Raw genomic sequence first — 69,073 nt, forward strand, 5'->3', positions numbered from 1 at the left:
CTGTTCATGTAATAATAGCTGAAGTAGAACTAGCTTCAATAACTTGGCAGCACAACACAACGAGGTAACATGAGAGAGATTACCTTTATACTGCTGGTATTAATGTCCATTTGAAAAAGGCAATCTGCCCCTTTAACTCCCATGTACGTGGCCAATGGCGCTCGTCTGTTTATGACATCACCACAAATCTGCTATGTAAACATGTAACCACACTTCAGTTAGCCCGGGTTCAATACACAGCAACAACAACCGTATAAAAACAAGAGAAGCGGCTTGTGGTTGGAAGGTCGCCGGTTCGATTCCCCCACCGGACTGGCAGAAAATTTGGGTGTGGTGGCCAGAGACCTGGCCTTTTCTACAGCCTCAGTGAAGTGAAAAGGAAAATGTCACCTGAATGCAACACTTTGGCTCTTTCTTGTGTCTTGAAGAGTTTTTATTGAGACTCCGTAGAACATAACAGAAGAGATAAAAACACTCCAACCCTGTCTCAGGTGAAGACTTTACGAAGAAGAACCAGAGTTGGACAAAAGTGTCGACAGAAGTTAAACTCGTTTCACATTGGCAGAGACTGAAGGATGCAGCCACAAGGCGAACGATGCATTTAAGGGTCGTTAACAAAAATCTTCTGTTCAAAATAATGTAAAATTAACTAAAATGTCCGAAGTGATCAAAGCTGAATCTGAAAGTCCAGCACTGCCTCCTACTGGCTGCACGTCACATCGCGTTAAAACACTGATCATATTCAAATAAAAACCAGGAGGGGTGAACAACAAAGACCCTCTCCCCCCTGACCCAGTGGAAGACTGTATTTGTTCTGGGAAGATCCAACTTTGATCACATGGAAACAGATTTGAGTGCAGTGATGAAAGTTTAAAAAAGGAAAAAAGAGTTGAAAACCTTTAAAAAACAAGTGAAGCCTCTGCTTCTCTTAACTGTAAGAGTAAATAATTAGAGTTCGTGCCTTTCTATAATCTGACTGTACGACAGGAAACAATAATTAATAATCCATCTGTTCTCCTGGTTCACCGTCAGAGGCCGTTCAAACAGTCTGCAGCTGCTCTGGAGGCGAGTCCGCCGGGCGACCGTCACCGACCGCCGCCGCCGTCCCCGAGCTGTCCGTTTCCTGTTCGCTTCTTTCTCCCCTCTTCCTCTGTGGTGCCGTTCACCTTCCCCTCCCTCTTCCTCTTGCAGACCAGGCCGGAGTCTTCCTCTCCGATACGACCCTCCGGTATTCCCAGAACTCGCAGACAGACGATAGCGGCCGCCTGTTCGGCAAATTTCTTCGACTTTTCCCTGAAAACCACGAAATAATTTAACACAAGAGTCCTCAGGAGGTGTGCTGGTTCAGAGTGTGTGTGTGTGTGTGTGTGTACTAACCACAGTGAAGATCTGTATTTCTTCTCTGCTACAGTCACGATGGACTGAAAGGCTCGGTCCTGAGAGCGCTGCACCTGAACACACACACACACGCACGCACGCACGCACGCACGCACGCACGCACGCACGCACGCACACACACGTTCAGTCATCAATCCTGACTGTTTTCTCGCTTTTTGGTCTTTCTCTGCTCACTCTAACAGGTTTTCAGTTAATTCTGTGGAGTAATTTGTGAAGAAATTCATTCCTGCTCAGCCAAAGTTCTTCCCATTGATCAGTGCAGTGATGGATCGAGGGTAGACGTCAGTGGAGGTAAACTCTGCGGACTGGAGACGACCCAGGAGGAGCTGCAGAGGATCAGGTGTTGGTAACTCTGGACTCTTACCGTCTCGTACAGCGGCTGCTCCACTTTCTGCTGGCGGCTCCACTCCAGCAGGAACATCTTCGGGGTGATCTGAGGAGGATACTCCCTCCTAAAACCACAAGTACAGGTTGAGCTCATCAAACCTCTGCCCTGGTTAGTCCTATTAGCATCAGTTTCAGATGAATGCTAACCTCCACGAGGCTGTGACATACACGGAGCAGATGCTTCCCCTGCTTCCTCCCTGCTTTGCTTACATTCTTTTGCTGATATCCTTGTTTTTAGAAAGTGGATCCTGGCTGCATGACAGACTTAAACTAATGACAGAAATCGAAGGCTGCCACCATATTTTTTATCACTTTTGTTATTTGTCGGTACTGTGCGACCTCCAAACAGCTCAAGCCTTTTTGCTGTGTCTGAGCCTGGACCAATCAGGACAGAGCTGCACAGACTGTGATCGACTGAGTGGACTGATGGAGAGCATTGCACAGCGCGAAGAGAGGACTGAAACGCTGCATGGAACAGCAGCCTTGATGCATCATGGACGGACTTCTGTACACAGATTACTTCAGCTGTGGAGCATCCAGGCTCAAACTTGGCTGACAAGCTGTCCTGGATGTGTCCTAACGCCACTGGGTCAGCTGTTGAGGTTCCCAAACCAGCCCTCACTAATGACGCTTCTTACTGGCACAGACAGAGAGCATCCACTACAGCCAGGACTTGGTCTGACGTTGTCCACCGTCCATAAGTCTTTTACTCAGCGGTCTGCTGGGGCTGTGGAAGCTCTGAGAGGGACAGAAAGAGACTGAACAGACTGGTCAGGAGAGCTGGTTCTGTCCTGGACTGTCCTCTGGACACCACTGAGGATGTAGGTGAGAGGAGGATGTTAGCCAAGCTGCCCTCAGCAGCTCCTTCAGTAACAGTGTCAGACTGTGTTGATGCTGTTTGACAAATTACCCTCATATCCATACTGAGCTGTAATCAGCTCATCACATTGTTTCAACCAACATGATGTTCATCTGTGTTAATGCAGGAAGTCTCAGAGCTGATCACACTTAGTATACCTACATATGACAGATTCATGGTGATGGAATATTCAAATCAATAAAAAGAGTGAGTCCAAAGCTGTGGATCTGATGAATCTACTGGACAGCTCTGAACTCACACAAATTTCCTCATACGTGCTGTAAATTTAAAAGGTTGGACCAACCGCTCAAACTTGACAGCCATGATGGTGACATCTCCGTCCATTACGGGTCGGTCCGGCTGGCTGCCGCTCTGCAGGGCCTCCCTCCTGGCCTGCAGCCGTTCCTGGGTCTGCCGGTAGAACTGCTGCAGCCCATAGGCGTCGCTGCAACGCAACACCACACTGTGATACCTGATCACCGACACCTGCCACCAAACACCTGCAGATGTCACCTCTGCTCAATCAAAGGCCGGGAGTCCTGTACCTGATGTCAGCGTTGGTCTGAGCCGCCTGCACCTGTTTCCCCAGAGGAGACTCCACCTTGTCTCTCAGCATCTGACACAGACAGTACTTTGTGTTGAAGGCGTGGTTGTCGTACCGGATGGCCTGTGAAAAACGAGGCAGCCGGAGACGCTTCAGTCGGTTTGTAGATAAGAAGGTTCACCTGGAGCTTCAGTGTTTTTACTGATACTGAAGCATGTTGAAAACAGGACTCTGACAGCATGCAGTAACTCACATATTTGAGGTAATCCTCCATGACCCTCTCCACAGGAAGCGGCCCCTGCCGGCTGAACACCGACGCATTCCACATGGCGGCGCGGGCCAACATGACGGATGAGGCGCCCGTCGCCTTCCTGAACCCCTCAATGTCTGCATTAGTCTTCACTAGATCCAGAGAACCTCCGCTGCAAGAGACAATGACTAATTAACTAATTACTAATTAACTAATGACTAATTAACAAACAAGTTCTTTGATTGATTGATTGATTGATTCTGTTCCGTTTCAGTGGGCTGAGAGCTGCTTTAGTTAAGTCACCTAATGTTTAGGGACAGTATCTCTGACTCGTTTCTCTTTGAAAACATTCATTTCTTTTAGTCCAGTCAACTCAGTTTGATCAATAAAACCAGAAACCGTGAATTTCCCGTCAGTCCATTGATCCTCGGCGTGGATGAGAAAAGAAGATGATAGAGTCTATTTCATAGAAACGCCAGCGTGCGGCTTCGCTTCAGGTCTCTGCTGAATAAACCACGACTGTTTCTGAAAGTTTAGCTTCACTGTGACGGATCACCTGCCACAAACATCCTCACCTGTTGTTTCTACAGAGAGAGGTGGGGGCATGGGGGCTTACTTGGCAATGACGGGGATGGAAACAGCCTGAGCGACGGCCTGAATGTAGTCGCAGTGGACGGGATGCCTGGGCCGCTCCTCCTTCAACCTGAAACACATCGCACAGCTTGGCTGAAGCAGGCAGCCCTCGGCCAATCAGGAACCAGAAGCACCTGCGCCTCGACAAGCTGACCGAACCAAAACTCAAAGACCAAACACCGCCACAGTTTAATACAGACATTTACACGACAGTATTTCACTTCGTCTGTGCTGCTGGTGTTGAGAGTAAACGTGGCGACAGAAGCGTTTTACCTGCCGTGAACAGCGACAGCGGCCACGCCGGTCCTCTCGATCCTCCGGACCAGACCGACCGTCTCCTGCAACTGAAAGCAGATCCAGAACATGTTACTGGGGACACTGTGTGACTGGAGGACGGGCAACAGGAAGACAATACGAATTTCACCTTCTGTCCTCATTACGCACATTTTGGTGAAAGGGTGTGCATTTTTTGCTTAATTTTACAATTTCACCCTCCTAAAATAAATATATAATACACCGTATAAACAAAACAGAGTAACGCTCAGCACATCCAAGACAAAAGTGCCCCATTAAAACACTGCTGTTATTTCATGGATTAGTTTTTAATGGGACACAATTCTGGAAATGAATATTTAGTAGTTATGATCAGGACTGACGCTGGTTAATGTATTTAACTCAGTGAAAGTGGAAAATAATATTAATATTTAGCATTTTAAAACAGTTTTAGGACTCAGAGGGGTTTTTTAAATCTGACAATAATGCATAAAAGTCAGTGTTGTTGCTAATCATTGACATATCACAGGCTGTAATAATCAAAGTGAAACCCCTCTAACATTAAGTATATGGAAAATAATGGTCTTTGGTTTTTTGTTGTATTACAAAAAGTTTCAGGGTTAAAATTGTGAAAATGAATTAATACTATGATCAGGACTCTTTTTGGTTCCAATATTTACCTCAGTGAACTAATATTTTAATATATTAGTAAAGTATATATATACATTAATATAATATATAATTCTGCAATTTCCCAGCTTGGGATAAATAAAGTGTTTCTATCTATAATATAAAACAGTTTTATGGCAGTTTTGACACAAACAGTAAAAACATCTCGAAATATGACGATAAAAGAAATCAAAAGAATCGTGAATGAAATGAGAGAAATGAAAGAATCTGATCAGTGATCAGTGATGAAGTGATAACGGCGAAGGCTGCACATCTTACCGAAGGCAGGATTCGGATTTTACACGTGACGGGAACAGAAACTCCTGAGACCAGCGTCTTGAGGATCTACAGACAAAAGTTCATTTTAAAGTTTCCTTCACAGAATGCTGATGATGAATCTGATCTGAGAACAGTCAGCTGGTTATTCTCTTCAGACAAACACCAACGATCGTAACGTCAATACCTACGGCTCATCTGACTGATGCACTCACCGCCTCGATCTTGTCGGGATCTGAAAGGAGAGCTGCTCCCATCCCGCCCTGTAACAAGCCAGAGGTCAGCCAGAGGTCAGCCAGAGGTCAAAGGTCAAAGCAGCAGGTTGCTCACTGACAGGAAACTCACCTTAGTGGAGTATTCTTTCGGACAGCCCATATTCACGTCGATAGCGGCCACATCCTTCTCCCTGTGTGACAGACAAGTCGACTGGTCTTTAACCGGCCACGTCCAACAATGCATCATGGGATACAAAGTGGCCCACTGACAGCTTCCCCTTATTCAATGCATTTCAAACATATTTCTGTCTTCCCCTCTTCAGGTCTACTGTACTCCATTCTGCAAACATGTTGTATTTTCATGCTTTCCTCAGCACTCATTTTCAATCACAGTCAAATGTTAACGCAACAAAAAGGTTCAGTCTAAAACTGAAAGTGAACACAAGCTGTCCTGCTGCAGACTCCGGCTGTGAATACAGGAACTATGTTCGGGGGTGTTTTCAGGGGGGTGGATTAAGCACAGCGGTCAGAGATGGAGCTGTGGACTCACACGAGCTGGGCCACCGTCAGCGCTCTGTCGGGGTCAGCGGTCCCCTAAAAAAGAAACAGCTCTGAGTGTCAACGTCCAACAAACTGACAGTAAATAGTGTTGTCTGGTCCAGACTTTTCCTGTCTCACCATCTGGAAGACGACTCTGTCCTTCTCCCTCTCGCAGGTCCTGAACATCACTCGATCATCTGGAGCGACAAAATCCACCGTCTCCAGCACCTCTGACGAGCACACACAGTAAAAAACCCAGGATGTCAAACTATGTCTGTCTGTGTCCATGTGTCTGGATCTGGATCTGGATCTGGATCGTGAGCCTGCAGCCAGTTACGAAGGGGATTCTTACCATTCTCCACCCTGTGACACTGGGCCATCTTGATGTCGATCAACTCCTGAAACAGACAGAAGAGTCAACGAGTGATACAAACACCGACTTCGGGTTGATAGACTCGATCCTCACCTCACAGTAAACGACATCAGCTCCGTAGTCCAGAGCCAGAAGCCTCATGGGAAGAGTTCCCACCCGCACCATCGGAGCCAGGGCAGTGATGTTACTGAAGCTCAGCCTGCGTGCTGCCATGGTGGCTCGTCCTGCTGGGACACAGCCAGACAACAGTCAGTCCAACAACACGTACCTGTGAGACAGCAGTCTGTCCAACAACACGTACCTGTGAGACAACAGTCCCTTCAACAACACGTACCTGTGAGACAACAGTCCCTTCAACAACACGTACCTGTGAGACAACAGTCCCTTCAACACGTACCTGTGGACAACAGTCCCTTCAAAAACACGTACCTGTGAGACAGCAGTCTGTCCAACAACACGTACCTGTGAGACAGCAGTCTGTCCAACAACACGTACCTGTGGACAACAGTCCCTTCAACAACACGTACCTGTGAGACAGCAGTCTGTCCAACAACACGTACCTGTGAGACAACAGTCAGTCCAACAACACGTACCTGTGAGACAACAGTCCCTTCAACAACACGTACCTGTGAGACAACAGTCAGTCCAACAACACGTACCTGTGAGACAACAGTCCCTTCAACAACACGTACCTGTGAGACAACAGTCAGTCCAACAACACGTACCTGTGAGACAAGTCCCTTCAACAACACGTACCTGTGAGACAACAGTCAGTCCAACAACACGTACCTGTGAGACAACAGTCCCTTCAACAACACGTACCTGTGAGACAACAGTCAGTCCAACAACACGTACCTGTGAGACAACAGTCCCTTCAACAACACGTACCTGTGAGACAACAGTCAGTCCAACAACACGTACCTGTGAGACAACAGTCAGTCCAACAACATGTACCTGTGAGACAACAGTCCCTTCAACAACACGTACCTGTGGGACAACAGTCAGTCCAACAACACGTACCTGTGAGACAACAGTCCCTTCAACAACACGTACCTGTGAGACAACAGTCCCTTCAACACGTACCTGTGAGACAACAGTCAGTCCAACAACACGTACCTGTGAGACAACAGTCAGTCCAACAACACGTACCTGTGAGACAACAGTCAGTCCAACAACATGTACCTGTGAGACAACAGTCCCTTCAACAACACGTACCTGTGGGACAACAGTCAGTCCAACAACACGTACCTGTGAGACAACAGTCAGTCCAACAACACGTACCTGTGAGACAACAGTCCCTTCAACAACACGTACCTGTGAGACAACAGTCCCTTCAACACGTACCTGTGAGACAACAGTCAGTCCAACAACACGTACCTGTGAGACAACAGTCCCTCCAACAACACGTACCTGTGAGACAACAGTCCCTTCAACAACACGTACCTGTTTTTAAATATCAGCTGTTTCTGGTTCGGTTCGCCGCGATGAGCGGATTTCCAGTCAAAAATAGCTCATTTAATGCGGGTTCTGGTCCTGCTTTAGCGCTAGTAACTACAGCTTGTAGGTTAATTTATTATTCGTCCCGGCGATGTCAACACTCCCACACGCCCCATATGTGACAAAGAAAATTAACTTCCACATCCAGCTAACGTTATTCCACAGGTCTGCAAGTTGATCTGAGAAGCGGTAAGGGACCAAAATAAAGACTTTATTCAAATTCAATCGACAATTACAGATTAGAAGTATGCCGAGATATCAACAGAGTGATAAACATTTGTTAAAAGATTAAAGTATTGCTCTGTCCGGTCTGTCCGCTAACCGACAAGCAAACACTTTTTAAAATGCGACTTTTCTGAGCGCAGTTTGGCAGAACACATCGATCAGAGATGCTATGCTAACATTTTAGCTGCTCATGTTCTAACATACCGTTAGCTAAAGCAGGCAGTGCCGCGGGGGCGACGCTTGTGTTCATACAGATGACTGTCTGAATGCTGGATAACTTTGACGTGAATAAACTCACCGGCATTTAAGTTGTAAGTCCAGTATTGACGACAGCAGCTGTGGTCATGTGGGGACAAAATAAAACGTGCTGCTTCACTTCCTGTTTAGACCCCTACGTCATCATGACGTTTTCGAACGCGAATATGTAGATCAGTACGACAGAGAATTAAGATTTCTAGAGTAACAGAAAAGCCGTCGTCCTTCAGTCCATCAGCATAACTCAGACACATAAACGATGTCACTCATGTTCCAGTTCATTCTGGATTTATTGTGCTGCTACAGTTATTTACTCTTTTTACAAAAAGTGTTCTAAAGTACATCCAAGTTAAGACTGCATGTAATGACCCCACTGTAAACACTGGATGCTTCACAAATAATGTACAGTGTCAAAGTGTGTGTGTCAAGACAACAGGAGACAGATGAAGACACCAGACCCTGTGATGAGGTTTTCCTGATCTCATGGATTTCAGCTTTTTTTGCAGTTACCAACAGAATAAATCCCCCTCCAGTCTACGAAGACAGAAATACTGATGTGTCTACATGAGGCAACAAAAATACACAAGAAATATTTTCATTTGCTCTCTGAATCAAAAGCAGGGTAAACAAAAAAGAAGAATGTAATACACAAGCAATTGTAATAGAAATGAAGCTGTGACCCGATTCCACACTGCGTATGAATTCAAAGCACAGTTTGAGCAACTCAAAGAAGTCAGAATGCACAAGAAAAGATGGATTTTTCAGTGCTGCTGAGGCACATTACCGTCTCACAAACCAGTGCACACAGGAAAATTGAGGCACGACTTCCGACTGCAAAAAATATAAATTAATTGCATATAGTGTTGAAGATGTTTAAAAAGAAATAACAAAAAATACAGAATCTTTAAAAAGATATTTTCTGTCTCTCTGTGAAGCTAGTTTGGGATTTCCGTCATTATTTGAAGGATGTCTCATGGGGCATTTGTACAATTTCCTGTAAGTATAAACAGTACATTAATTTCTTGTATATTATCTGTATAACAGCAAACTATTGTACATACTTTACACACTTAGTATAGGTTTTGGCATTGGGACACAATTTGAGGATGCACAGTTAGCCTGTTAGCATTCAAAACCATTAGCAACAACTGCTTTAGTCATACACCTGTGATCTGAACTACTGAATTGAAACCAGAGATAGAGATTGTTGTAATAAATTAACTAACTAACAGTAGCATTAGTGCAACTCTGCTCTGCTTTTGATTAGCATTATTTTTCCTTATGGGATAACACAAATACATGTACTCCGTCATGGACACATCTTCATGTTTTTATGTGTCAAACGACTGCACAGGTATGAAAATGCCAGGAGGGGTGAGTCATTCTGGAGACACATATGTTTATGTCCTCTCGGTCCACTGGCCGTCCATTCTGTGTGTGTGCTGCAAAGACATACAAACGAGAAAATGTGAAAAGAATTGTAAAACAAACAAAGTGGCTCCAGCCATGCCGCACAGCACTTCTCCAGCCAATCAGCAGCAGGGAGCGAGGAAGGCGTTTACGTGTAATGTACGTGAAGAAGAAGAGACAGCCATCGTTCTGCAGAATGACTCAACCCACCTTTATCTTACATACCTATCACAAAGAACTGCATGGACAACATGTTGGACCAATTTTGTCCCAGTCTCACATTTCATTAGCATATAGCACATAGCATAATATCTGTAAGAAAAGCTGCCACAACAGCAGAATTATTTCTACATGTGAGTACAATCACAGTGTGAGTCAGAGAGTCAGTCGAACAAACCAGAGTGATGGGGACTGACGTGAGAGCAGCTGCAGGTACAATGAACAAAACTACTTTGTTAACAGTAGATAAATAGGTGGAGCTTGGCCTTGGTCTCAGGGATCTGAAGGTGCTGTGTGCAAAACGAGTCCAGCGCCATCTGCTTTCATAAATGAGAGCAAAAGAGTTCATACAGAACAGATGACCAAAGTGCTTTATGTGTAGGTGAAGGCGCATGCAAAATATATGAAAATCTAATATACTGAATCAGCTGATAAACAACATTTGAATATGCATTTTCTCCAGTCAAGGCCTTTTCACACCAAGTCTCACACTTCCACGAAAACACCTCATTTTTAGAAAATGAACACATTCATGTTGTTGATGTGATGCTGCATTTTCATTCAGATCCATTTATAATCTGTTCACATGTGTTTAAAGGGCAGGCGACAAAAATCTGATCAGCTGATAGTCTCACCAGGAGCCGTTTGACAAACAGGACGTGTTCCAAGAAGCAGGTCTACACCTGTTTTTATATCAGCCCATGTTCCAGACCTGAAAGCAAACCTGCTTTTTGGAGGAGACTGGAAGAAAATGACCACCAGCAGCCGAAGTCTTGATGTAACATCCAGCCTAAACGCTGCTCCACGACCTTCTGGACTCAATGCAATCTCTCATTGAGAGTAACTTCTACTGGTGTTTCTGAAAAAGTGAAACATGTTCTGTTTGCTGTTCATATGCTGAGACTGCAGCACTTACTAGAATTCAAACCCAGAGTTAGCAACAATGCATTTGTTAGCAGCAAACAAAAAGCCCCAGCTCCTAGAAACCATTGTTACAGCTGACCTTTAACCCCCGAGGATCTAGGTTTGTGGGAAACGATGTTCGATAAAGGGTGCTAAGACAGAAATATGAAATACACACTTTAAGAGCATGCAGCCATGCATGCTAACATGCTAACATTTGCTGACTTGAGCTAAAGTCCAGCTGAGGCTGCTGGGAAAGTCATCAGTTCTACAGGTATAAAGAGAAACTTTAACCTGATGGTGGCGCTAAATGGAAAGCCAGATCACCAAAGTTATTACAATTCATCCTGAACCAGATCACAGATCAATCCTTCCAACAGCTGTTGAGACACTTTTCTCCAAACCATAAATGTGAACCTCACAGTAGCACTAGGAGAAAGGTCAAAGATCAGCAAAGTCAAGTAGGGACCGACAACATCTGTAAAACTTGATTAGCAAACCGTCCCATAGCTGTTCAGATAATTCAAGCTGCTGATTACGTTTTTATTCAAGGCTGGAGTTTTTACAGCTGCCAATGAGATTTTAAATGACGTTATCTTACTTCAACAGCTCTCTGTAAGACGGTGGGTGAACGTCATCAGTCTCCACTGCACACACTTCTAAAAGGCTTTTTCCAGCAGAACAGGACACAGGATTGGAGAAAAGGGTAAAGTGACACTGACAGCAGTCTGACAGCAGGAAACAAGAAGAAAACCTGTGGAGTCGGTGGCTGCATGAAAACTGCAGATGTTCTGAACTAATGTGCGCCTGTTTTTCTCTTTCAGTTTCTTTCTGTTCTCAGAATACCTGCGATAGATCTGTTTGGAACGAGGTGTGAAAAGGCCTGAAGGCACGATAAACACCAGCAGTATTCAGAAGAAATAACCGTCAGTCGGTCAGAGTTCTGTCATATTTCAGAAAAAGGGACAAAGGGGTCCAAAATGTGAATTAAGTCCTTTTCACAGTGTGACTGCTCACATTAGGTTGTTGTACTAGAAGACTTAGTAGAAAAGAGAACAAAATAAAAAATGCAAGCAGTCCACGCAGAACAACAGATGTTTCCACTCGAGTACAGGGAAACCAGACTTTCGCAGGGTCAAAGGTCAGACAGCAGGCTCCCATACCAAGAAAAGTGTCTGGATTTACACAGTGACAGAGTAAAAACAAAGATCTGCATACATTCAGAAAAAAGTTTTTAGGAATTGGCAGACAAGCTGCTCCTGCCTGAAGATCGGTCAGTCCATTCTGACGGACTGGCAATCTCGATGGGGTCGAACTGAGGAAAGACCACAAAACACAACCTCTGGCCCACGAACGTCGCCCTCTCTGCAGGAAAACACAAGCCGTGAGTTAAACATGAGCTGCGACGGACCGAGTGCCACCTTTAATCAGACCTCCTTTTAAAAACTCACCAATGAAGTTGTAGATACACTTTGGTTTCTCTTTCCAATGGACACCCAGGAAGTAGACAGGTACGCCGGTAAGCATGATGACTAAACCAACGCCACAAACCACCGGCTCTGAGTAAAGACTGAAACCCAGCAGCAGCGCCCAGAACATCAGGTAGCACACAGGAACCAGCAGGTTCACCTGAAGACAGCAGGTGGTTCAAGGTTTGTAACAAACCAACATTTTGCTGCTAATGAGCTGAATATGGTGACAATGAAAACTGGCTCGTGATGGAGGAGATATTCAGATCCTTTACTTAAGAAAAGGTACTAATACCACACTGTACAAATACTGTATTACAAGTAAAACTCCTGCATTTAATCTTTTTTTACTATTTTGTGTTTTCATTCATCTGAAGAATGAGATGACTGGTCAAATGTTTTTGCATGAAAAATGACTTCATGGTGTAGCTGCAGATGTTTTCTGGTTGACTGTTTTAGCTGCACTTGCAGAAGATGTTGGGTAGTTTCATTCAAAACAAAATATCATATTTTATGATTAACTACTTCAGTAGAAAGTAGAAGAAAGTGGGATGCAAAGAAAAGACTCAAAGTACCTCAAATGAGTACTCAGGTGCATAGCTTGAGTAAATGTACTGAGTTACTTTCACCACAGGTAGAAGATGTGTTGGTACCTGGATGGGTCGGTACAGGTTGGGTTTCTTCCAGCGGTAGTACAGCAGACCTGCGATCGTCACGCCGTATGACAGGTAGTTGATGAAGGAGACGTAGTTGATCAGGTTGTGTGTTTCTCCGATGCAGAGTATAACAATGGTGGCAGCGCACTGAAAAACACAGCCAGGCAAGACAACGTGATGAATATTCAGGGGGGGTTCGCTGGGTTGTGGGGTCTGTGGGCTCATCGAGGTAGTCAAGATGTCCCTCTGTCCAGCAATGTTTCCAGGTCCTCCAGGGAAACCAGCTGAGAGATACACTGCCACCACCAAATACAAAGGTCATACACTCTAATGTTTCGTTGGACCGCCTTCAGCTTTGATCACGCCTTCGCTGTGGCATCGTTTCGATAAGCTTCTGCAATGTCACAAGATTTGTTTCCATCCAGTGTTGCATTAATTTTTCACCAAGATCTTTCATTGATGATGGTCGAGTCAAAGCCTTCTCCAGCACACCCCAAAGATTCTCAGTGGGGTTCAGGTCTGGACTCCCTGAGTTTAACCCCTCAAGCATGTTCTGGGTTCACTATGTGGTCTCCTACCAGTCGGACATACCCAGAAAACCTCAACAGTAATCACTGAAGTGCTTCAGGACACGATAAGAAGGCCTTCAGTGACCCCGCTGGTGGAAATCATGTGATCACAGCTTCACAGAAAACACTGAGTGATGTGACACGTTAAACACTAAAGTGTATTAGGTGATAAAAACATACAGATAACAACGTTTATGAAATACATTTTAACTAAAATGAGTTTTGTGATCATGCAAACGATACTTTCAAATTCTGACTTGAGTCTCATTAGAACTAACGAGACCTTCATTTAAGTCAGTTCTTCTACCGTCAGCAAATCTGTCCTTACCTGATCAGTTTGTGGAAAAGCTGCTGACGGTCAAACAGGCCAACAAGACACACGATGAAGAGCAAAGGGAGGATCTACAGTATGAAGGCAAGTTTACAAATGCTGCTTAAAGACAGAAGCACATGAACAGATGAGTGGTACGTACGCAGACCAGCAGGGCGGGGATGGGCGTGCAGTTCTTATAATGGATCATGGCGAGTAGGCTGGGCAGGTGACCCTCTCTGGCTCCAGAGAAACACAACCTGCAGGCAGAAACATCCAACAGTCCGTCAGCAGCCACACCAACGCAGCGCCGCAGCACGAGGGGGCGGACGGAGCCCTGAGACTCACCTGGAGGACGTGAACAGGTAGCCGTTGATGCCTCCGAAGGTGGACAGAGCCACGGAGATCGGCATGATGACGGAGAACATACCCAGCAACTTCTCTCCGAATGTCTGAACAACAGAACAGCAGACAGACTCAGTGACGAGTAGAGCGCTGACGAACACGACGACACCAAATGTTTCTGCCCCCCAGTCATTCCCCTCAGACACCAGGTTATCAGTTTGAGCTAGTTTTAAAGCCACGCTGGTGGTGAGGGACGTGATGTCAGCCTCTCGGTGGGTCACTCTTCATCTGGTGGAACATGTTCTAGAGTTTCATTCTATGCTTTGAATGTGACCACAAACAACTGTAGTGGAGTAAAAAGTATAAAATTTCCTCTGAATTAAAGTCAAACAGGCATAAAGTAGAGTAAAATACAAGTACCTGAAAGAGCAATACTTCCCAACATGTACTTACCAGGCAGGAGGCAGACTGTTATTTATGTCTGAATCAAAAATGTACCCCAGGAAACGTAAAATATGAACTTAAAGTCTGATAATTCTGCTTTCCATCTGGACAAAGTCTGAAGCTCTTTATGCTCCTTTGAAGCAAAGCTTGTTGTGGTCTCTGGTTCCTGTAGCTGCTCACTTTTCATCACTGGGGGCTCACTGAAGGGAAGATGGTGTCCTCATGTTGAACTGCATGCAGTCACTGAATAAGTCACCTCTGACCTTTGACCTGCTGCTTGCTTATCATACTCCTGATTTGGAAACTGACCTCAGTGCCTAAAAGATAAAGCAGCGACTGTTCGCCATCATCATGTAACCATGTTACTCACTACGGCCACGGCATTGGACGACAGCAGCTCCTCGGGCGACATGGAGGAGAAGTAGGCGATGTTGGTGAGCGTGTACACAAAGGTCACCAGTGGAATGGAGATGTAGATGGCACGAGGTAGATTCCTGACACCATGCACAGACGATACAGTCAAAACCAAAAATCACTCAAACATGCATGAAAGCTGATCAAAGGCACGAGAAATTAAAAAGTCAAACCAAAACGACGATTGAATGCCCTGAAGCTTACAATGACCTGGATGAATGAGAATATTCACAGCCAAAACGACCGTCACGTGAAGCTCATGGTTCTTCGCTGCTAAACGATTTTACCCCTCCAACAATGCACTTTTTACAACGACAAGCTTATTCCAGATGGACTGTCGCCCAATGACCACAAGAAGACACGAACATGGTTCACATTAAAAACTCTGGTTACAGGATGCAAAGAGTAAACTGGGGAGGAAATGCAACTGATTCACTGATTCTGCACCAGAATGCCTCTAAACCGGCACCGCCACAGTGTTAGCGCTGCATCTGGTACCTTTAGTCTGATTTTTTACCGTAAAGTAATTTTTTAAAATCTGGTAATGGCAACCATTCAAAGAAATTGAAGAGAAAAGTGTGGCTGTACAGACAGTATCCGTAAAGAAAGACATCGAAGGAATAGTTGGACATTGTCTCACTCGTTTAATCCACACAACAAAACATAGAGTAAAAATGTTTTAGGGGGGCTACTTTAAGAAATCTCCTGGTGGGACAACAAGTTGTTGTTTTACGCCTCTGTTTCTGTACAGATCAAACAACCAAAATATAACCTCGTAGTTGGGGGGCCTGAGGCGTGCTGGATAGACCCAGGATAGCTGTTTCCCCCTTTTCCCAGTCTTTATGCTAAGCTAAGCTAACCAGCATCATATTTCACAAACATATGAGGGAGGGGTATCGATGTTCTCGGTGCTCCACCAGAAAATAAATAAACAAATTTGATTTGAAGATTTGATTTAGACAAAAACTGCCACCAACAATCAAAGAAACGAGCTGAGGCGGAAGCCGAACATTTGCAACTGGACGGCGTTGAGAAGGTGACGAAGTAAAAACACTCACCGTCTGGGTTCGACCACTTCCTCTGTGACGTAGTTGAGGAAGTTCCAGCCGCTGAAGGCGAAGGAGGCCTGAAGGAAGGCCAGAGCGATCTGACCGACCGACGGCGTCCGGTCCAGGGAAAAGGCCACCTGAGGGGTCAGCGCCTCATAGTTACCTGGAGGATAAATCACACGTCGGTTTGTTCGTCTTCTCCTCGGGGTGCGGGAAAGCTTTAGACCGCAGACTAAGAACGTTACCGTTGCAGATCTGGACCAGGCCGACCACGATGATGAGGCCCAGGGCCATCAGCTTCCCCACCGTGAAGACGTCCTGGATCCTGGTGGCCATACGAACACTGGAGCAGTTCACCCAGGTCAGCAGCACTGGGCACAAAACACAGTCTGTCAGGTTCACAGACCAGTTCAGTATGAACTGATCAGTCAATAAGTATGGATAAGGTAGTGAAGGTTTATTTTATGTAATAAAATAAGGAAATGTTCTGCACAGCGAACAAACGCAGCAGCGACTGAGAGAGAAGAGAAGCCCGCCTCTCTAACACTGATGACACGTTTTCACCAGACGCTCGCACTATTTGAAGTTAAGGGATCACCAAAGTAAATCAAACTTCATGCCAATCGATCCAACAGTTGAGACTTTCAGTCTAGACTAAAACAGCCGTGGACTAACAAAGCTATTCACTCTGACGTTTTGTTTTTGTCCTCATCAACTTACAATTTGACATTTTTTTATTGTCACAGGCCAAAGTTCACAGTGAGATGTCCCAAGAGAGTCAAAGCTAAATAACCTGGGCTTCAGTGTTTGTACTGAACACCTGTCACACACTCAGCACCGACAGTTTATTTCTACATGTTCTGACACTGTAAGTTTAATTCAAAGAACATTGAATATTTGACTCTCACTGATTAGCAGCTTTAATTCAAAGGTTTAATTTCAAGCGACAGATTTGAATGAAGAATGTGAGAAGAAGCTGAGATAAACTGACTAAAGGAGACAGTTTAGTCCGTCAGAACTGCCTTCAGAGAGTCTGACATCTTCACAAACCACAGTGTGCTGATAAAATAAACGCTTCTGCCCTCTAATGTGGTCAGACAAAGCAGAAAAACACTGGATCCTACATTTCCCATGATGCAACTCGGTAGCAAGTTCTCGTTACAACCTCCCTGCCTGCTAAAGGCCAACATCTTCCAAACACCACATCTCCAATTTGTAACACAAACTTTCTGTGATAACTTTGTAGTCTCCAAACCCGAGCTGATTGCCCTGATGACATCACTAAAGTATGACATCATCAGTGCGGCCCGGTATCACTAACCACGACAAGAAAGCTTCTTTAAACACGTCAGTACAGTTCCATCCAGTTGCATCCCTTCACCGGGGAACCGGTGCTGGTGTTCTTGCCGGTGGTGGGCGGCAGCAGCCGGTTGCCATGGGAGGCTGGAATGTGGGAAACGGGCGAGTGAGGGGGGGCACGATTGTCTCACCTCGTCCATCACTGTCACCGGCTTTGCCCCACGCTCTCATGGTGGCCTCATTCGCCGACACAAAGACGAGCTGTCGGCCCCACAAAACAAACCACTTCCGTTGCAAAGAGCAAACAAAACATGGTGGCGAGAACCCCCCCCCCCAGCTCTGAGGAGGGTGAGTAGAGCTCATGTTTCAGCATCCAGCTCCAAAAACAAGTGTGAACGATGCCGTAGAAGGCAGGAATCACACGGTGACGTCCCGTCGTTTCAGACACGATGCAGCCGTCCATGTGTAGATTAACGCTCGTCAGGGCAGCTGCAGCCTGACGATGTAATGTCAGCTCAGGCTGCCACGTCTGGTGCTGACAGTCCTCATGCAGCATAAATACCATCAATGTTTGATACGGACCTTTGAATCTTTGAGGAGTGAACATCCCCAAACCCTGCAGGATGCCTCCTAATATCTCCACATGCTTCAGGTTTTGCTGAGGTTAATGCCATCGTCTCGTTTTTCTTGCTTCTATTAACACCTTCCACTAAATATTAATGTGCAGAGTGCAGTTGGACACGTGCGAGACCTTTCATAGCTGTTCATCCTTTGCACGTTTTGTTAAACCCCAAATTTCAACCCTCAAACAGTCTGTCCAATCATACAGTAGCTCAGCAGCTCTAACTGGACACAGCAGGTTAGTCTCTGGATTTATCTACATGCTAAAGTGGGGTGCATGGTGTTTGGAGGGGGGTCTTCCTTCAGCCTCCCCAAAACCAAAACACAGCGCAAAGTGCAAGGATTTGATTACAGTGTGTTTATCTGCTCTAACATGAGCTGCAAACATCAGCGCCCCCACCAGGCCCACTTCACAGAGTCAGTACCCCAATGCAACACCATGAACGTTGACAGGAGACTATGGAGCTCATTCATCTCTATGACGGCTGCCTTTTCTCCCCCTCTTCTTGGATCAGGTAGAAACACTTTGGACGTGTTCGGACTAAACTCCGAAACAAGAAGCATCCTTTTCTTCCTGCCTTCTCAAGTTCAGCCATATATATTCTAAACTGGTACATCCATACCCACAATAAAACGCTGGACAGACTGTAAATCAGTGTGTACATTCCCACCAGTATCACCATTAAATTACAGTCATACTACACCCACAAAAAACCTGGTCTCAATACCTCAAGTGTGTATTCCTTATAAGTATTACTTCATTTATTTTGAGTTTTTAAAGTTCTGTTTCTGATTTAGTTGCAGTCGTTAATTGCATCTTTTATTTTGCTCCGTGGTTTAAGTTTCAGGAGTTTTATTTTCTTATAGCTCAGGTGTTCCTGTATGATATTCATCACCAGACATTCTCTCTCATCTTCTGGCCTGTTCTCCTCCCTCCTAAAGGGATGCTGTGCATTATTTACCACCATAAAAAAGGTTTTAAAAAGCCTTCAGCCAGACGTTACATAAGAGAGGAAGAAGATGAAGATCCAGCAGCAGCAGAGCACCACAAGACATCACGTCATGCTTCATGAATGATGCAAGAGTTCTGTGAGCCATTCAGCAGCCAGATACAGTATCCTGCACGCCGTCCACGCCGGACTGCAAAGTTAGAGTCATGGTGCGGCTGTCAGGTCCTTTCAACATCAAAGTTTTTCCCCTGAACGGCATCTGGCGACCCTCACATGTAAACATCAAAGACTGTAGATGGCGAAGCCACTTACGGAGACAGGTGGCGGACAGCATGCGTGTCGCCATGTATGGAGGAACGCAGTTTGGGAAGACCGGCTGCAGGACGTAGCTGGAGAAAGTGAGGGCGATGACAGCCAGCGTGGTCGGGTACATGATGAGGACGGCGCTCCACAGCAAGAGAAACCTGAATTTCAGAAAGCCGTTCAATACCATGAGACACATTCAATCACTGCTGTGTCGAAACAAACGCCGGCTCCATAACTCAGAATCATTCTTAAACATTTAGATCAGATTTCAAACATGAATACACGTTACGTATAATATAATATAGTATAATATATGTATCCCGTCTCTTGGTAGATAACATGGTCCAGAGCCGGCTGCATTTGTTCCACTATACTGTAACTCATAATGAGCAATGGACCAGAAGCATATCGCTAACAAGCTAACACTTTCGTTTTGACATGTAAAGTTGCATGCTAACATTTCGCATTGCATATGACGGAAAACATGTGGATTCACATTTACATGTTTGTTACATGGTAAGATCAATCAATAAGTTCAATAAAAGCTAAAAAAGGATGTTAGCGTTCTATCTGTACACAGCTAATGTTAGCATGCTAACAACAAGAGCGGCAGGATACATTGTGATATATTGTGATATATTGTGATTCTTATTCTTATTCAGTATGAGCGTGAGGTAAGTCTGGCGGCCATGTGTTTTTATATTTAGGCCACGTTGAGACGATGTTGGATTCACAACCAGCCTTCAAGTTAAAGGTCAAGTGAACGTTTCCAACGTGAGAAAGGTGTTAGCAAATAGCTGCTAGTTTCCAGTCATAGAGCAACATTATCATTCATTTGGAGTCGTGTTTGTGTCGCCTGATCGATGTAAGTCCTCTCTTTGAGCTCTGTTGTTGGTCTCCACCAGCTCCTGACTGTGTAGCTGCTAAATGTTTCGCTATAAAACATTAAACGAGTTCTGCTGAATGACCTGAACAGGTACAGACATTTGACACACTGCCGTCCTCTACATAGAGGTCCATACCGTGGACTCGCCTCATAAACACAACCCCACGAACGGTACGCTGGAGTACACTCACCCCATCAGACCACCGAATATCTCTGTGACGTACGAGTAGTCTCCTCCGGATTTCGGGATGGTGACGCCCAGTTCGGCGTAGCAGAGGGAGCCCAATGCGGCGATGCAGCCTCCCAGTAACCAAACCACCAACGCCAAACCCACTGAACCCGAGTGCTCCAGGACCCCCTTCGGAGAGATGAAGATCCCAGAGCCGATGATGTTCCCTGAAGGGGGGGAAGAAGCGGGTGTGAGATATTGAAAATGTGGAGATACAGATCACACATTAGTTCTAATGAGAACCAAGAGAAGTGAGAACATCACTCCTGTTCTCATATTTTTACACTTGTTCCTGGTGAAAGAAAAGATTTTAAAGGCCTTCTGTTGTTCATAAATCCCTCAGTGATCTCAGGTTCTGCTGAAGAACAGAAACCCAGCTGGAACCTCAGACCTTGAAGTCCACTGGTAGAACCTCGAGTCAGAACCAAGCAGGGTGCTGCACAGATTGACTGGTTTCTAAAGTATAACTGCGTCCATTGTTGCCACATTTAATGTTTTCTCTTTATTTCATGTGTTTGAACACTTTAAACACGTTGATTTGCCTGCGCTGTTGAAACGTGATGTATAACTGAAGCTGCTTTGCCTTTTTATCCACAGCAAAGAGGAATCCATGTTGTCGAGCTACATTTGTGAAATAAACTTCTGGACTCGAGTCGAATAACAAATTCAAGTCACAAAATCAAAAAATCAACAAAGATTTTAAAGACCGGTGACACGTGACTCGCTCTGAGCCTTCTGATGAGGGACTCCTCAATGTCCCCCTCCCCAGTTTAAAGTGCTCATTGAGAAGGTAAACGGCCCCTGCTGATGACGAGGTGATGTGGTCTGAAGCTCCAGAACAGCTACTAAATAAAACCTGAGGTCAGATTGTTGTTGAAATTTAAAAATGTATGGATCAAGTCGAGCCGTGTCGCAGCCATGTTAGCCTACGACTCTGCTTTCCTACTGCGGCGACGTGCTACAACAAAGACGCCTGCACGTCTTTCCATTTCAATTTCCAAAATGAATAAAAGAGAAGCCCAAACACGCTCGCACATGTTTCCACATGTTTCCACATGTTGACACATGTTGACACATGTGCACACTGCACACGTGCTTCTCACATGTGACTTGTTTGGAAGGGTTTTCACACGGTTCACATCATTAACATCGACATGCAGCTCCAAAACAAAAGTGACCCATTGAGACTCTCAACCAAAGTCACACAATCCAAACCGTTCCCCCCGAGTTTATACCGAGGGCATGAAAACACAAAGAGCTCCATGACAGAGTGAGTCAGAGAAGGAGGTAAAGGCCATCACTCAGGCCGGGACAAACCCTCCTGCCCAGAGCCTCAGTATGCAGTGTAGAGTACCAGCAGATCCGACACATTCAGACTACAACGCTACCAGTAGCACGGCAGAAGGCAGCCAAGTGGCACAGACAGCCGTTACATAACCAGACATAAATTATCCACTGCGAGCTGCAGAGGTGGGAAGTGACCGACTCACCTCCTGCATCCGTTTATTCCTGCAGCTTCTAAAAGAGACACGCGGGACGAAACGAGCAGTCTGCGGAGAGAAAGGTCCACAACAAGCTCGGTTCAGTTAAATCTCGTGGCACATGACTCTCTGCTGAGCCTGGTCCAGGGTGCAGAGCGGCCAGCTCGTTCTGTCTCTGAATGGAAAGGTGCTTCAGCATTCTGCACACAGGACCTTTCTCTTGTTCTGGAGAAGGATTTTTACAAAAACGTGCGGCTTTGCCGAAAAGGAAGAGGTGGCCCAGTTAGCCCACACCTGCACCAAACACCAAGGGGGCTGCAGGTCAGCGTCTCACCCGAGGTGACAGGAGGAGCCGGGGGTCGCTCCACTGAACGTACGTTTAGCGGTTAACACGCTTGACCTCCTGAGCCCCCGCTGTACCCAGAGTCACACCAGCTGCACTGTCTGACTCACAGCTCATCACACAGGAAACCAACACCACCACGTCGCTGCTGAAATAAAATGGTTTATTTCTGCATTACTGCAGCGGCGTGTGACGCACACTGACCCAGAAACACCTTCGTAACAAAAGGAACGATCGAACAGGTTTGATCCGTTCGTTCAATAAGATCCAGAAAGGTTAGAAGAGCGGGATCATTAAAATATGTGATATTATTTGATAGAGCCAACAGGTTCAGTGAGAGGAAGACTCTAACGTGCATTGTCTCAACCGCCTCAGCTGGACTTCCTGCTGCGCCTCATACAGCAACAAATGTGTATTAGTCCACCACGGAAAATAGTCCCAAACAAACAAACGTTCCTCCTGTTTGAGTAAATACTGCGGCGCTACTGATTCAGGAAGCTACGAAACCTTTTTTAAAAAGGAAACTGTACATTTGAGCGGTCAAAGCACAGCTGAGATGGACAAAGATTCATTGGTTTGGAAGCGTCTTAACGAACTGACGTGTCGGAAGGTTTTCCTCCTACTAAGAGTAAAGTACTGCTACTTCAGCCGTGGTTTTCTACAGACTATCCACAAATACATGCATCAGATTTAGTTTGTCCGCCCATCCAACGATTTCAGAACCAAATGATTCCACTGGCGGTCCAATAAGCAGAACAGCACTCTGTCTGATAACAGCTGTCTGATAAATAGTCTGTTTGATACTGTGGAACAATCGGCATGAAAACCCTAACCCAAACCGGAAGAGGTGTTGAGGTGAATATTTACTGTTGGAATATCATGACAACCTGTTTGTAGAACGTGAGGGGTTGTCAGGGCAGAGCTGCAGGGGGGTCAGGGTACAATAACATAGAATAACATGATGAGACATTTTCATACACTGAACAACACTACGACAAAAAATGATCTCATGTACGGCAACAAAAAGGGGACTGGAGCTTCAGCAGATCCCCACAGACCACCTGCCCAGGTGACACCATCGGCCTTTGATTAGGCCCAAAACTGAAAAAAGTCACATCATAAGGTCCATTTTCTGGGGCTTTTGAACATATCCCATGATCTTCAGCAGCAGCAGAGTCCTTTTTTCTTAGCACTGAATGTGAGTTTTAAAGTGTATTTGTGACTTTTGAAACAGCGACCAAGCAAACTCCATCTGTTGATGAAGAGCATGTGACACGATCAAAAGCTTCAGAACAGCTATGTTATGTTAGCCTTTGGGCCCCCTGAGGCTCTGGGTTCAGGTTGGTAATCCAGTTTCAGACAGGTGAGCACTTGGTTGTGGGATTATCCACAGAGAACAAAAACCTCACTTTAAAGGTTCCTGGCAGTTTGAATTCACGGTTCTCCTGTTTTCTGCGCTATTTATAAGAACACTGTGGAATAAAGTGACTTTATGGGCTGAAGTCGGGGGAACCAGAGAGCTCAAACATGCATCCTGTCCCTCACCTCCTGCTCTGCACACTGCTAACACTAGGACCAGCATGGCCCTCTGCAGCCCCCCTCCATCCGGCCTGGATGATGCTCATATTGACGGTGCTGAGGTGCGTTTCAAGGTCCCTGCTGTGCGTTCTGCTCCAGCAGACAATGTTCTTCTGCGTGACCACCAGCCTGATTCTGGACTTCATATATTTCAGCCACGTAAGCACTTCAGCTCAGTTTGATGTGAACCCCCATCAAACAAACACGGAGAATATTTTCTGCCACCAAACTCTGATGTCCCTGATCAGTCAGGCGCTAACTTTTATTTAAACCGTCGATTTTCTACAAAGACAAACTTTGTGAAAGTTGTGAAAGCAGAGCTGCTGTTGTTTTCCTGCCTCACCTATGATGATGGTGCAGGCGCTCAACAGCCCGATCTCCTTCTTCAGAGTCACTCTGTCCGGGATTTTCTTCTTCTTCCTGCCGTCCGTCGCGCTGCCGTGCGGCCGAGAGCGGATGCTGCTGCTGCCGTTCTGTCCATCCATGTCCGCCTGCCCGGGTCCGGTCCGGTCCGTCCAGTCCACTGTGTCCTCCCAGTCCCAGTCCTCCCAGTGCTCCTGTCCTCTCCTCACTCCGTATTCATGCAGACTGAATGGGCTGCGCTTGCGCAACAACCTGCCGCTGTCCAGGGCAGAATGTTAAATACCCAGGACTCAGCATGGTGCGTTCAGGGACACCGGGACGAAGCTCCCAGCTTCCACAACCTGACACCTGTTCCATTACTACATGTCACATCCAGGTAGACTCTGATCGACAGTACTGGAAAGTAAACGAGTACATTTACTCGAGTACTGTACATAAGTTCAAATCTGAGGTACTTGTACTTGAATATTTCCATCTAATGCTACTTTAAAGTTCTACTTCGATTCATATTGAAATACTGCACCTTTTTTTTTTTTTACTGCATTACGTTTATTTTATAACTTCACTTACTTTACAGATTCAGATAATTGTTACAAAACATAAATCATCATCATTCACGTTTCCACAGAAAGACTCACTGATATTTGATGTGATCAGTGTATATTAATCTGTGATGATTGATGTAAACTTTCTCTCTTCAGATTCTGATCAATGTGTTTTTCTTTGAGGTGTCACATTGCTGCAGTTTTACCACACTGATATCATCTAGTGTAGTTTCATGTATTCTCATAAATGAGTCACCTGCCTTCAACACTGTTCAATCATTAGAAACCGATGTCACAGGAAGAGGAAGAATTAATATGTTCCTCTTGGAGGCCAAGTTCCAAACATTTTATTGTCTGATCACTGTTTATGTAAGATGTGTTGCACACTAGCACAAATGATATATAAATCTTTAGAAACAGAATCAAAACAGAGTCTTTTTTTAATTACTGTGATTGATATGAAAGCTGATGTTTCTAATAATGACCAATCACCTGATTAAAACACCATCAGCTGCTCTCTGTGCTGGATTTAAGGTTTGAGTTGTGTTTGAGGCTGATGTGAGACACACCAGAGCTTCTAGTTAGAACTTGTGACCTCTAGTGGAGGTTCTGCAAACTGCAGCCTGTGGCCACAGCAGGGAATAACTATCCCGAAGACACCATCCAACAACTCTGAGCAACACTGATCTTCTCAAATCAGAAAGTCACAGAAGACTTCCAGAGTATTTTACTGACTGAATCTGACTGGAGAGTTGTCGATTGAAGAGGAAATACTGTCAGCTGCGGATGGGCTGGATTTGGTGCCCACAAGGAGGACATGTTGTTGTACTTATCTTGACCCGGGACGTGAGAAGAACAGTCGCAGATACGTGAAAGCATTCAGAGAGTAAATATGAGAGGAGACACTTGGAAGAAGCCGTTTAAAGACACATTATTCCCACGCTGCATTTATGCCCCGCCCAAATTAATTCATTAAATAGTTCATTAAACCTGTATGAAACCTGTATAAAACTAGTGACAGGCATTACTAATGTTTCATTTTACTCCGTCTTTATTGAAGTACAAATATACAACTGATGCTACAAATGACTGACATCTCTTCATTGTAGAGACAACCCCCCCCCCCCCCCCCCCCCCCCCCCCCCCCAAAAAAAAAAAAAAAAAAACCAGAGGAAGTTACACAGGAAAGTGAATCAAACAAATCGCAGCCGGTCTGTCGGGTCTCCACCACACTGAGGCGTCTCGTACGCTCGTAGAACCTCTGCGAAGCCAGACTGTGCAGCGCTGCAAGCTTTCCAATGAAAAGTTGTGTCCAAGTGGGCCAAGTGTGAAATAACTCAGTCCAAATCCTGCTGCTTAAATCCAGACCCAGAGCTGAGCCTTCAGGATCCAGCAGCGGTGGGTCTGTAGAAGAACTTATGGATTTGCTGAGCTGCAGCTTGACCCACGATGGGCTCCAGCTCGGCGGGGGCGGCGTTGCAGAGCTGCCGGATGTTGGAAAAGTGCTGCAGCAGAGTTAGAGCTTTGACCCTGCCAACCCCGGGGACCTGCTGGACCAGAGCCAGGACCAGCGGGTCCAACAACTGGGACGAAGTTCTCCTCCTGAAGGGGTTGTCCCTGCCCTCCCCCTGAACCTGGAGTCAGTTAGAGCAGAATGGAAAATCAGCATCAGACAACAAAGTGAACCACTACGAGCTGTTTGGGATTTGGGTCACATGACTGGGTTATCATCGTGAACTCCACACCTGCAGACCGTGACCCCTGATTGCCTCCCATTGGCCGGTCTGTCTGTATATTCACTGGACCAGGTTCTTAGTGTTCACACCTGACTGAGTGAGTGTGTTCAGACTGAAAGAAGCTCTGCATTAAACAAACAGGCCAGTCTGAGTAACAGATGCAGTTTGAAGGCTTCTAATATATCAATAATAATCAATAACATCATATTTTAGAACACTATGAGGCAGGACTTTAACCTCTGGAAACATGAGGACACGGTTCGTGTCCCTTGTTGGATGAAATCACATTAAACAGTAGATGGACTGTAGGACGCCAACGAGCCTGCAGCCATTCACACATGGCAGCTAGAACACCGACACCCAAGGATGCTTCAACACCTCCTGAGCCACATTAGCCCTGCCGTGCTAACACAGAGGTCTTGTTGTTGTTGTTGGCTGGGGGGCAGAGGGGGTCTGAACACCTGATCACAGCACAGCTCGGACCTTTGGCGTCTCGCTGTGAGACTTGACACACGATGAAACGGACAGATGTGTGACTGCAAACATCCGTAGGAACGCTTCACTTTAACAAACTGGTGTGTGCTGGTTAAGAAATATCATGTGGAGGGAGATAAAAGTTCTCAGCTGGACAGTTTGTTGTTCCAGTTTCAGACCAGGGATCCAGGATCACACGCTCAAATGATCGGCAGCATTTCAGCAATAAACCAAAAGCTTCAAAAAGTTCAGGGAAGAATGTGATTGGAGAACTGGAATGTTTACAGACATCTGCATGTCAGAGAGCTTCTGCAGAAGAGACAGAAAATGATATTTATTAACTGACTGTGACACTGTCACATGATTTATCACAGTTTGTCTGCATGTTAGAGAGACATGGGACCAGGTCCAGGCCTGCGTCAGACTCTTCATGAAGGCAGCATCACAAGGAAAAGGTGCAAAGAAGCCTTTAAAACCTGGGAAACCATCACAATGAGCCTCTGTTCAAAGAATAATCAAACACTGATTCTGTTTGCTCACAAAGCAAAACTCAAGACATCTCAATAAAAACGACACATTGAACCAATGACAGCAGGTTTCCTGTGCTGTCCTCACCACTCACCATCTGAGCGATGAGCTGAGAGGCCTCGGCGTGCCCGCCGACCGGCAGCAGAGCCAGGCCCAGGTCGAACACCACGAACCTCTGCACCGCGGACAGGTACTGTTCACTGAGCCTGCCGGTCTCCACCAGGACCAGGTCCAGGAAGCTGGCGCCGCTCTGAGGAACAGGACGGACACGGTTCAGCACAGAGACGACCTCGCTCACATCTCCGTCGTTTCACTCACGTTTCGGTAGCGAACCAGCTTCCTCTTGTAGCCGTCTCCTGCCACGATGTCGCACTCGGACAGGTAGAGGACGCGGCCTTTGTTGGGCAGGTGGAAATCCGCCACGCCGAGCTCGTTCTCAAAGAGGATTTTCACACCTCCACCTGCAGCGGACACACAGCTTCTTTATGAGAACATTGTCTTTACATCGACAGTGAAAAACTGCAATTCTGGAAACTCAGATTCAGAGGAGGATGTTGTTCAATGTGCCGGGGTGCGTTTTCTATTTACATCCCATATTACAGGCCACTAACACAGCAGGTGGAGGAGGAGGTACCTGTAATGAACCTGTGTTCAGGTGTAGAGCTGCAAACACCAACTGTGTCAGCGGCTAAACAACATGTCAATGATCTCTGGACTGTTTCACACAGAAAATGATTTATTACCGTTCGTTTGGTCAAAACGCCAAAACACAAAAAGATGAACTTTGATGGTTTTATTGAACATTATTTTGGTGGATGGCTGTCACACAGAAGTCCATCCACATCTTATAATACTCATAATATTCATCTGATGGCCATAAAACAACAATACTGAACAGATCAGGAGACTCTAAAGTGCAAAACCTTCAGATCGGCTTTCATATATTATATTAAATCATAATTTCATGAAGAGTTAGAGCAGGTCTGAATGGCCTCTGGGACTGTCTCCATCTGTGAGGGCGCAGGCGGCCGCTGACGGGACATCACGACGGTTGTTATTGAGGTTTTTCAGTAAAATACTAAATTACCTTTCAAGCTTTGAATAAGAGCCGATTTTCTCCACTTCTCGCCGGCGATAACGTGTCCGTACGGCGGAACCGCGTTCAGCACAACCGCCGCTTTAGAGTCCATCGCTTCATTCAGACATGTCTGCCGCTGTCCACCCTGACTCTAACGTTAACTCCACCCCTCTGTTCCCGCCAAACCGCCCGAATCTCTTCCTCGTCTTCTTTGTTGGTGCAGGAAAGGAGACGCTCCTCTCGCTCTGTCGCCCCCTGTAGAACCACAGGGAACACACATCCTCCACTAGCTGACCTGCACAACTGTGTCACACGTTCAACACACAAGTTCATAAGCTTGTACTTACTTGCACAATTTTTCACAGGCTTTTGATATATTAAAAAGTAGACAATAAGACAATTTGGCTGAATGGTTTATTGGATAATCATTTAAACTGACTGAGAGTCATGTCATCAATAAAAAAACCTTTTGAAATAACTATCATGTCTACATAAGAACACAGAATAACACAACGGGACAACCTGATTCCTCCTTTAATGAATGAATGAATGAGATAAAGTTCTTTATTTTTTCAAATGCCAACAAATCAACAAAAAGACAAAAACTAACAATAAACAGATGCCATGAACAGTATTGTGTGGAGATAAGTTTAATGCATCTTATTCCTCTGGTGACAATAAGAAGCTTGTAGAAAAACACTGAGTTAATGCTTTAAACCTGTATTTATTCTACTGTAAAGTTAAGAAGATATCCACAACATGTGTCCACACTCTACGACGGTATCACATAGACACTAGTATCATGGTTTTATTCCTATACTTAATTGTTGCTAAATATTCACACAGAGAGAAATGTTCAAAGCCAAGACTCTCTTTTTTACACTGCTGAAAAAATCCAGCGAGATATATTTGTTGTCTTGCAAAACTTGGGATGTGTACAAGAATGTAAATGAAAAGCTCTGCGGTTTGAACAACAACACATGCAATCAGAGCAGCAATAAACAGCCAACCGTCAACTAATTTGATAACTGATTTATCATTTCAGTCTTTTGCCAGACTTTCTCTAGCTCCAGCCTCAACTTATTGCTACTTTCATTGTAATTTGCATGTCTTTGAAAAAACAAGATATAATTTTGGGCTCTGGGGAGCTGAAATGAGCATTTTGTTTGGTCTAAAAGATGGAGGAGGTTAATATTTCCTTGCCAGTATTTCCCAAAGTGTTCCCACAGGAGATAAATATTCTCACCAGCATGTTCTGGGTTTATCCTGGGCTCTCCTCACAGTTACAGATGTATTGTCTAACAGTGTCCACATTATTTAAGCAGAGATCCTTGGAAGTTTGTTAGCAAAGCGCAGACTGTCAACAGCTGGTTGACTGACCCACAGAGTGCAGCGGGAACACTATCAAAGATATGGTACTCTGTGACGCGACTGAGCACCTTCTCTATGTGGATTTTCAAGTGGCTGATGTGGCGTGCATGTGCTGTATTGTCCTGATTGAACTGTCTGTTTGGCCTGGAGGAGGTCGGGATGACAAAGCGGACACCAATCACATCCAGGACGTCTTCGACCTCGAAGCTCTTGTCGGCCATCACTTCATCACCCGGCTCCAGGAGGTTTAAAACCCCCGACTTCAAGACGATGTCTCTATCTGAGATGGAGGCTGCATAGACGCTGCTGACAAAGCTGACTGAGCCGGAGGGAGTGATGCCCACCAGAGACTTGACTGTGGGGGACTCTCTATGATGAGACGCATTCATCCTGCATGTTGCCATTTGGATGGGGACCTCAATGAAGTCCAGCACCACCCGTGTTTTGGGGAAGGTCATTCTGAAGAACTGCGGCATGAGCTCGTCTACGGTCTGTCTACTCGGCCATATGGGTAGCGTTCCCAGCATGAAGAACAGGTAGTGGCACCATGTTACGCAGGTTGTTTGGACAATGACCTCTGACAGCTGGAACTGCGTTGATATGTCAAAAGGAAGGAAGCCCCGCCTCACAAAGCAAAGGAACAGGAACAGCTGATCAAACAGACACAGGTGCTGTGCCTTGAAGCCAGCGTCCACACTGTGTTCAGTGCGATTCAGCTTTACAGTGTGACTCCATTTCCATATAGTCTCTGGTGTCGGCCGCAGAGCTAGGTAGAACGCTCTGAGTGTGCTGTAGTCTTTAAAACCAGTGTAAAACATGATGAGCTCCGGGTCGTACTGGAAGCGCTGCAGAAAGAACTGCTCGCTGTTCAGGCCTCGGCTGTTTGCTTCCAGCCGACTGAGCTCCACCTGCGCGGCCTGCAGCTGCTCTTTGGCACGGGGGGGCTTCTTCCCGTAGCTGTGATCGTGAAGAATCTCTGAGGCCTCGTCACTGTGTGCCACAAAGCAAACGGAGGAGAGAAGACAGTAAGTGTACGAGCAGGTCGACACAGGAAACTCCAACAAAACGTCTGCATCCCTACGACACACTGCTTTCAATGCAAAGGCTCAGAATGGTCAGTAAAACCGGTTTACATTGTAAACTGATCACATCACATATTTTATATACATTTCAACCTGAAAAGTAAAAACTATAAAACTATATAAAACTGTGCCGGTTTATAAGATGTGCATATAAATACTGAGATTGTCCCAGTACAGTGTGCAGCTTGCAGACCTTCAGTTCTTCATACTGACTGTTGCCCTTTCAGCATCAGTGGTGGCTCGCAGTCTTTAGTAAGAGCTGTGGATGAGCCTCTAATTTTACATCAGTCTTCGATGATGTAATGTCTGTGAAGTACTACAGCTACACAGAACTCAGGCACCTGAGAAGTTTTAACCTCTCATGTATGCTACCTCTGCTTGTACATGACTTCTGCTGGAGGACGGGTTCAGGACTAGGTGTAGTGCACATCTGCCAGGTGGCACACCCATGAACGTGCACCATACATTCAGGCAATCAGAACGACGTCTGTGATTCTTTAAGATGTGTAAATCAACTGTCTTTCAATGTTATGCAAAAACATGCTGTTACTGCAAATGACAAGTACAAAACAGTCTCATACTCCGTCATATCATATCATATTATAACGTAATGTTCCAAACAGCAGGCGTTAGAATGTAAAGTAGAACCAACATGTGAATCTTCTTCTCTTCTTCATTTTTTCACCCTTATAGATTTTAGTATCTGCTGTTACAGGAGGACTGTCACTGGCTCAGGTGGGGTGAGTAAACCAGGGGCTAAACCCGAGGAATAAAGGACAGAGGAGATCTGGTCCAGACCCAGCGGGGTCTGTGTAATGGGAGTGTTGGATCATGTAGCAGCGAAGAGTCAAAGAGAGGAAAAGTATTAACTCTACAATCATGTGTGACACGGCTAGCACGGTTAGCACTGTTAGCACGGTTAGCACCATCACTAGACGATGCGGACTCAGTTCCCGGTCTGCAAGGGTCCGAAGAACTTCACCCAGACCCAAAACTAAGACCGACGAAAGACCAAAACGGGAGAAACGTTACGTTTTGACTAAACTTGTGTGGGTGTGAACTGGTCCTGCAGTCCACAGGTCCACAGACTTACTTCCAGTCGTCTTCGGACTCTGGACTTGTTGCCTTCAGGTCCTGAGGGTCCCTGACGAGAAACGACAGTTCACATTCAGTCCAGCATGTTTACATCCACATACCGGACGTCCATGCTGCAGATGTGGATAAAATACCTCTGGATGATGTTCAGGTTTCTCCGCTCCATTGGTCCACGGCCAGCAAACACGGTGGGCACCTGCCCCTCTTCTCGGAGATGTGACTTTGCAGTCCTCCGTGAAGTGTCTCCCGCACACTTCAGAGTCCTCAGAGACCAGTATAGAGACGGACCCGGTTACTTCTGAGCTGGCTGCTCTCATGCAAAACTCCTCTGTAAACTTGGGGACTATGCTGGTTTGCTGTTGTGCTAACGGGATTACCTGGAAGTAGGGTTCGACGTCCTCCTCCACCGTCTGGATGTTATGAAGTCACGCCTGGAGGCGGAGGGGGTCCGTCGGGAAACGATGGAACGATAAAAGTATGAAAATCACAGTCTACTACACAGCTGTAAGCCATGACATGGTTCAGGACTGTTTATCTGAGAGCTACTCTGCGCTGCTGCTGCTGCTGCTGCTTCTTCTTCTTCTTCTTCTTCTTCTTCTTCTTCTCCTCCTTCTCCTTCTCCTTCTTCTAACGTCAGACCGCAAATCATCGTCAGCGTTGCATAGCGCCACCTCCTGTACCGGAGGGAGTAGGAATGATGGCGTTATCAGTCTGGTTGGCTGCTTTATTGGCTACATAGAAACTACATGCCCGATCTCTATGAAACTTAGTGGACGGTTGTAGCATGGGTCAAGGAAGAACCCATTCAAAACTGAGAGGGTCCAGGTGCGAACGATTAAATGCCCTAAAGCTTACAATGACCTGGATGAATGAGAATATTCACAGGCATGTTCATTATTGGATGATAAATGAAAAGTGATAGATTTTAGCAACATGACTAACACTTGTTAACACTTGTCTTGGTCACAAAATGTTAGGAATTTACAGAAAAACGAATGCTTAGCTCTGTGACTCTGCTGTATTGTTAGTACATGAGGGCTAAACTGGGCCCAGGTGCACACTGGATTTGGTACAGTTGGATGCAGCTGCCCTCTGGAGCTTTCACTGCAGTTTTTTATAGGTTAGAATGGAAAATGGCAGAAGGTGGTCTTTACTCTGCTATTGACTAAGTAAAAAAATAAAATACTCATGGGGAAAAATAATAATGGATCCACCCGGTCACCTGAGAGGTACCTGGTGTCTCCGCACTGACCTCTACCGGTAACAATAAGGATAGTCTCGGTGGAAGTAACGTTAACAGTAACGTTCGCGTGTTTCTCGTTTGAAATACGATTCTCCGACTGTTCCCGTTCAGACGCGCGAAAACAGGTAACGTTGTAAAGGGTTAAATTAGGTGGAAGCCAAACAGAGGAAATACATCACATTGTATGAATGCACACCTGTCAAATTCCACCTCACAGATTTTGTTGTAGATTTCAGTGAATTATCGTACCGACGGTAAGCTAACGTTAACGTCAGCTAGCTGCGTTAGCTAGCTCGTTAGCTAACAGGCGCTAATCAGTGTGAAGTATAAATTGTTAAATCAGTATTTGGCTGTCAGCCGTCAGTTGGACTTAACGTTACAGTAAAATGAAAGTGTTTTCGCTGCAGTGTCGGTGTTTGGTGTGAAGTGACGGACCCTCAAACGATGCTGACTATATCGCTGCTGAAGGTAAGCGAGTTTTTCCCTCAGTCGCTTGAAGCGTCAGTTCATTGAACGCCGCTGGTGCATTCAGATACACGTCAGTGAAGCTGGATAAACTGCGCTGCTGCTTGTTTGTTCGCGTGTTTCCTCTTTTTAAAACTTTGAAAGTTTCAGCGTTAGCTGTTCACCTAAAGGCATGCTTCAGACAACATTATAAAACTCACTGTGATGACACGATGCAACCAAACTTAAGACGAAAAAGATCATGTTGTAGTTGAAGAGTTTGCTCTGTGCCTGCTCTATATGGAAAGTGTCCTGAGACAACTTCTGTTGTGATTCGCGCTATATAAATAAAATGTCATTTAACTTTAAAAGTTTAAATTTAAAAGCTGTTAAGTGATCTGAAAAGTCCCCCGTAAATTACATTAGATCAGCAAATGGAGGCGCAAATAAGAACAATAAGGGTGATAATAAGAACAATTGGAAGAACAAGACAATAAGCAACAACAGAGCAAAAAAAATAACAGCAAAAAGATAAAACTAAGAGTTTAAGTGACCTTTTCCCTGCAGTAGTGGATCTGGATGTTTATAATCAGAGAAGAATGAAGATTATTGCACATAATAACTACACATTGGATTGTACAGTCTGACAGCGGAGGAATGAATGAATGACCTGCGGTAGTGCTCAATAGGAAGAACAAGAACAAAAGACGTACAAATAAAGGTGCAAATAGGAACAAACGGAGCAACAAATGACAACTGTGAAAGTTTAAAGTGTCTTTTGTCCAGCAGTAGTGGATTTGGATGTTTGGATGTCTGTGATCAGAGAGGAACTGAGGTTATTGGACATAATAACTCCACAGTTGTACAGTCTGACAGCGGTGGGAATGAAGGACCTGTGGTACCTTCCTGCAGTGGGGGGGTCTCAGTCGGCCACTGAAGGAGCTGCTCAGCTCCTCTGCAGTCCAGCAGTGGGTGGGAGCTGTTGTCCATGACGGCTGTGAGCTCGGCCAACAGCCTCCTCTCACCCACCTCCTCCACAGAGTCCAGTGGGCAGCCCCCGGCAGAGCTGGCCCTCCTCACCAGCTTGTTCAATGTGTCCTGTAATCAAATGTGTGTCTGGATTAGGTGCTTTGACCTTTAATGTGACTGTCTTTGTGACCTTCTGTGTATATTAATAACCAAAGCTATTCTGTTCTTACAAAGGGCAGCAGCGCCATTAATTTACCATCAGTGTGTCAATAACTGGGCAGTATTCAATCAGAAATGTAGTTTTTAAATTAAAATAATATGCAGGTGCAGTTTCTATCAGTGGTTCCCAAAGATTTGATCTCTGTTGATGCTCCACCTGTTGAAGTAGTAATGTTACATATATGTACATATAATACATATTATACAATTGATTAGACAATCACCAGCAACCACCAAATTAGGGGGTGTCAGTTCTGATAGTTGATTGGTCAAATGTGAGAGATTGCTGCTTCATATTCAGTATGTTTTGGATGTTTTTGGTCAGTAAGAGCAAGATTTTTTCCTTTTTTGCTTCATTGTCAACTAACTTGCCATAAGTGTGCAAAAACATAAACAGTGTATGTGGACCACTCTCTGAAGCGTGTCATTCTGAGACTGTGAGCATCAATATGATGATTTAACAGCCTCCAGTCTGCAGGGAAAGCTATCCATGTTACATTTATTACTCCGAGTGGTTGAGCTGTAACAAAACAAGGACGATAGGACTGGAAATATTGTGAACAGAGAGCGTGACCTGTAAAATTGGATGCAGTGCTGTCGCCTCTGGCCTCTGCAGGTTGAGAGTCCATCCTGTCTCTGGGGTCGGGTTGTTTGGGGTCCCGACAGAAACGCAGAGACTACACGACAGTATGACAATCTGCTGACCCAAATGAACCTCTTCTACCATGATGTCACTCATGACCTGCACAAGCTGAAGCCCACGCCATTAGAGGAGGGACAGGTAATGCAACACCTGATGATGGTCTGCACACCTGATCCAGCTGCAGGATGTGTTCTCGTTACAGCTTCATTGGACTGCAGGCGGGATGGGTTTGTGTGTGTGTTAAGTATTTCTGTATTTCCCCTCAGGTGTGTGTGGTGTACTGGTCAGTGATGAAGTCTTGGTGTAGAGCTGTGGTGGAATCGCTCATTGTGGACTCTGCTTCCTGTCGGGCTTGCTGCCTCCTTGTCGACCATGGAGTACAGCTCGTCGTCTCCTCAGACCAGTAAGACCAGAAGGGTACCGGTCTTCCTCAACACCAGACCAGTGCAGTTCCTCAGTGAAACGGTCACATGACTGGAGAAGCACATTAACGTTGCAAACAGGTCACCGTTCAAACCTAAACATGCTTTCACATGAACCTTTTCTCTCTCTGCACACTGAAGTGTTAAAGTCCAGGGACAGAACACCTCCTGCTGTAAAACATCAGATGAGCAGCACAAGTCTCAGTGAAGTTCTGTATCATACGCCGTCATTGATATGAACTTCATATTGATCACACTGTATCTGTAAAGTGCTTTTGTTATTTCATCAGTGACTTATACAAACAAACATGTGACTAAACAGACTCAGCAGGTTCCTTTAGGGTCTGTGAACAGACATCACTCAATTAAAGGACTCCTTTTATCAGATATACCACGATGGATTATCTTTGTTTTAAGGTAACAACGTTAAACCAATTTACTGTCTGTGAAGGTTCTCCTTCATCCACGAGGTCAGGGTACTCCGAAGTGCTTCCTACAGGCTTAGAAATCAAGATAACTGATGTGTGTGTGTGTGTGTGTGTGTGTGTGTCTGTTTGTGTGTGTGTGTGTGTGTGTGTGTGTGTGTGTGTGTGTGTGTGTGTGTGTGTGTCTGTTTGTGTGTGTGTGTGTGCCTGTTTGTGTGTGTGTGTGTGTGTGTGCCGGTTTGTGTGTGTGTGTGTGTGTGTGTTTGTGTGTTTGTGTGTTTGTGTGTGTGTGTGTGTGTGTGTGTGTGCCGGTTTGTGTGTGTGTGTGTGTGTGTGTGCGTGCCTGTTTGTGTGTGTGTGTGTGTGTGTGTGTGTGTGTGTGTGTCAGTGTTACATTGTGCTTCGTTTGGTTTGTGACTCTTGGGTTCTTGTCTCGGTCTCTCGAGGATCCGAGTTGCCTTGCAGAACTTTTTGCGGTTGCCTTTCTGGGTGAGGAGGTTCCACCTGTCAGGAATCAGACCAACAACCCTGCGAGTGTCAGTGTGCGAGGAGAAGGCGGAGCTAATGTAAGACGGCTGGCCGCTGACCTCTGCACTGTTGATGGGTTTGTGGTATCCACATTCCTCTCCCTGCTTCGTCTGTGTGGTGTGAAGTTTACAGACACAGTGTTTGTACTGTGATGTTCCCTCTGCAGTCCATCCACTCAGTGGGACAGCTCTGCTACACTCTACCTGCGCAGCCTGCTGAAAGGTGACCAACCATAGATGAACAACTGCAGAGTCTTGTAGATTTTACCTCTGAAGTACCTGAACTGTTGTGTGAGATTGATGTTTATAATCGTTTGAAAATGTGCTTCCTTCCATCAGTGTCGTCTTGGGCAGAGGCCGTGTTGCTTGAACCTGAGTCAGACTCCACCTCCATTGAACTCTACCTGACTGTAGGCAACATCAAGGTGAACTTTGACTGTGGTCACGTCTTAACACAGAGCTCTATATAGACAGAAAGACAGATAAGATCAGACATCAGATCTGCTGCTTTCACGTGAACGTTCACGTCTCCTGGAAACAAACCTGACTAATACTGTTGACAGCATCCAGCTTTGATTGGCCCATCTCATGTGTTGCTTGTGCTTAATAGATGTTGTGTTTTCTGTTTGCATTTACATTTTGTTTGCTGATTTTTCAGATCTGCGTGAATGACGATCTGGTGGCAAAGAAGTTTGCGCTTTACATCAGAGAGTCAGCTGATGGCAGCGGGCTGGATGAGGTGGACCAGTTTCCCATCATGTTACCCTCCAGCATCTTAACCCAGACTGTCTGCACGAGCTCAAACAAGCCGGCAGCACAAACCCAGCCTCCTGGTAATAATACTACTAACAACAATAATAAAAACTTTATTTGTATAGAACCTTTCATACAGGAATTGCAGCTCAAAGTGCTTCACAAAAAAGAAATCACATGAACCAAGTGAGGGACAGAAAGGACATAAAAACAGAGTTACCCTCCTCAGAAACTGTAAATGAACACCTCAGATGAGAGCCCACAGAAATGCTTCACAGAGCTCGAGTAGCAGGCACATCTCAACTCAGCTGTTCAGAGGAGACTGGATCAGGACTTCATGGTCGAATTGCTGCAAAGAAACCTCTACTGAGGAAGAACAACAACAAAAAGAGACTCGTCTGGGCCGAGAAACACAAGGAGCGGACGTCAGACCAGTGGAAATCTGTACCGTGGTCTGATGAGTCCACATTTGAACCATGTCTTTGTGAGACGCAGAAAAGGTGAGCGGACTGTTTCAACGTGTCTGCTTCCCACCATGAAGCATGGAGGAGGAGGTGTGGTGCTGTGGGGGGGCTTTGCAGGTGACGCTGTTGGTGATTTATTCAAAATTGAAGGCACACTGAACCAGCATGGCTACCACGGCGTCCTGCAGCGACATGCCATCCTGTCCGGTCTGCGTTTAGTTGGACGATCATTTATTTTTAACAGGCCAGTGACCTCAAACACACCCCCAGGCTGTGTGAGGGCTATCTGACCCAGAAGGATGGTGATGGAGGGCTGCGGCAGATGACCTGGCCTCCACAGTCACCAGACCTGAACCCAGGTCACAAGGTTTGGGATGAGCCAACAGCTGCTCAGCACCTCTGAGAGCTCCATCAACACTGTTGGAAAACCTTTCCAGGTGACGACCTCATGAAGCTGACTGAGAGAAGGCCGAGAGTGTGTGAAGCTGTCATCAGAGCAAAACGAGGCTACTTCAAAGAATATAAATATAAAACTGTTTCTGTTTTATTTCACTCTTTTTTGTTTAGTACATAATAAATCCATCCATATGTGTTCCTTCATAGAGTTGATATGGCCAGTATGAATCTACAATGTAGAAAGTAATAAAACATGTCAGAGTAATACAAAATATGATGATATTCATCACTTTTCCACAGCCGTCCTGTGAGTCCAGCAGCTGGACTCTGATTTCCAGCAGAGACTGGGATCTTGGTTTCCGTCAGACTGCAGCAGTTTCATTTTTTGGAGGACAAACTGGCTGGCGTTTTCTGATTCTCCCGTCTGAGGAGACGCTGCCACATGACGCCCAAATATGATCCCTTCTAACAGTAAAGTCTTTCTTGACAGGTTATTTTTGACAAATTACATTGTTAACAAAAGGTGTCGTCACTTTCAGAGCATTTTCAACCACGCAGACAAACATTCTGAATCAGAATCAGTGTGTACAGACATGGACTTTGACTCCGGTTTAATCGTTGCACTCATTTGACTTCCATTCATAAAAAAAGACAAACAGTAAGTTAAGTGCTGCAAAAAGTGCTGACTCGTGACTGTGCACCAACACAGTCCCTCTCAACACAACACTCTCTGAATGTGCCCCCCCAATGACCAGTGTTTCTGCTGTGGAGAGGGAAGCAGCGCCTATACTTCCTCCACAGATTAAAGAGAGCCAGAGCCTCGGCGCCCATCATGTGTTCTTTGTACCAAGGCTCCATTGACAGTATCCTGACCAGCTGGTGTTAAAGCTGCACCGCCCCTGACCACAAGCCTCTGCAGCTGGAAAGACCTCTGGGGCCTGACTGTCCTCCCTCCTGGACATCCTCAACAGTCAGCACAGTGGACGACTGAGGATCAACTCTGCATGTCCTGTACATGTGGACAATAAAGTTGACTTGAAATATAAAATTACATTACAGTGTATATGAAGATTGATGTGGTAATGAACAGTTCTTACATTGTGCAGCAGAATTTTTCCTGACTAATAAACAGACAGCTTTGCTCTTAACAGGTGCCTCCCGAGCCTGTGAGCTGTCTGTCGGTTAAATGTGATGGTTTTTATCTCTTCATGTGATTCATCTTTAATTCCAGTAAGGATTGTTTTAGTGTCATGAATCTGTTTAACATTCACCCTGACTCTATTCTGTTGAACCCCCAGTGATATCACAGAGTGTGGCTGCTGCCAGCGCAGGTGATTGGCTGATGGCTCCCTCTGCACTTCAGGTATGCAGCTCTGCCCACTGCGTTACTGTCAGTTCTACTGTGAACATCCACACATCCTCAACTCTGACCGATCTGCTGCCTTAGAGCCAACAACATGAGCTGAAGACCTCTGAGGAAGGCAGCGGGTCAAAGGTCACAGAAGAGCCGCTGTCTCCAGGCAGCCAATCAGAGACTGATTCAGACACGGATGCTGCACAGAGGTGAGTGCACCTTTGGTTCAGGTGTGCGGCCTCCTGTTGGAACAGACTAATGAGTGAGGATGAGTCATGGTATCTAGTTTTCTGATCTAAGATAATTGAGCTGTTTTCTTATGAAGTTCCTCCTCAGAGGACACAGACTCGTCTCTGCCTGCAGCTCTGACCAAAAACCTCCATCTGTTTAGGCGACCTTGCGAGCGTCCTGCGTGGCAGCTCGCCGCCATCGGTGTGGAGTGTGTTTGTGTAGGAATGGGTCAATGAGAGGCCAGTTGTAAAGTATTGGGAAAGAAATGTGAACATTAGCAGCAGCTCTGTGTGCTTTGACACAGTGCAGTCATATAATGTAGTTTACAGTTAAAAACACTTCCTCAGTGCAGTACCTCTTTAAGTACAGATTTCAGTTACTTTACATGAGTATTTCTATTTTCTGCTTCTTTATATTTCCACTTCATCTCAGAAGCTTGACAGCTTTAGATACTTACTACTTTTCAGATTCAGACTAAGAATACAAAACTCAGTAAATAAATGACGATACTTTTATATCAATAAAGATAACACTATAGATAATACTTTAGACTCTTCAGTCGTCAGCGTTTGCCTTGATGGCAGCTTTGTTCTCATTCTCAGCAGCATCAGGAGGTCATCAGCTGGAATGATTTTCAGTTAACAGGTGTGACTTCTTTCCATGGAGTCTGTTTGGAAAAGGACGAGCGCTTTCAAAAACCACTTAGCAGGTGTTTTTTGAAAGTGTTTTTGAATGATCGGTTGCTTCTCACAGCTGTGACACCTAAACCACGGCAGTCGCTGTCAGTAGCTCCACATAGGACTCTGATCGGTCCAAACCGATCAGAGTCCCAGACTTGATTTCAGCTTCGTGTCTTGTCACCTTTTTCATTACTGTGGAATTTGCAGGTGTGCAGTATGATTGGTTGATACTGACAGAGCACTTCTGGTGCCCACAGGTCCCTGAAGTTTCTGAATCCTGGTAGCAGCTGCCAGCAGGCAGCTCCCAGTGTGAGTACATCTACACAGAGAAGTGTTTCTCAAGATACATGGCAGAGCTCTCAAGAACTGAAGCCAGGAGACTGTCGCCATGAAGAGAAGACTGCGGCCCCCGGCACCTGCACAGGACAGGAAGTGTATGCTACCAGCGCACCTTCAACTATTCAGTTAATTGACTGAAACTTCATTGGGGTGGAATTAAAGTTGCAGGGGAAATTGTAGAAGAATTAAATGTGATTCATCGTTCTGTACGACACTTAATGCACAGTGACATTACAGGATACAAGGAGTCAAAACTTGTTCTGCTTCTCAGACTCATAACTCTGAGAAGCAGACATCACTTGTTGATGTCATTCAGTGTGACTTACACTTCCAGACCATGTTGTTGACTCTGATTTCCATCAAATGAACGGGCAGAAATCCTCTTAGAGATCATAGTTGGTTTTCTGCAGTGTCAAAGTAATCCAGTGATAGTTGTCTGTACATCCATGGATACACAACATGAGGCTCACATCCACTTAAAATACAAGGACGTTGATCCGGACGGGACCCACATCTGGACAGTAATTAAATCACTGATCAGTAAAGGTAATGTTAAAGTCAACCCACTCACCCTGGAGAAGTTAATTCTGTCCAAATGGAGCTTTTAGTCTTTAATTGATTGTCACTCATCACTTTGTCACATACTGTGATTGAAATGTATCACCTTGTGTTAGCAGAGGCTGTGTAGCAAAACTACTGCTTTGGTAATTGATTAGTGTAACTGTAGATGAAATATTTCCGCTGCATGTCGTGTCACACAGATTAATGCCTTCACACAGCAGTGAGCCTGTAACACAGCACCAGCCAGCATTGCTTAGTGTGAGGCGAGGAAGCTGGCAGGTTACTGATTGATGCTTTGGTGAGCTGCTGTGAGCTGATGGTCTCCGCTCTCACTTCATCCCTCAGCACTCAGAATGGATCGGTGCAGTCAGGCCCAGCAGAGATGTGCAGGAGTGAAGAGGACTGGGTCTGTTCACGGTGAGCTGCAGCTCACATGAGTCAGTGTGCATCAACAAATGTGGGACAGGACAGTGTTTGTTCCCTGTAGAGAGCACTGACTGCTAATTTACGTTGAGAAAGTGAAGAGAAATTACAAATAACATCCTAACTGAAAGAAATAGCCTGATTGCATGTAAGTTCAGAAAACTTGAATAGATTCCAAGGCAAAATGAATGTGAGTCTGCTGGTAAAATCTTCTTTTCTTAAATAATATCTGAGGCGTATGAATACTGACTGCTGTGTTCAATGCAGCCTTTTGGAGTGGTTGAACCCTGAGCCTCTGAACCACCATCCAGATGCTGCATACGATGTGGTACGTTCTCTCAGTTCATTTTAAACTTAAGCAAAATGTTTTTGAGTTGTGGTCTGAAGGTTGTTGGTGCCTGTTGAGGCTGAACTGAATCCATCGAGCTGCAGAGGGAGACTGTTGTTTCTCTGTCAGGCTGTAAATACACGGCAGGTCGAGAAAACACTCATTAGGTTGTGTGCTTCTTTTCTACACGACAGTGCCTTCGTGCTTTATGTTTGTGGAGGTAATGTTTATTTCAGCTGAGGTGATCCTTTTCCACTATAAAACACTGGTGGAAACCCCCAAAATTAAGGTTTTTCCAACTTAGTTTAGTTGATGTGTTGCATCATCTTTGCTGCAGAGTCTGAAGTTTCAGTGTCATGACTGAGCATTGATCTTTATTATGTGATCGCCATAGTTACTGTCTCATTTGTCTCCTGACTGTCCTCAGGTAGTTCCTAATGAGCATAAGAAGAGTGGTGTTCTGGTGCACTCTGCCCTCCCAGTGGAGCCCTGCAGCAGTCTGGACGATGCCCCCATCACTGAGGGTCTCCGCTGGGTAAAACACACAAACAAGTTTTGTTTAAGGCCATGTAGATTTGAAAATGAGGAAAATCTAAAAACAGACGTGAAACGATGTGTTTTAGAAAGTTCACTCACTGACGTTTACTCACAGGTCGAACTGAAAATTGTTTTACTGTTCACAGGTTTTAAAATGTACAAATTTACTTAAGTCTGGAAAATTATGAAAAAATACAAACTTCTAAAAAACAGTGCAAATTGTTCTGAAGTGCGAGTTTAAGTGCAGGGAAGGAAAGAATGCAGACAGACAGGTTGACAAATCTAAAGGTGCGTTTTGATGACCAACGCTGAACAGACCTGCAGGAGCAGAAACAAATGGCGTGACAAGAAGAGGAAACAAAGGAAGGGACGAGGGAACGAGTGCAGACGGCCTCACAAACACTGTGTTGTTACTATGACGACTGCTCTTTTCCATCTGGATTCTGCTGTTTGTAAATCCATTATTAAGTCAGTGTGTAAAGTTCTCACTAAAGTCGAGTTTTCTGCGAGTTTTCACTCAGTAACCGCTCTGCCCCCAGGTGTTGCAGAGGAAACAGTACTCTCTGTCTCCAGCTGACTCTTACAGCTGGCCAGCTGTGGCTCGAGGATCCAACACTGTCATCATCTCCCAAAATGCTGACCAGCCACGCAGCTACCTCACCCCTCTCCTCACCCACATCCTGCTCAACTCTGTCTTCACCTCCAGCACAGGGGTGAGTACATCAACACCAGGCAGGAGGCCATTTATTACATTTATTATATCAGATGAAAGGCTTCCTCATCTGATTTTTATATTAAACATTACTGAATTCAAATCCTAAAATACAGTGGCACCCCTGCCTTTACACAGAGCCTTCATTTCATTCACTGTGCTGTTTTAATTATTGATGTTTCAAACATACATCAAAGTGACATCAGTCTTGGAGATCATGAGAAACATGACATCTGTTTTGGGGTTTCAGGCAGCTGCTTTGGTCCATTACTGCTTTCACTATGCATGCTGCTGCTGGGTGGTGTCATTAGAAAGAACAATGTATGTTTCCATGGTTATGTAGACAACTGTACATCTGTGTTGAACCAAATGATGCTGCAACTCTAGACTCCATTACTAACTGTCTGTTGGCAATAAATCAATGGATGAGCAAGATTTCTGGAGGACAAAACTGAAATCCTACTAGTCGGCTCTAAAAACAAAAGAGAAATGCTGTTAAATCTGGGAGATTAGCTCCCTGGATTAAATCTGTGGTTGTAGTCTTGGTGTTCTCCTGGATTCAGATCTGAGCTGCAAGGTGACCAAAACTTTGTTTTTCCACCTAAGAAACTGCCAAAGTGCCACCATTTATAAGTCAAAAAGATGCTGAAAACTGATTCGTGTCATTATTTCAAGCCGACTTGAGAACACATTATTTACTGACGTGAAGGAACGAGCTACATTGCTAACTCCATTGTTCACTATTTGCCTTGAAGATCACTGCGATCATCTGCTGCTGGTTTGTTGGAGGTTTCCAGCAGCTGAAAGAAAATCAGGGCTCCAGTCTTTGTCAGTGACGCCCCAGCTACTAAAATGTTCTACTCGTAAAATGTTTGAATGGTTGTAGTGTACTCTAATAGTTCTGTATTCACATCGGAACCATCACCAAGTCGTCGCCCCAGCACTTTCCTCTCTGCACTAACAACAGAAACCTCCAGACAACATCGAGTGGAGGCACTCTGGACCCACAGGGTAATGAAACATCAGTCATATAAAAGCAGTGAAGGCAGAGGTGAGCTGGTTAGAGTATGTGCTAGTATGGACATGAAATACGTCTTAAATTTTATTCATAATGGTCTTACAAAGTTCTAGATTTAACTTGTTGAAAGCGGCAGAAATGCAGCTTTAACCAGCTACAGTATGACTTTCCTGATTAAAATTCAGATTCACAAAACTTTATTGATCCCTGCGGGGAGATTGCTTTGTTGCAGTACAAGTTGCTTAGCACGCAGTTAGAAAAAAGGATGAAATACTTCCAAAAGGGAAAAGTTACAAACTACCATAGAGATGCCATAACCATAGCACTAATAATAACATAACCCTAACAATAACCATAACAATAACCATAACACAAATAATAACCACAACACTAATAATAACCATAACACTAACAATAACCATAACACTAACAATAACCATGACGCTAACAATAACCATAACACTAACAATAACCATGACGCTAACAATAACCATAACACTAACAATAACCACAACACTAATAATAACCATAACACTAATAATAACCATAACACTAACAATAACCATAACGCTAACAATAACCATAACACTAACAATAACCATGACGCTAACAATAACCATAACACTAACAATAACCATAACGCTAACAATAACCACAACACTAACAATAACCACGACACTAACAATAACCACAACGCTAACAATAACCACGACGCTAACAATAACCACGACGCTAACAATAATCATAACGCTAACAATAACCATAACGCTAACAATAACCATGACGCTAACAATAACCATGACGCTAACAATAATCATAACACTAACAATAACCATAACACGAATAATAATCATAAAAATGTGCAAATGGTAAATAATATACAAGAATTTAAGAGTGAAGAGAAAAAAAAGCACAATATAGTAAAAGTTCTGATGATCACAGTAAAACAGAAGGAAAGAGGAGGAGTTATAAGGCTGAGGGAAGGACCTCCTGTGGACCACTTAGTCACTCTGAGTCTCTGGCTGAATGGTCTCCTCTGGCTGACCAGAACACTATGTGGGGGGTGGGAGACGAGAGGAGTTTTGACAACATCCTCTTTTATGTGACTACATTCAGAGAGTCCAGCCTCACCCCCAGGACTGAGCTGGCCTTCTGGGTCAGGTTATTGAGTCTGTTGGAGTCGGCCACCTTCAGGCTCCTGCCTCAGCAGACCACAGCGCAGAAAAAGGCACCGGCCACCACAGACTCATAAAACAGCCCCAGCATGGTGCCGTAGACACTGAAGGACCGGAGTCTCTGCAGGAAAAAGAGCTCTTCTGACACTTTTTGTGGAGAGCTGCAGAGTTCCTGGTCCAGTCTGCTGTTCCGTTGGACAACCAAGTTTTCGAACTCCTGTACAGTCTCCACCATGTCTCCCGAACTGAAACTGGACTGGTGGTAGTCTTGGATTATTATTATTATTAATGATTGATTTTTGAATATTTAATGTCTGTGTTGATGTTTTTGTGTCCAGCCCATAGCGGTGCTGCTGTGTCCAGGCAGGGAGAAGGTCCAGGTAGTGTTTGACCTGCTGGAGGAGATGAAGGTCACCCAGGTCCTACACCCCATCATGGTTCTGCTGGGTGTCGGCAAAGATGAGGCCAAGGCTTTTAGGATTCCCAAAAACTGTGAGTGGAGCACAGTCTCAGTTATGTGAGTCCACTAGACGTCAGTTAATGATTCTACATTTGTGAGGTTATGATAGAAAATCTCCAAATCTATCTATTTGTTCGTTGATTGGATTATTCCAAACTGAGGTAGTTAAAAACGGAGATATCCTCGATGTTCTGTCTATTTTTTACCAGGCCTGCTGTTAGTATCTACTCCATTCATTTTGGCCCGTCTGCTGTCCTGTCACTGCTTCCTGTTCCTGCGTCTCTACCACCTGGTGCTGGACGAGGCCGACCAACTCTTTACTCTCGCTCCAGACCAGGTCTGCTCTGAATTCACACCGAACAGCTCCTGAGCTACTGGAGCTGCTAACAGGCTGCCTTGTAATCATCAGCAAGATACTTTCCAGAGCTAACAGCAAAAAGAAAAGCTGCTGCTGCTGTCTGTCAGCTGTGGAAAACAGAGGTTTACAGAAGGGATTCAACAGTAGAGCTGCAACGATTAATCCATTAGTTGTCAACTATTGAATTATTGACAACTATTTTGCTAATCAATTAGTCAGTTTGAGTAATTAAAAAAATGTGAATATTTTCTTGTTTCTTCGCTCCTCTATGACAGCACACTGATTGTCTTGTGGACAAAACAAGACAATCAGTTTTTATTGATCCCAAGACTGGGAAATTATTTTCTGTTTGAAGAAACACATGCACCATGCAGTGAAACACACAGGAGCAGTGGGCTGCAATCAAGCGCCCGGGGAGCGTATTGGGGGGTTAAGTGCCTTGCTCAACCCAAATTTTCTGGCACTCTGGTGGGGAATTGAATTGAACCGGCGACCTTCCGATCACAAGCCGCTTCTCCAACCTCTAGGCCACGGCTGCCCCCAAAGCTTTTGGAAACACTGACACAGTCGATTGATTGATTGATTGATTGATTGATTGATTGATTGATTGATTGATTGATTGATTGAATCGAATCAAAGTGAAAATAATTGCTAGTTGCAGCTCTATTATGCAGACAGAAGTTTTAGTTGTCTTATTTGGCCCGCTGTCTGAACTGGCTACAACGAGCAGTATCCACAGGTGACAGCTGTCATTTCAATACAATGCCAGCGTGGATGATCAAACAGGACAAATGTCAGCACCTACTGAAGTTCTTAGTTATTCCATGAATATCTTGTTCTTTTATTCCCAAGTTTTTCTGTGCATGTCATTAAACATGAATATTCTGGTCAGATGGCGGCCATCCTGCAGCATTTCCAGAAGGTGACCTCCAGCGAGGAGAACGCTTCCTGTCCTCAGCAGCTCGTCGCTGTGGCGAAGAGATGGACGGGTCACATGGAGGGTTTGTTAGCCAAGCACATGCCATACCCCTGCGTTGTAGTGAGTGTTCCTGAGGAAGCGGCGCTCTATGCTAATGTTCAGCAGGTTGGTCTCAATGAGTTGTGCATCATTATGACTTTATGTTGTTGTCATGTTTCACATACAAACATTTTCTTTAGCTGCTAACAAAATTTATGAAGCAAAAAGTGCAGTTAAAAACTTTGTCCCTTAATTAACACTGATAAAACGAATAATCAAGATTGGCATTTATACCCAAGCCTTGAACGTCTTCATTTCATTTCACATCATCTGAAATGCACCAAAATGTCTAAAGAACTCCAGATATTTCTGTGTCTTCATGGTCAACACCGCCTGAGTTGTTGCTCAGCTGTATGTGATGAGATTTTCATTTTAAAGAAATGTTCGTCTTCCAACAGATCGTCCTCACGACCGTGGAGAGCAGTAAGATCTCAGGACTGTTGGGTGCGTTGGATTTCAACCCTGATGTCTGCCAGAAGACTTTGATTGTGTCCAACTCTGCTCAGGAGGTGGAAGATGTGTTCAAGGTGAAGTGAGTTTCAGTTATTCTGTACATCCGGGGTCCTCAAGCTTATTACTCAAAGGTCCTCAGAGGATTCCAGTTAGTTAGCTAATTAAAATAAACCAGTGACGCCTCCTGCATCTGATAGACGAGCTTCTGGTTTATTGGTTCTCGGTGACTATCTGTAGACCAGTTGACCAATAAAATACAGACTTTTTGATTCGTTGCAAAGGTTGGCGAGCTGATCAACAGTCACTCTCAGGACGGACATGCATTTCCTGAATTCACTAATGTTCAACGGCTGGTTGCAAATGTGGTGGGCTGGATGTGATCCGCAGGCCGCCAGCTGACGGTACGACTGTGTCCAGGTTGACTTTTAGTCTGGATGTGGACCCAGGTCTGGACTTTGAGAAGGCCTGTTGTACATGATGCTGTACATTACAGTGCTTAACATCTTTGATTTATTACAATATCAGCCCAACATCAGTGTTTGTCTTTTTTTTTTTTTTTGCTGTACTAAGAAACACATTCTTCCTGTAATGTGGCCCCAAAATAGCAGATACGTAACACCGGGGACACACAGGAGATCCAAAGATCACTATCGGTCAATCGTTGTGCAAGCAGTCAGACAGGCTTCAGCCAGCAATGGTCAGTAGAAGGTCTGAACAAGAAATCAAATTATGCAAATCACTCTCAAATCATATTCTCCAAATGTAAGAAAACATGGTTTTCCCTGTTTGCGATGTATAGCTTTAGCCAGTAATGGTCAGCTCAGCAGTTTAAAAGTTGATCTCCATCCATCAACTGAGCAGTGAGCTGCTCGTTGTTACGACTCGAGCAACGAGAACCAGGACCCAGATGCAGAGCGGAAAACAAAAGTACTTAACAATAACAAAGTACAACCCTGGGTGTCAACCCAGCTGTGGTGCAGGGGTCAAAGGAAGCTTGGGCACAGGAGGTGGATGGAGGGACTTTGGTCGTTGACCAGCCACCTCAGGGACTGGTCTTGGCAGGAGGCTAGCAGGCCGATGGCTAGCCCACACAGAGGCTGGGGCTGGCAGGGGGCTAGTGGGCCACTGACTGCAATGACTGGATGCTCAAATTAGGGCCAGGGTCACAATGACCAGATTCATGTCTAATAACCATCTGAATTAAAAATGTAGCAAATTACATAAATGATGTGCCGAGCCAGATGATAGTTTGACAGTGAAGGTGTGTCGCTGTGCTGGTGGATAGATGTGACCGGCTGAAACCTCAAGTTATAGTCACACAATGAAGGCAAAGAAATCATGAGTGAGCATGTGTGATGTCAAAAGGGATGGAGAGCATTGGATGCATATTTCATCATTTTAGAATCAGATAATGTACGACAAATGTAATTTATATCTTTAATAATACATTATCAGGGTGTTTTCTTGCCAAATTGGCTCACAGTGTGCTCTGTCTGAACAGCCTGACTGGTTAACATGAATACCCAAAGGAAGCGGTTAGCCCTCACGCCTCCCTGCTGTCATGCAGCACGACAAATAGCTTTTGTTTTCCAAGAGGGAAAACTCCTTCAGCACACTCCATCCACATGAACAGTGGAAAGAAAAACAAAGGGGAGTCTTCCTTCATGTACTGTGATCTTTTCTAATATTCAGGCTTTGAGCAACAAGTCAGGATTCTGCCTCAAGACCCACGAGGGGTTAACCCACCAGTTTGACTTTGTCATCCAGCAGTGGAGGAAAGACGTCGGCCCCAGGACTCATGTTACTCTGGGTAAACTGAGGATTTATCTGGGAACTGCTAACATGGAGAAGGTTTTCATTAACAGGAAAGATATCTGGACTAAACAATGCTGCTGGCCTTCTCACTTTTTCATGTTTGACCTTTGGCTTCTAGTGACCACCGATGAGTGTCTGAAGTGTCTGGGAATCAGAGATGCGACTTGTGTTGTCCACTACGGCTTCCCAGCTTCACCCAGAGTGTTCGGCAGCCGACTCTCCTGCATGGTCGAGAACTTCAGAGACCTCTCAGACCGAGTAAGAACGAGGGGGGGGGGGTGAATGTGGTGGATAAAATCTTCTGTTTCTGTATAAATGATCCATGCATTAACATAACCACAGTTTCAGTATCAGCGTTTGCCCGGGTGATTTCTTTTCTAAGGTTCCCCCCCAGGATCACAAAGAGAGCTGCCCTCCAGTCACCAGGTCCGTCCTGCTGATCTCTGAGAGGAACGCCACTCATGTAGTTGGGGTTCTGCGTTACCTGGTACGAACCAGCGCCCTGCTGCCCCCTGAGCTGCTGTCCTTTGCCCAGGGTGTCCATGTGGCCCGGGAGGACCAGAAGACCGACAGGCCCCTCTGTAGCTACCTGAAGAGCTTTGGAGTTTGCAGGTCGGCTTGTCCATTTCTTCAGATAATAGACTCCTCTGTGGTGAATGTTTTCATGTTTCTGTTGATGATGTGGTGATTCTCAGTATCTCCATCTCATTAATTAGATGGAGATAAATAGGACAATGTCAGGGAAAGCTTTATTGCTGATGTTGTCGTTGCTCCTTATTGCTGTTGTGTACTTCTCACTGATTTCGGGTCAGATTCCCATTTGTACCAGTGTGGTTGTTTTTGGTTTACAGGTAGAGAAATGCAGCTGAATTGAGGCGCAGTGATTTCCAGGTTGTGAAAGGAAAACAGGCAGAGCTGATGCAGAAGTTGGTGGGCGGTACCTGTGGGGGCTGACCTGTCAGAGCAGGCTGGGCTTTTCAGGAGGGGGCCCTTAAAGAGACAGGAGCTAAAAGTGTGTTAACAGTGTTAGACAGTGGATGAATAAAGGTCCCGCAGCAAAGTAACACACTGTGAGGAAAACAATAAACCATGAAAACTATTTCTTGTAGACAGCAGACAAGTATGAATGTGAAAACTGGTAATATGGGACCTATGTTGCTGGGCCTGGGAACGCCTCGGGGACCCCCTGAAGAGCTGGGCATCCCTGCTTAGACTGCTGCCCCAGTGACCCAGCCCTGCCCTGGATAAGCTGAAGAAAATGGATGGACGGATGAAATCTGTAAAAGACAGACAGAACTCTGATTTAGCTTTGTGATCTCACACAGTCGACACACCCAGCACTTTCCACCTGAAACAACTAGTCAGACATGTGGCTGCAGCTTCTTAAAGTCATCATCAAGAACATATTTATTTAATTCAGCTTTTCCCCTGAACAAGGGATCAATGGAAAAATGATTGAAAATAATAGAAGTACTGCTTTGCGTGCTGCACAGTCTAAACAGACTACACCAGTTAACACGTCCTGACCCAGACAGGATGAGCGTGTTGGTGTCATGAGGTGCTGTAGACCCCCGTGTGTTATGGTCCAGGTCTGGCTCGCTTTGGTTCATTACAGATGATCGTGTGTTTGTGTGTGTTTTCTTTTTCAGAGACAGTGACGTGTGTCCCGACCGCCACAGACTCATGTCCCACCTGGATCAGTCTGTGCTTCCTGCCGCGGGAGTCATAGACGTGAGGACGTTCATCGTTGTCTCTGCTTCAGTCCATCACTACACTTTTCATTCCAAATCATCATCAGACTCTTCTGCCCGGAGAACACACACGTTCTCCATGAACAGACATCCCGCAGATGAAGGATTAATTAGTGGTTAACCACGAGACATATGTGCAGCTCGAGCTTCACTCAGTTCACAGTGTCTCTTAGTTTAAACTCATTCCTTGATGTGATCATTTGATCCTCTGTCATCTGAAGCTCTTACACAGTTCCTGGCCTTCATCTTTACCAACTGGTCACAAAAATGTTGATTAAATCTGCTTTTTAATTTTAATAAGATGTTTCTAATGAAACAACCACAGTGTTGTTTGCTGCGCTGCAGTAAAGTTGGACCCGTGTCGTGTCCGGTGCTCCCAGGTCGTCCCTCTCTACATTAAGGCGGCATCGTCGTTCTACGGTCGCATTGTCGGGAAGGACGACGGAGATTTCCAGAACATGGTGTCTGAGATGACTTCTTACTATGCCGACAAGCAGCCTGGAGCCAAGGAGGTGCTGGAGGGAGGCCTGTATGCTGTGCAGGAGGACGAGGTCTATCACAGGTCTGACATGAAGCCTAAATACACCTTCAGGGGGGGATCACTGATCACACTACACGAGATGTCTCTCGACTCGAGGCTCAAATGTAAACTGCACATGTTCCGGCTGGTTTAATTAGATTTTGATTGAAATGCTTTTCATCATTTTTTTGTTCCTGTTTAAACTGAAACGTGTGGCGAGTATGAGCCTGTCTGATAAATGTGTGTCATGTGACTGCTCCCATCGGCAGGGTGAAGGTCCTGTCTGTCCCGGACAGGGGTGGCCGGCTGTTTTTCAGCATCTTTGTTCAGTTTATTGACGTGGGGAAGGAGAAGGAGGTCAAATCCTATCAGATCCTTCAGCTTCCGGAGCGGTTTCATTCTCTGCCCGGACAGGCCGTGGAGATCATCGTCTGCCGCGTCAAACCGGTTGACGCCGAGACCGACTGGCACCCCAAGGTTTCCCACTCACTCAGACACAAACTTATTAATACTGCAGTATTTTTAATCTCCTACTGAAACCTGCTGATGGTCAGATTATTTCAGTAGATTGAAAGTCCAGACATTTGTCTTTAAAGCCCACTGACAGTGATGCCATTATGTTGTTCAGATCTTAGAAACCCTGCAGCTCAGAAACTTATCTTTGACAATCTGAGTAAATGTCAGTCTTAGCTAAAGAAAGCTGGTGGACGCTGACAGCTGTGGTCTTTTCAGCTGGAAGACCTCGCTCCTTCTTACTCTGCTCATAAAATACTTCACTGATACTGAGTCTCGCTCCAGACTTCCTCTGAAAGGAGTTTGGTGTCTGGGGGGGGCGGGGACTCTTTCACTGCCGTCACTGTCATTTCTGTCTGCTGGTGTCTGTCAGAGCTTTGTTTGTGTGTGAAAGCATTAATTGCATCTCCCAGTGAATGTGTGACAGTAGACAGTGACTCAAATTAACAACCAAAACTCCTCAGTGAACCGCCTCATCAGAGGTCTGACAGCATTTTGTAACATTGTTATCATGATGGATTTTCCAGCTTTTTCTTGGGGGTGTTCATACTGATATAGGCTAATAAAAAAAGTAAAAGTATTAAAGTCTCTGCTGAGACATTTTCTAGGCTTTGAACCTCTGGACCTCTGGTGAAGGACTTCATCTAGTGATGAGATTGCAGATCGGGGATTATACACGAATGTAAACATACTTTAGAATATAATTTGCATGAATCCTTCACACTGGACCTTTAAGTTGGAAGGCCATGTTGCCAGTAAAATAAAAGACGTGATGTATCTCTTTGTGTAACATAAGACTGGGTGTTACAGCCATATTCACTGTGAGACAGAAATTATCATCACGAGTTGGTTAATATCTCTGGATGTATTTTCTAATCAGAGAGAAGGTTTTGTTAAATGAGTTGAGTAGGTTATTTTATACACACACAATTTCTCAATTAGTTTGTGCTGTTTTAATGTCAATGTACTGTCTGTAACACAGGATGAACTGTACTTGATATTAAACCTCGTGATTTCAAATGGCTTCACAAGCACATAACTAGTTTAATGATGAAAGTAAGACACAAACATCTGGCCCAGATGAAGCTGCTGCACATCTGGCCCAGATGAAGCTGCTGCACATCTGGCCCAGATGAAGCTGCTGCACATCTGGCCCAGATGAAGCTGCTGCACATCTGGCCCAGATGAAGCTGCTGCACATCTGGCCCAGATGAAGCTGCTGCACATCCAGGTCTTGCTGTGATTGATAGAGGTGGTTTCAGGAGAACTGGAGTGAGCTCATTTGGTAGAAACTGTTGATCAGCCTGAAAAATATCAAGTCTATAAATGTGTTTTAAGCCTCTTGACGCTGTTTCTCTGCGGCATCGAGAAACTACAAACTTCAGCATATTGTGACGAATGAAGTTCTTATTTATTTCAATTGTGAAAATGGTTCCTAATCTGAATTTAACTCTGCAGACAGCCAGCGTTAAATCTGCAGGTGTTGGTTATGGCTGGATTCTGTTTATCTTCATACTCTTGAACAGATCACTCATGTTTAAAGCAAGCAGTTGCATGTGGCTTATGTGATCGGACATTTTCTGGCTCACAGGTCACCAGAGTGATCAGCCAGAAAATCAGAGGCCTGCAGCACCGAGCGAGAGCTGTTTTGAGTCTGGGAAACACAGTGTTTGTTGATCCCATGGTAGGTCACCTGTCGCTCATCTCCTCGTTCAGTCAGCGGCTGAAATAAAGTGACTGAATCTGTCAGAGATCACAAGGTTTCCAAGGTTCTGTAGATCACTTTGTGCATTTTAAGGTGCTTTTAAGTCCAAAGTGGTTCAGAATGATTTGGTTTGAATTCCAGTCTGTGTAACAAGTCTAATGTGGACTGTTTCGGGTAAACTTGTTGTTTCCTGTTGTTTTTGTTTTTTTTTCAAGGTCCGTGTGACCCAGGTGCCAGGTATGTACTCACATGTACTGCTGGATTTATACATAAAAATACTTTTCTAACATATAACAGTCGTTATTGTATAGAAGTGTAAGACAAATCCACATAGAAAAAAACAAGGTTATTTCACATGTTGGGATGTTGTTTCATTTATACACAAACTGTGTGAACACATTGTGTGTTTTTAGAGTCACCTGATGTGGCTCCTTTCACAAATGCACAGGGAATAATCTGTAGCCAATCAGATGGCTGGGTTTCAGCCGATCATGTGTGTGTGGAGCCGAGTTCACACATGACAAACAGTTTGCAAATGCAGCCAAATAAAATAAAATAAAATAAAATTAATAAAAAATGCAAATTCTTTTAAATACATGTATTTGTGGAGCTCTGTTGATTTATTTAAATCTGTGTGTGTGTGTGTGTGTGTGTGTGTGTGTGTGTGTGTGTGTGTGTGTGTGTGTGTGTGTGTGTGCATGTGTGTGTGCATCTGAAACCTTTTTTAAATGTGGACTTGTTGTACTTTTATCTACAACAAAAACTTATTTTGTGCACCTGGAAAGTACATTAGTGTAAAGACTGATCTGACTCCCCAGGTATGAAAACTGTGATCAATGAATACAACGTGCAGTCAGAGATCCTGAAGACCGGGATGGGAATCAGCAATCTGGAGCATCTGGACTTGCTGAGGGCACTCTGCCAGGAGAGCAAGACCGGCAGCGGCGAGGAGGCCGGCCACCTTTCTGGGTGAGGAAGCACTCAGCCTCCTCACGGGTCAGATTATTTCAGCATCCTTCACGAAGATGAATGAAACATGGTGCTGTTTGTAGTTCTCTGGAGGTCGGGATCAAACCTGAGGAGGAAGTTCTGGCCGAAGCCTTCAGACCGGCAGAGGTCAGTGGGGGTGCCGACCCTCCCCAGCTCGATCCGTGCGAGCGACTTAGTCCGGCATCGTCAACGATCCCGTCCCTGGTCCCGGCACCACCGGCGGCCGAACCCCACCTGGTTCCAGTGTGTGATCAGAAATCCCTGTTGGCTAGCCAGGCAGCTGTTGGACAGACAAACCCCCACTCTGCTGATCTGAAGTCAGCTGAGCAGATGATGAGGTTGGTGTTTGCCATATAGATTGTTCAAAAGCTCTTCTAAGAATTAGGATTGGTACAAGAAATGACATCACCAACATGTTCGAGCAAACCTGTAACCTGCCCCTGGTGTTCCCGACCTGCCTGACCTCAGCTCAGTTCAGACGGTTCCAGAGCTGTAGTCTGTTTACTGCCATTGTTAGCAAAGCACTTATGTTTGGTTGTGTATGCAGCAAAAATGTGGATTCATATTTATGTAAAACCTGATTTTTTGATGTTTGTCAACCCAGGAAGCAGCAGCCTCGGCTGGACTTTACTGCATTAAGCCTTCAATAGTAAAAGTTTGTTAGGATCCAGCAGCTGGAGGCATATGAAGCTTTTATTATTAATGTCAGTGAGTCCTAACAACAAATGACATGTCAGTAACATTATGAGATACAGGAGTTAACGTCTCCAGCTTCAGTTTTATGGTCTTCATGGGGAACTGAACAGAAGCTTTATCACTTTGAGCCACAGGAACAGAAATGAAGGAGAACTTTGCCTCATGATGAGCCAGGCCGCTGTCGTCGACTGCTGTGAAAACGGTAAAAGTCAAACGAAGTTGTGTTTTACTAGAGTCCAAACTTCAGAAGTGTAGAGACGCATCGTGTCGTCCTGTTCATCGAGACTGTTAGAAGAGCCGCATGATGACTTAGACTTAGACATCATAGACTGTGACCCCTGAACTGAGTGTGTGTGTGTGTGTGTGTGTGTGTGTGTGTGTGTGTGTGTGTGTGTGTCTCTCTGTGTCTCTGTGTGTGTCTCTGTCTCTGTGTGTGTGTCTCTGTCTCTCTGTGTCTCTGTCTCTGTGTGTCTCTCTGTCTCTCTGTCTCTCTGTGTGTCTCTGTCTCTCTCTGTGTCTGTGTCTCTGTCTCTCTGTGTGTCTCTCTGTCTCTGTGTGTCTCTGTCTCTCTCTGTGTCTCTGTCTCTCTGTGTCTCTGTCTCTGTCTCTCTGTGTGTCTCTGTCTCTCTGTGTGTCTCTGTGTCTCTGTGTCTCTCTCTGTGTCTCTGTGTGTCTCTGTCTCTCTGTGTGTCTCTCTGTCTCTCTGTGTCTCTGTCTCTCTGTGTGTCTCTCTGTGTGTCTCTGTCTCTCTGTCTCTCTCTGTGTCTCTGTCTCTCTGTGTCTCTGTGTGTCTCTGTCTCTCTGTGTGTCTCTGTGTGTGTCTCTCTGTCTCTCTGTCTCTCTCTGTGTCTCTGTGTGTCTCTCTGTCTCTCTCTGTGTCTCTGTCTCTCTGTGTCTGTGTCTCTGTCTCTCTGTGTGTCTCTGTCTCTCTGTGTCTCTGTCTCTCTGTCTCTCTGTGTGTCTCTGTGTCTCTGTGTGTCTCTCTGTGTGTCTCTGTCTCTCTGTCTCTCTCTGTGTCTCTGTCTCTCTGTGTCTCTGTGTCTCTGTGTGTCTCTGTCTCTCTGTGTGTCTCTGTGTGTGTCTCTCTGTCTCTCTCTGTGTCTCTGTGTGTCTCTCTGTCTCTCTGTCTCTCTCTGTGTCTCTGTCTCTCTGTGTCTCTGTGTGTCTCTGTCTCTCTGTGTGTCTCTGCGTCTCTGTGTGTCTCTCTGTGTCTCTCTGTCTCTCTCTGTGTCTCTGTCTCTGTGTGTCTTCAGGTGTGCGTGCAGGTGACAGTGGGACGAGCAGCCAGCAGGTGATCATCAGTCAAAGGTACGGGACGCTGCGTTGTGTTAAATTTGTCCTGTTGGGTGGACTGCAGGTGATCCAGACGGAGCAGCGTCGGTTGTTTAAAGTCTCTGAAATGAAACCAACGTTTGAATTACTTTTTATATTTCTGTGTTTCGTGTTTCAGTTTCCACCCTCAGGTCCGCTGGTACCAAACGTCCGACTCTGTGATTGTGACGGTGAAGCTGATGAGCCCGGAGAGTCAGCGCTGTGATTTCCACGCTGACAGAGTGGTTTACAGGTGTGTCAGGAGCAGACGACCAATGACTGCTCACCTACTTCACATCACATCCAACAGTCATCCAGAGCGCTTCCACCAGTGGGAGTGGATAAATGAAACACACACAAACGGACGTTCACGCTGCGATGATGCCAGTGAACGTTCTGCTTTCTGATTGGCTGGTTACACGTGGTTTGATGATTGGGTGCAGACATTGGCCACTCAAGTTATTCTGTATTCTCTGGTTTCTGGCAGCATGTGGTACAAAATGTCGTTACTTTAGCCTCGAGTGATGTTTTCAAATCATTACTGAGTGTCACATGATCATTGTAATCAAGACACATCAACACTTCAACGGTTCACACGCTTTGTGACATCACATTCTTCATAGTGAACACCGTCTGTCTGCAGGCCAAGCTGCTCCTAACACTCGGTGCATCACGGTGTTTGTCTTATTTCAGGAATTTTACTTTCACAAAGGTTTGTGTGGTTTCGCTCTTAAAGAAACTTGAGAGATAAAAAAAGCCAAAGATTGTGTGTTGGGTTGCTGTGAGGGAGACGGTGGACTTACAGATGACAGAGACGTCCATGCATAAGATTCCCGACACTGAAAAACAATCAGTTCGATCCGAACGATCAGAACTCACCTTTACATCAAATCTGTCAGCAGTTCTCAACAGATCGGAGGCGATAAACAAATGATTTTTCAGCTCCGTTGATGTGAGATAGAGATCGATCCAGCAGATGATCAGAAAGTACGATGACTCACCACCCGGTCCACGTCCGCAGGTCCTTCTGGAGCACTTTTTCATTTTATCGTAAACTCCCCGTCTTTGGATTCTGGACTGCTGGTTGGATCAAACAAACATGAAGAATGGGAAGCACTGATTGGTTCTCTGAAATAAGTCTTATATCATTTACACTGAGGCGGTGGGGGGGGGGGTAATCTGCTTATGGGCAGATGTTTCCTCCGTACGACCACATTGATTCTCTCCCTGTGGTTCGGCTTCAGCGGCAGAGTGAACGGACGGAGCTACAGAGCTGACCTCCAGCTTCAAGCCGGCATCGTTCCCGATCGCTGCCGCTGGGAAATGAAGTCCAATGAGCCGGTCCTCAGGCTGGTTAAAGAACAGCAGGGATCCTGGGACAGACTCGTCAGAAACAAGGTAATGGAGTACATTTTGTTCAGAGATTAATATTAATCCTCAGGTCAACTGTACAAAGACCTGCGTTTCAGTGGTCAAAGGGGTGATGAGTGATTATTTAAGTTCATTAAATGAAGACTTTCTGTCCATTTTAATGACCATTTGAGATTCTTCTCAGAACGTACAGAGTTCAGTTTGAGCTGCACCACAACAGATGAATTTAACAAGGTCCTTTCTTTTCTCAGAACATTTTTGTGAGTTACGACATGGAGCACTTTGAAGAGGATGAAGACAGAAGCCCACGCTGTAAGAAAACCTTCCTTTGACCATAATCTGTGATGGGGAGTGGTTTGAAGTGTAGTTGTTGATGTATCGCTGCTCTGAACTGGTGTCTGAGCCTCGTGGTTTGGTCTTCAGCTCAGTGGTTTGTGGAGAACACAGGAGAGGAGAACTGCTACGTGAGCTCAGAGAGCGGCAGTGAGAGCGACTGAAGATCTGCTCGAGACTGAAAGTGTGTTTGTTTGACGTCTCGTTCCCTGCTGGAGCTCAGCCTGCCAGCTGCTGTCCATCAAATGGAGTTAAGAGCTTTTTTTCTTCTGTGTAGTCACAAAACAAACATTTCAAAAACTGCATGCCTTTCTTTATTCTGGATTTGTTTTATTAAACTCTAGTTTGCTGCATTTTACGCTCTCTGGTGCCTTTTTTACATCCTAATTATTAAAGAATTAAAATGTTACTCAGTTTTTAAAATATTAGTTGTTAGTTTTTGTTATTGAGGACAAACAGAACAGAACTGTTCAATGTATTTATGTTAACATTCGTTTCCTGGAATATTAACACACACACACACACACACGCAGACAGACACAAACACACACACATACACGCAGACACACACACACACACAGACACACACATGCAGACAGACACACACACACACATACACGCACACAGACAGACACACACACACACACAGACACACACGCAGACACACACACGCAGACACACACACAGACACACACATACACACACACGCAGACAGACAGACACACACACACAGACACACACGCAGACACACACACGCAGACACACACACAGACACACACATACACACACACGCAGACAGACAGACACACACGCAGACACACACACAGACACACACACACACGCAGACACACACACAGACAGACAGACACACACACACAGACACGCAGACACACACACAGACACACACACGCAGACACACACACAGACACACACACGCAGACACACACACACAGGCCTGGCTGTAGGTCACGGGCTCGTAGACAAGATGTTATTTGGGGACCTTCCTCTCTTTGGAGTGAAGAACTATGAAGTAAAACTCTAGAACAATACTTGTGGTTTAAATGTAGTTATACCACGGTCTGCATGAATACTGGATTCATGGACATGTTGATATTGATTTGGGACCAATGACAATCAGTCTTGTTGTTCAACATTCTGTCAGCTGTGTTTACTGACTGTCAGCCATATGTGATGTTGTCGACTTTGTATCTCGCTAGCATAACGTTAGCTCTCCGGCTCATAGCAGCGCCCAAGGATTCTTAGAGATGAGTGGACTGGAAGTATCTCCTGTTTCCACTGCATAAGACCCTTGTGTGATGGTTCCAGTTATTAGTCAAACCCTCAGGTATTACAACACATACTGTGTTATGACTGTATAGGGGTAAAATGTTCAAATGGATCAATTATATCATCGGACCTTTAAAAAGAGCAATAAGACATTTATTAAGACAATTATTTGTTGGTTTATTCTTGTACAGAAACTGTTCAAACCAAACTCCTGCATTCATGCTGAGGTCAAAGTTCAGTCGTATTATTAGCAAAATGTTCTTAAAGTAACAGAAGTCAAAATAATGATAGAGCAGAATAGTGTTTGTCACTGTGTATTACAATGTTAAATTTTATTTTATTCAAATTTATTAGACCACCTGTCTAAAAAACAAGAAAAACATTTCAGAAATCTGTTAAAAAACTAGTTTCAAACTAAAAATTGAATCGTTATTAGGCAAATAACAAACTAACAACTAAATGGTCCTTATTCACGTGTATTAACCAAAAATCGTAGTATTTTCCTTTGGCCCTGATAACAGTTTGCACTCTTGCCGGCATTGTTTTTATGTACTTTTCGACAGTGGTCCTGAGTTCAGTTCCAGAGACGTGCTCTTGATGAAAGTTTTGTTTTTGAATTCAGTAAATCGCAGTGAGGAAGTTCAAACCGACTTCACGTTGTTATACTCAAATTTGAGCCAGCACTGTGGAATTATCTGAGAAGTCAGAAATTAATCAAGAATAACAACCACTAAAACATTTTTTCTGTTCAGAAATACACGTAAATCCAAGTGTAACTTGGCATCTCAATCAAATATAAGAATGTGCTTTGTTATTTTTTTCTGCTTTTTTGTAAAACAGAAAATGGAAAACAACAATAGTTATATTTCAGCAGATATCATTTTGAATAAAGAGCATTCACATACTGGTGGATTAACCATTACAGAAACCTAAAAATATATTTTGGTAATCAGAAATACTGTTAATTTAGTGGCACCTTACACTTGGTGGTGGTCTAATAAATCTGTTAAGCACTGTATGTGTGTGTGTGTATGTATACATACACACACACGCACATTAAAGTCATATATATATATATACACACACACACACACACACACACATATATATATATATATAAAATGACAGATTAACTGACTTTTAATGTGTAAAGTGTCCCTTCAAAGAAAGGATCATTCACTGAGCGTCAGTCTTCGTCAGTGAACTACACGCTGCTGGGCGGTAGGGGGCAGTGTGAAGCATCTCTGGCTCATTTGAAGTTGAGCAGGAAAAGCGGAATTTGAAGAATCGTTCACATGTACGTGTGGAGACAACCTTTAATCAGCAAGGCTGCTCAATGTACAGACTAAGCGACTCAAGTCCTGCTGAAAAGAGGTTCTTCTGAGACTTTACGTGTTTCCTCCCTGATGTCTGACAACCCAGTCCAAAGGTCCGGCAGCTGCTAGCCAGCTGATCACAGTAAACAGCTTGAGACGGGACACTAAGTGTTTATCGCTGCCATGATCAAGTCTGGATGACCTGTGGGACCCACCGATAACAGGTAAACAGTCATCTTAGTAACCTTCTGTTATTGTTGTGTTGTGTGATTGTTATGGTTGGATTATCGCTACTAGCTGGACATGCTAACACGTTAATAAGCTAACACGTAAAATGTCCTAATGCTGACCACGACACAGCAGAGCTAATGCTAGCTGTTAATGCTTCGGTTCTTGCAGGGCTAAAACCGTGTTGTTGTTTGTAGCTAGCTGGCTAATGGCAAAACTTCCGGTCCCCAGTCCTGGTCGCCCGAGTCGCGTTGGAGGTTCTAATGTCTGAACTCATAAATGTGACCAAACGACTGTGGTTTGGTAGCAGTAGCTAGTTAGCTGAAAATCAGTCTTGTCACCTGTGACAGGGAAACTGCCCCTTGGAGGCAAAGCTATGTTGTAACTGTAGCTAACCCTAAACCAACCCCGAACGTAATAAGGACGTCAAGCCGATGCCGATTCAAAAAATGTCTCATTTAACGTTTACGAATTACCGTTAGATCACAAAGTGAAGAACAGGAATAAAGACGATGATAACGAACTCGTTCATCACCGCTGACCATTTATAATGCTACACAATGGACGGAGGGGGGTCCAACAGTACATTTGAGAGTTTATGAAGTCAAAGATCAGGTAGAAGGACTCTTCAGTCGACCATAGCAAAGAAACATTGAAGTGGCAGATTTTTAAATTGAATTTTCCACGAACAAAATCATCTTACGTTACCAAACTACATAAATGTGAAATGTAGTCAAGCTTCATAACAGAGTCGTTGATGCTGAGTCTGATCTCTGAAATAGACAAATATCTCGTGGCTCAGAGTCAGTATAGATTACTGACACATCCTGTGAGTGGGTGGGGGGGGTCACACATCAGTACCTCCTGCTGGAGGACATACCAGTGAAAGACCAGGGTGGAGTGTTTGCTGGTGCTGCAGGCTCTTCAGTGGTAGGTGTCTCTGCTCCACCCTGATCATCTCTGCAGGCGTGTGTGGCCCATCAGGACTGAATACTATAAAGGAATATATTGATTGTTGTCTGACCTACTGAATACTATAATATAGAGTAATATATTGATTGTTTGACCTCATGAATACTATAATCTAAAGGGATATATTGATTGTTGTCTGACCTCATGAATACTATAATCTAAAGTAATATATTGATTGTTAGACCTCATGAATACTATAATATAGAGTAATATATTGATTGTTGTCTGACCTCATGAATACTATAATCTAAAGTAATATATTGATCGTTAGACCTCATGAATACTATAATCTAAAGGGATATATTGATTGTTGTCTGACCTCATGAATACTATAATCTAAAGGGATATATTGATTGTTGTCTGACCTCATGAATACTATAATCTAAAGGGATATATTGATTGTTGTCTGACCTCATGAATACTATAATCTAAAGGGATATATTGATTGTTGTCTGACCTCATGAATACTATAATCTAAAGTAATATATTGATTGTTAGACCGCATGAATACTATAATCTAAAGTAATATATTGATTGTTAGACCTCATGAATACTATAATCTAAAGGGATATATTGATTGTTGTCTGACCTCATGAATACTATAATCTAAAGTAATATATTGATTGTTAGACCTCATGAATACTATAATCTAAAGTAATATATTGATTGTTGTCTGACCTCATGTGTATTGTTGGTGCGTCAGAAGATGTTTCCTTGAAGAAAAGCTTCACACACATCGTGAACTCGCTGCTGGTGTTTATTCCTACACACAGTAACCTGTAGCTTTTATTTATTTAGTTTTTGATTCATTCATTTTTCTACTCATCTGCTGCTGCCTGATTATCATGTTTTTCAGTGTGTCTGGCCTCACAAATTGTGTTTAATATAATACCTGCAATGATAAGTCAATGAGTGAATGACTTGATCAGCAAACAGTTGTAACTATATTGATAAACATTTGTTGGTTCCAGCTTTTCAGATGTATGACTTAGTTCAATATCTTGGTGTCTTCTTCAGTAATAGTCGTGTCCGACTGTTGCTTTGTATTTCTTTGTTTTTACTGTAATGATCTCCTCAGGTCCTGCATCCCCCTGTTTCGAGCACCAAGCATGAAATGTGTGAACAGATATTGAACATAAATGTAAATTCTCTCATTTCTTCTTTTATCCCTCCTTCTCTTTCTACTTCTTTGTGGATTCATGCAGCACAGGTCCTGACCTGGATTTGAACTCGGGCCATTACACGATCAGCGTCTTGTCGCTGGGACGCTCTGGACGTGTCGTACTGATCTGTAAGTTTGGATTCTTTAAAAATCAAACTATTGCTGGTTGTAGTCCTGCTTGTGTGGATGGCTGACCTTTAATCTGCTCACTGTTGGTTGTTTGTTCTGCTGTTGAAGTAATTCCCTGTTCACACACTCTGAAAGCCTCAGGCTAAGACGTCAGCTGAGTGACCGCGGTCTGCAGTGTGTAATGTGACGCCGTGTCGGGGCTGGAGGGAACCTCTAAACATGCCGGTAGCTTTAAACTCGTAAGGTCACGAGGACCTCGAAGGTCACGTGACTCATTCCTCGGTTTCATCCCCACCGAGCGGCCTGTTGTGAGGTGGCTTAGATGGGGGGTCTGTCTCTGCTCTGCTGAACTGGTTTCCAGTTCGTCTGCACTGGAGTTGAAGGAGTATGAAGCTGATCTGTGAGCAGAGTGATGAGGTGAGTTGATCAGCTTTCAGATGAAGAGTTTTAAGCTTGTGGATGGTCGTTAGTTTTAGGAGGAGTCTGATGGATGGTCAGTAGTTTTAGGAGGAGTCTGATGGATGGTCAGTAGTTTTAGGAGGAGTCTGACGGATGGTCAGTAGTTTTAGGAGGAGTCTGACGGATGGTCAGTAGTTTTAGGAGGATTCGGATGGATGGTTGTTAGTTTTAGTAGGAGTCTGATGGATGGTCATTAGTTTTAGGAGGAGTCTGATGGATGGTCGTTAGTTTTAGGAGGAGTCTGATGGATGGTCATTAGTTTTAGGAGGAGTCTGATGGATGGTCAGTAGTTTTAGGAGGAGTCTGATGGATGGTCGTTAGTTTTAGGAGGAGTCTGATGGATGGTCAGTAGATTTAGGAGGAGTCTGATGGATGGTCATTAGTTTTAGGAGGAGTCTGATGGATGGTCGTTAGTTTTAGGAGGAGTCTGATGGATGGTCAGTAGTTTTAGGAGGAGTCTGATGGATGGTTGTTAGTTTTAGGAGGAGTCTGATGGATGGTCAGTAGTTTTAGGAGGAGTCTGATGGATGGTCATTAGTTTTAGGAGGAGTCTGATGGATGGTCGTTAGTTTTAGGAGGAGTCTGATGGATGGTCATTAGTTTTAGGAGGAGTCTGATGGATGGTCATTAGTTTTAGGAGGAGTCTGATGGATGGTCAGTAGTTTTAGGAGGAGTCTGATGGATGGTCATTAGTTTAAGGAGGATGGATGGTCAGTAGTTTTAGGAGGAGTCTGATGGATGGTTAGTAGTTTTAGGAGGAGTCTGATGGATGGTCATTAGTTTAAGGAGGATGGATGGTCAGTAGTTTTAGGAGGAGTCTGATGGATGGTCATTAGTTTAAGGAGGATGGATGGTCAGTAGTTTTAGGAGGAGTCTGATGGATGGTTAGTAGTTTTAGGAGGAGTCTGATGGATGGTCTTTAGTTTAAGGAGGATGGATGGTCAGTAGTTTTAGGAGGAGTCTGATGGATGGTCAGTAGTTTTAGGAGGAGTCTGATGGGTGGTCAGTAGTTTTAGGAGGAGTCTGATGGATGGTCAGTTGTTTTAGGAGGAGTCTGATGGATGGTCGTTAGTTTTAGGAGGAGTCTGATGGATGGTCAGTAGTTTTAGGAGGAGTCTGATGGATGGTCAGTAGTTTTAGGAGGAGTCTGATGGATGATCATTAGTTTTAGGAGGAGTCTGATGGATGGTCAGTAATTTTAGGAGGAGTCTGATGGATGGTCATTAGTTTTAGGAGGTGTCTGATGGATGATCATTAGTTTTAGGAGGAGTCTGATGGATGGTCATTAGTTTAAGGAGGATGGATGGTCAGTAGTTTTAGGAGGAGTCTGATGGATGGTTAGTAGTTTTAGGAGGAGTCTGATGGATGGTCTTTAGTTTAAGGAGGATGGATGGTCAGTAGTTTTAGGAGGAGTCTGATGGATGGTCAGTAGTTTTAGGAGGAGTCTGAGGGATGGTCAGTAGTTTTAGGAGGAGTCTGATGGATGGTCATTAGTTTTAGGAGGAGTCTGAGGGATGGTCAGTAGTTTTAGGAGGAGTCTGAGGGATGGTCAGTAGTTTTAGGAGGAGTCTGATGGATGGTCAGTTGTTTTAGGAGGAGTCTGATGGATGGTCGTTAGTTTTAGGAGGAGTCTGATGGATGGTCAGTAGTTTTAGGAGGAGTCTGAGGGATGGTCAGTAGTTTTAGGAGGAGTCTGATGGATGGTCAGTTGTTTTAGGAGGAGTCTGATGGGTGTTGGAACAGATCAGTCTAGAAGAAAGTCCTGTGGCTGCTTGATAGATGCAATGACAGATCAGAGACCAGTTTGTTTTTACTGATGTCCTCAGAAACCCCAGATGGAAGAAACTTTGGTTTATTCTGAGGACTTTTAAAGAGTAAATGCAGAAGAAAAAAATGATTTTTATGTCTTTACACTTGTCGTTATAACTCTTTCACTCTTTTTATTGACAGAGCTGCTCATTAATGTAGTGCATGTTTGTTGCAGCTGTCTCTTCTTGTTCATTTAGTGAAGATGAATTGCTCCTTGATTAATGAATTAAGTATTTTTTAACTGAATTTGGTGTAAAAAGAATCAGGTTTATTGCCTGATGGTTAGGACAGGAGATTGGATAGTGTTAAATGTGTGCAGCACGGCTCTAGGTACGGCAGTGTTTCCACTGAAGTCCAGACTGAAATACCTCAACAGCCATTGGATGGGTTGCCATGAAATTTTGTACATTCATGTTCCCCAGAGGACGAATGACTTCAGTGATCCTGACCTTCCCTCTAAAGCCGGCATGTCCAAACTTTTCATCAAGGGCCGTGAGGCTGCAGGTTTTTGTTGCAACCAGTCAAAAGGTCAGCTAATTATCAGCTGAAGGATTAAATGAGTCCAGCCCTGATGGGAATGAAAACCTGCAGTGGTTTGGACATGCCTGCTCTAAAGCCCCCACGAGGTGCCTCTTTGTGGTTCTGAGTGAAAACGTCTCTGATCATCAGGTCGACACTTTAATGTGTCCATACTTTGGTTGAAGAACAAAACTCCTAATGACATTCCCATGAGCCTCTTCTGTACTTTGTGTTTAGTGCTAATTAGCAAACGTGAGCATGCTAACACACTTAACTGCAATGGTGAACATGATAAACACCCCGGCTAAATGTTTACCATTCTTTAGCATTTAGCTCAAAGCACCATGCAGCCCCTCAGAGCTGCTGGCTCGGCTGTAGACTCTTGTCCTGTTTCTGTGGAAAACACATTGGAAAGTTTTGATTTTATTAAGTTCCATAACATAGAAACCACGTGGGTTCAGCAAATGATTATTGCAGACAGGAGACAATGTGGTGCAGCAAACCTTATTGGAAAATTAGCATCATTAATCAAAATAATATAGTAATAAATAAATATATAATAAATAATAAAGTCTGCAAATATTGAGAGTATAAATCAATCGAAACTGAATTTGTGAAGAGGCAATCATCAATATTTCAAAAAGATTAGAAAAAAGAAAACTGATCAGCAGTAACGTCACTATCTTTTGTGAAAAATACGTCGTAAAGCTTTTTGCTTCTGTTGTCTTTTCAGCAATTTAACTGGATTAAAGTTGCGTCATTGGTCCATAATGACCTTTCAGTGTATTTTAATTGAAAACTAGAATTGTTCTGTTTGGACGAGAGAACATCCAATCGGTAAGTAGAGAAGTAGTTGAATGATTTCTTTTGTCTTGTATCGTGGACAAAGCGCTGACGGTCTTTTAGGTTCAGGAGAAACCTTTTACGGCCTCTCTGGTCTCGACGTATGAGTGCCGATGCTTAACAGCTGTTTAGATTATTATCATTTAGATGATTAATTACATGCACGCAGATGTTTTCAGTGAAAGTGGTGAAGCAGAGACAGCATGCTGTCGGCAGAGCAGCAGGTTCAGTCCAGAGCGTTAATGATGCCACATCATGTTCATAATGTACGAACAACGCTGACGTATGTAGAGCTAACTTTCATGTAATTATGTCCGATACACAGTGACTTTACCTTGACTTCATGTAGGAGCCCCCATGCAAAGCAGTTCTGTATTTCCCTGTGGGACTGGAGCTTCGGCTAGCTTCAGGTCAGTATGCGGCGTGCGTACAGGAAGGAACAGAGCCCAGCCTATGCATCTGTGGTCTGTCAGCTGTCTGCAGGAGCGTTCACAGAGATGAGCACTGCAGGTCTGAAAGAAGGAAATTCTGCACATTTGCAGAAAATTGTGGAAAAATAACACCCGTCCTAACTGAAAGGGACTCTGTCTGATATGATTTAGTTATTATTTGGTAGAATATTATGCAGCACAACTTGGGAAAAAGAAGGAATCATGAGATCTGTTTTGGAGCTTTGTTTTCAGCTGTAAAAATATGCAGTATTTGTTTGTTATACTTTATCACTTACTGAGTAGCTGATTGGTGTGGTACGACATCGTAGACTTAGAAATTAGTTGCTATTGGATGGATTACAATGAAATGTTAAATTCATGGTTCCCTGAAGATGAATCCTCTGACCTTTCTGCTGCACCGCCTTTCGGTTGATGATGGGGTTTGTTATCTGATAGATTGTCGTGGACAATCCCAGAGCAGGCCTTTTGAAGCTCTGTATAATCGAGCTAATCGGTTCCCTCCATTGTCCTCTCCAGGATCCAGACTTCCAGCTCCTTATGGCTGTCTATGATGAGAACATCCTGAAGAATCCTTTCTACTTGGCGTTGGAGAA

The 69,073-nt window shown here is 44.6% G+C and overlaps 6 protein-coding genes across 13 annotated transcripts in view; 2 read left to right on the forward strand and 4 right to left on the reverse strand.

Annotated features, from left to right (window-relative positions):
* Positions 1 to 422: 422 nt before the first annotated feature.
* Positions 423 to 8,518, reverse strand: dus2 (dihydrouridine synthase 2). Of its 3 annotated transcripts, XM_041939063.1 has the most exons (17): positions 8,438 to 8,465; positions 7,795 to 7,827; positions 6,511 to 6,641; positions 6,397 to 6,442; positions 6,183 to 6,274; positions 6,055 to 6,098; positions 5,635 to 5,695; positions 5,505 to 5,552; positions 5,293 to 5,358; positions 4,345 to 4,415; positions 4,055 to 4,141; positions 3,442 to 3,610; positions 3,190 to 3,311; positions 2,949 to 3,089; positions 1,763 to 1,850; positions 1,378 to 1,451; positions 423 to 1,293 (listed from the first exon to the last, which is right to left on the reverse strand). In XM_041939063.1, the coding sequence occupies exons 3-17, from the start codon at positions 6,628 to 6,630 to the stop codon at positions 1,086 to 1,088; spliced, it is 1,437 nt and encodes a 478-aa protein (XP_041794997.1). In that variant the 5' UTR covers positions 6,631 to 6,641; positions 7,795 to 7,827; positions 8,438 to 8,465; the 3' UTR covers positions 423 to 1,085. The 3 variants fall into 3 exon arrangements, with proteins under 3 accessions (XP_041794997.1, XP_041794995.1, XP_041794996.1); XM_041939061.1 differs by lacking the exon at positions 7,795 to 7,827 and having other exon boundaries at positions 6,511 to 6,644; positions 8,438 to 8,518; XM_041939062.1 differs by lacking the exon at positions 7,795 to 7,827 and having other exon boundaries at positions 8,438 to 8,515.
* Positions 8,519 to 12,160: 3,642 nt separating this feature from the next.
* slc7a10b (solute carrier family 7 member 10b) lies at positions 12,161 to 24,360 on the reverse strand. Its single transcript, XM_041938456.1, has 11 exons — positions 24,219 to 24,360; positions 20,436 to 20,640; positions 19,365 to 19,516; positions 16,428 to 16,553; positions 16,192 to 16,345; positions 15,090 to 15,213; positions 14,279 to 14,382; positions 14,094 to 14,190; positions 13,049 to 13,198; positions 12,378 to 12,555; positions 12,161 to 12,291 (listed from the first exon to the last, which is right to left on the reverse strand). The coding sequence occupies exons 1-11, from the start codon at positions 24,358 to 24,360 to the stop codon at positions 12,161 to 12,163; spliced, it is 1,563 nt and encodes a 520-aa protein (XP_041794390.1).
* A 1,593-nt stretch (positions 24,361 to 25,953) lies between these two features.
* faap24 (FA core complex associated protein 24) lies at positions 25,954 to 28,749 on the reverse strand. Its single transcript, XM_041938457.1, has 4 exons — positions 28,609 to 28,749; positions 27,840 to 27,982; positions 27,616 to 27,771; positions 25,954 to 26,417 (listed from the first exon to the last, which is right to left on the reverse strand). The coding sequence occupies exons 1-4, from the start codon at positions 28,709 to 28,711 to the stop codon at positions 26,166 to 26,168; spliced, it is 654 nt and encodes a 217-aa protein (XP_041794391.1). The 5' UTR covers positions 28,712 to 28,749; the 3' UTR covers positions 25,954 to 26,165.
* A 367-nt stretch (positions 28,750 to 29,116) lies between these two features.
* LOC121608256 lies at positions 29,117 to 32,725 on the reverse strand. Of its 2 annotated transcripts, XM_041939465.1 has the most exons (4): positions 32,525 to 32,725; positions 32,282 to 32,410; positions 32,146 to 32,196; positions 29,117 to 30,960 (listed from the first exon to the last, which is right to left on the reverse strand). In XM_041939465.1, the coding sequence occupies exons 2-4, from the start codon at positions 32,311 to 32,313 to the stop codon at positions 29,913 to 29,915; spliced, it is 1,131 nt and encodes a 376-aa protein (XP_041795399.1). In that variant the 5' UTR covers positions 32,314 to 32,410; positions 32,525 to 32,725; the 3' UTR covers positions 29,117 to 29,912. The 2 variants fall into 2 exon arrangements, with proteins under 2 accessions (XP_041795399.1, XP_041795398.1); XM_041939464.1 differs by having other exon boundaries at positions 32,282 to 32,725.
* Positions 32,726 to 33,480: 755 nt separating this feature from the next.
* On the forward strand, positions 33,481 to 59,603 carry tdrd12 (tudor domain containing 12). The gene is made up of 35 exons (XM_041939627.1): positions 33,481 to 33,515; positions 33,798 to 33,858; positions 35,639 to 35,803; positions 35,932 to 36,068; positions 36,959 to 37,078; positions 37,207 to 37,262; positions 37,379 to 37,464; positions 37,698 to 37,872; positions 39,951 to 40,015; positions 40,100 to 40,215; positions 41,175 to 41,381; positions 42,163 to 42,234; positions 42,508 to 42,568; positions 42,996 to 43,103; positions 43,645 to 43,818; positions 46,349 to 46,502; positions 46,680 to 46,807; positions 47,721 to 47,912; positions 48,245 to 48,373; positions 49,992 to 50,109; positions 50,233 to 50,372; positions 50,497 to 50,726; positions 51,764 to 51,845; positions 52,246 to 52,427; positions 52,655 to 52,862; positions 54,490 to 54,582; positions 54,819 to 54,840; positions 55,422 to 55,572; positions 55,656 to 55,931; positions 56,418 to 56,491; positions 57,543 to 57,597; positions 57,740 to 57,853; positions 58,845 to 58,998; positions 59,223 to 59,283; positions 59,395 to 59,603. Exons 2-35 carry the CDS (start codon positions 33,835 to 33,837, stop codon positions 59,466 to 59,468), a joined length of 4,203 nt encoding a protein of 1,400 aa, XP_041795561.1. The 5' UTR covers positions 33,481 to 33,515; positions 33,798 to 33,834; the 3' UTR covers positions 59,469 to 59,603.
* Positions 59,604 to 61,849: 2,246 nt separating this feature from the next.
* ankrd27 (ankyrin repeat domain 27 (VPS9 domain)) overlaps positions 61,850 to 69,073 on the forward strand; it is a 34,655-nt gene continuing 27,431 nt past the window's right edge. For 4 of the 5 annotated variants that reach the window (XM_041938876.1, XM_041938878.1, XM_041938879.1 and 1 more), the window contains exons 1-3: positions 61,850 to 62,131; positions 64,313 to 64,398; positions 68,997 to 69,073. The exon at positions 68,997 to 69,073 is cut by the window's right edge and continues 46 nt beyond it. In XM_041938876.1, the coding sequence (XP_041794810.1) occupies positions 69,018 to 69,073 (56 nt within the window). In that variant the 5' untranslated portion in view covers positions 61,850 to 62,131; positions 64,313 to 64,398; positions 68,997 to 69,017. The remainder of the gene's footprint in view (positions 62,132 to 64,312; positions 64,399 to 68,996) is intronic. The other variant, XM_041938877.1, reaches the window with a different exon arrangement.

The sequence above is a fragment of the Chelmon rostratus genome, chromosome 6 (assembly GCF_017976325.1).
Source record: "Chelmon rostratus isolate fCheRos1 chromosome 6, fCheRos1.pri, whole genome shotgun sequence".
In the NCBI taxonomy this organism is placed as follows: domain Eukaryota; kingdom Metazoa; phylum Chordata; class Actinopteri; order Chaetodontiformes; family Chaetodontidae; genus Chelmon; species Chelmon rostratus.

Excerpts from the sequence above, each read along its gene's own strand:
- faap24 (XM_041938457.1), bottom strand. The coding sequence starts at position 28,711 with ATGGACTCTAAAGCGGCGGTTGTGCTGAACGCGGTTCCGCCGTACGGA. Across the intron at positions 27,983-28,608 it reads TCTTATTCAAAGCTTGAAAG|GTGGAGGTGTGAAAATCCTC; the intron begins GTAATTTAGTAT and ends TGTCCGCTGCAG. Across the intron at positions 26,418-27,615 it reads CTCAGCTCATCGCTCAGATG|GTTCAGGGGGAGGGCAGGGA; the intron begins GTGAGTGGTGAG and ends AACTGACTCCAG.
- tdrd12 (XM_041939627.1), top strand. The coding sequence starts at position 33,835 with ATGCTGACTATATCGCTGCTGAAG. Across the intron at positions 33,859-35,638 it reads TGACTATATCGCTGCTGAAG|GTTGAGAGTCCATCCTGTCT; the intron begins GTAAGCGAGTTT and ends TGGCCTCTGCAG. Across the intron at positions 37,873-39,950 it reads AGCACAAACCCAGCCTCCTG|TGATATCACAGAGTGTGGCT; the intron begins GTAATAATACTA and ends TTGAACCCCCAG.
- slc7a10b (XM_041938456.1), bottom strand. The coding sequence starts at position 24,360 with ATGGATGGACAGAACGGCAGCAGCAGCATCCGCTCTCGGCCGCACGGC. Across the intron at positions 14,383-15,089 it reads CGTCCAATGCCGTGGCCGTA|ACATTCGGAGAGAAGTTGCT; the intron begins GTGAGTAACATG and ends TCTGTTGTTCAG. Across the intron at positions 14,191-14,278 it reads TACCTGTTCACGTCCTCCAG|GTTGTGTTTCTCTGGAGCCA; the intron begins GTGAGTCTCAGG and ends TTCTGCCTGCAG.
- LOC121608256 (XM_041939465.1), bottom strand. The coding sequence starts at position 32,313 with ATGGAGCGGAGAAACCTGAACATCATCCAGAG. Across the intron at positions 32,197-32,281 it reads AACCTGAACATCATCCAGAG|GGACCCTCAGGACCTGAAGG; the intron begins GTATTTTATCCA and ends GTTTCTCGTCAG. Across the intron at positions 30,961-32,145 it reads GAGTCCGAAGACGACTGGAA|TGACGAGGCCTCAGAGATTC; the intron begins GTAAGTCTGTGG and ends TGTGGCACACAG.
- dus2 (XM_041939061.1), bottom strand. The coding sequence starts at position 6,630 with ATGGCAGCACGCAGGCTGAGCTTCAGTAACATCACTGCCCTGGCTCCG. Across the intron at positions 6,275-6,396 it reads GTGTCACAGGGTGGAGAATG|AGGTGCTGGAGACGGTGGAT; the intron begins GTAAGAATCCCC and ends TGTGCTCGTCAG. Across the intron at positions 5,553-5,634 it reads CGAAAGAATACTCCACTAAG|GGCGGGATGGGAGCAGCTCT; the intron begins GTGAGTTTCCTG and ends GGCTTGTTACAG.